At 44.2% G+C, this 72089-nt stretch overlaps 1 protein-coding gene and 1 long non-coding RNA gene across 3 annotated transcripts; one reads left to right on the forward strand and one right to left on the reverse strand.

Annotated features, from left to right (window-relative positions):
- Window positions 1-21677: 21677 nt before the first annotated feature.
- On the reverse strand, window positions 21678-55616 carry Dyrk2 (dual specificity tyrosine phosphorylation regulated kinase 2). 2 transcript variants are annotated; one of them, XM_021175004.3, is made up of 3 exons: window positions 34748-35234; window positions 34176-34324; window positions 21678-27203 (listed from the first exon to the last, which is right to left on the reverse strand). In XM_021175004.3, the coding sequence occupies exons 1-3, from the start codon at window positions 34818-34820 to the stop codon at window positions 25596-25598; spliced, it is 1830 nt and encodes a 609-aa protein (XP_021030663.2). In that variant the 5' UTR covers window positions 34821-35234; the 3' UTR covers window positions 21678-25595. The 2 variants fall into 2 exon arrangements, with proteins under 2 accessions (XP_021030663.2, XP_085699322.1); XM_085843196.1 differs by lacking the exons at window positions 34176-34324; window positions 34748-35234 and adding an exon at window positions 55506-55616.
- Window positions 33947-40478, forward strand: LOC147002775 (uncharacterized). Its single transcript, XR_015048468.1, has 3 exons — window positions 33947-34168; window positions 34430-34532; window positions 38246-40478. It is a non-coding gene; the product is annotated as an uncharacterized LOC147002775 (long non-coding RNA).
- Window positions 55617-72089: the final 16473 nt, after the last annotated feature.

Genomic DNA, 72089 nt, shown 5'->3' on the forward strand with positions numbered 1-72089 from the left:
TTAAAATATTTAGGAGAAAAACTATTTTCTAACTCACTTTATGTGTCTAGTATGAACTTCACGCTAGATACCTGCTCTTATACCAATTAAGCAGTGGCATTAAAAGAAAAGAACTATAAACTAATGTCTGTTGTAAACACAAATGAAAAAACTTATAACAATAATATTTTAAGAAATTAAATCCGGTCTGATACACAATTATGAGGGGGAACTTACACAAAGGACAGAGAGTTGGTTTAACACTCAAATATAAACATAATTCATCATATTAAAAAAATTAAAAAGGAAAAAAATCATGATTATATCAGGAGGCTTAGGAAAAAAAGCTGACAAAATCGGTAACAATTTCTAATTGAAAATGTGACCTTTCTTGTCCTGGTTAATTTATTTGTCAACTTGACACAGCCTGGGATCATCTGAGAGGAGAGTCTCTGCTACGAAATTAGCTAGATCATACTGGCCTGTGAGCACCTCTGTGGCAGGTTGTCTTGATTGTTAGTTGATGTAGATGGCCCCGCCTCTGCTGTGCTGTCAATCTTCCCTGAGCCTGTAGTCCTGGGCTACAAGAAAGCTTGCTAAGCATAAGCCAATGAGAAGGCCCTCAAGCATCATTCTTCTTTAGTTTCTGAGCATTTCATAGTTGAGAGTTCCTGATTAGAAGCGATGCTGAGTGGAGCTGTGTGGATGCTGTGTGTAGGCCTGCCTCTAAGGTCCGGCTTACATTTCCATCCTGACTTCTCTCCATGATGGACCCCCCTCGATGTCTGGACCTGAACGTGCAAGCCAAATACATCCCTTCCTTGCCCAAGGTTGCGCTTCCTCGGAGTGTTTTGGGATGACAATAGGAAGAAAGCTAGAACACCCACCAACATAATAGAGTACATAGAGGAAGCCTACAGACAACACTTAGCCGTGAAGGCTGAATGCTTGCAACCGGCCACAGAGGTGCTCACAGGCCAGTATGCAGTATGCTCACAGGCTGAATGCTCGCCTCCTTGGGGGAACAAAAGGGAAAAGACAGAGCGCTCGTTCTTAAAGCTTGAATGACGTTGCATTGAAGACTCTTGCCAGCGCAATCAGACAAGAAAAAGAAATGAAAGGTATTCAGAGTGAATAATAAACAAAACTCTCTTCCTGTATTGACATGATTAGAAAAACTACAGAAATGTAGGGGAAACTTGAATATATTACACTATGTGTGTGTGTGTGTGTGTGTGTGTGTGTGTGTGTGTACTGGGAAAAGAATATAAATAAAGAAAACACTTTGGATCAGAAATATCAAAGATTTAGGGTGTAAGCCCAATAGTTACATGCTACAGCTACTGAGAAAAACTAAAGACCTAAATAAATGAAAGGCATGTATCTTGCTCATGAATGAGAAAACCCCACACTGATAAGATTTTGGTTCTTTGAATTAATCTACATATCCCATGCAATCCTCAAAGCAGGAAGCTGGTTCTAATATTCTTACAGAAATGCAAAAGACATGTAATGGTCAAAATAACTTTACAAAAATCGAAGTTGAAAGGCTCCACACAATACGTCTTCCATACATCTTATAGAACTAGCAAACACTGTAATAATGTTAGTATCAAGACAAATATTGAATCAGAATACAGGGTCCATGCATAGACCCACACGTATTTGAATAGCAGATACTGGACAAAGGTACAAAAGAAGACTGGTGAAGAAATGACAGCCATTCACCAGAAGTTGCTGGGGCAATGGCTCGTACCTGCTATGATGATCAGAGTTAATTATCACTTTGACAGAATGTAGAATTACCAAGGAGAGAAGCCTCGGGAAGGAGTCTCTCCACTGAAATTAGCCTCCAAGAATGTCTGCGTGCAATTACCTTGCTTATGCTCGTCGATCTGAGAACATTTGTGGGTGGAACGATTCTTGGGTCAGGGGATTCTGTCCTGTATGAACTTGGGAAACTGGGCTGACAACAAGGATGAGTTTTTGTTCTCCACTTCTGGTCAGTGGACATGATGTGACCAACAGCTTCAAGCTCCCGCCACCTTGGTTTCCTAGACATGATGTACTGGACTCTTGAACTGCAGGACATGATAAACCCTTTCTCCTTAAGTTTCTTCGCTGAGGTGTTTTATCCTGGCAACCGGGAAAGAAACTAAGACACCTGTTAAAAGATACAAACAAGATTTTTGTTCAATATTTAACCATGTGTAAGGATTAACTTGGAACTGGTCACAGATATAAACCTAAACCTATAAAACCAAGGAGGGAGATCTCTATAATCATAGCAAAGATTATGTGAACAAAAGACCAAAATACAATTCAAAAGGGGGCTAGGGTACAGAAAATATGTTTTCTTCACAAAATGTTAAGAGAATAAGCAATTCACAGAGTGAGAGGAAGTATTCATGAATCATATTCATGATCAAGGACTTGCATGCAGAACATATAAAAAAACAATAAGTTTCACTAATAGGAATTTTCAATTTTATAAAAATGTCCAAAGACCTAATTAGATATTTTCCATAAAAAATATAAATATCAAAAGCATAAAAATATGTTTAATAAAGATAGGCACTAGGAAAATAAAAAGAAAAATAAAATAAGATATAAGTCAGGGATTTGCTATGTAGACCAGGCTAGCCTCCTACTTATAGCGATCCAACTGCCTCTACCTCCTGAGGAGGACATGGAAGTGAAAAGGTGATGTGATTATATATATTTTTAACATTTAGGTTAATTTAAATTAAAAAAATAAATACTTAAAATGTTTACAGTATTGATTTGTCGGTTATACCAGAATGAAGTTGGTAGTGATAACAAAAATAATAATAGGAAAGTAAAGTAAAAATGAATTCAAAACAAACTTGCCTACTTCTCCCGAGTTCTGATCAGTAGTGACAGCTGCTTTAAATTTTCTCTCTGTAAAATTTCTTCTGAGGATTGCCTCATAACTCTGAGCAGAATGGCACTTATATTTCTTGATATATGACTGTGTGTGTGTTTTTTTATGTGTATATGTGTTTTTGTGCGTGTGTGTATATGTGCGTTTGTGTGTGTATGTGTGTGTATATTTGTGTTTGTATGTGTGTTTGTATGTGTGTGCATTTGTGTGTATGTGTGTGTGTTTGTATGTGTATGTGTGTTTGTGTGTGTGTGTGTATTTGTGTTTGTATGTGTGTGTCTTTGTGTGTGTGTGTGTAGATTTTTGTCAAACTACTATGTCCTCCTTCCGAACTCTACTCATTGAAATCTTAATGCTGAGTTTTGTGCTTTTCCTTCATCACCATCAAAAACATTCACGTGTCTCCTTCTATATACCAGACATTGTGATTCTATGACATAATTCTTCTATATTTTCAGAATAACTTGGTAAGATACTTACAATAAGAACCAAGGTATTAGAAAGCAATTTGTCCAAGCTGAAGTTGGAGTAAAATTTCAAATGGATGAATTCTTGCTGTTAGAATTACACTCTCTGAAAATATCTAATTAAAAAAAAAAAACCACACACACACACAAAGAATTACACTCTCTATAAGCAAGGATGCTGAGCTGCCTCAATACAATATTTTTATGATTAAAACATTTAAGTAATGCCCTAAGAACCTTAACTAGCCCTTCTAAAGTAGATATACCATCTCCTGGTTCCCTTCATGTTTGGCTGCATTTTCTTCTCTCCAATCGTCTGTCCCAGTAGACTATGACATTTGTTTCATCACTGCAATTAATTTTAGAGGTATTGTCTATGAATTTATTTTTATGTTTTTTTTTAAATGATTCTTCATGACAGCATCTATAGGGAACTACCTGTCATGTGACAGCAGGCCCACTGAGCCTACAGAGCAGAGGTATCCTTGCCAGGTCACTCATGCAAGTAGCAAGGGTCTGGAGGTTAGGAGAAACCATAGCATAAGGACCTACTATGCCTTTGCCTCGTCACATGGTCACTCAGCTCCTGAGTCATTCGTTTGCAGGAAAACCCCATGTCCTCCTGAAAGGAATTCTTCACAGAGTCAACAACTTCCAGTTACAACTTGGACTGGTGTCTGCCGTGTCTGTCGCAAGGCTGTTGTCTTGGAGTTGCATTTCAGTACAAAGCTGAGAAAGATGCACTCCTTCTCAGGGCTGGTGGCTTCCTCTTGGATTCCTCTCTGTTTGTCTAGAATAATTTCTTTCAGATCTAGTTTATGGGTGGCCAATGTTCAGAGTCCTTGCATGTTAAAAAAAAAAACAAAAACAAAAACAAAAAACAAAAAAACCTCCTTCTTGATGGATGGATAGGCTAGGCAGAGAGCCTTGTGCTCTAAACCAGTCAGTTCCCAGCAGACATACTTCCTGCGTATTCTTTCTTGGCTTCTGCCATTGCTGATGCTCCACCCAGTGCCAATCAGATTTTTTTTTTTTTGGTTTTTTGAGACAGGGTTTCTCTGTGTGGCCCTGGCTGTCCTGGAACTCACTCTGTAGACCAGGCTGGCCTTGAACTCAGAAATCTGCTTGCCTCTGCCTCCCAAGTGCTGGGATTAAAGGCGAGCACCACCACGCCCAGCCGACAATCAGTACTTGTTCGGAGTTCTCAGAATCCCCCCTTTACCCTCATTGCCTAAAATGTCACAAGTGCATGGCTTGAGTCCATTTTGTTCATTTATCCTACTTTGCATTTTCTGGTCTCTGCTACTGTGAAATCCTGTTTCTTCACGTCTGGAAATTCGTCTCTTCTTCTGTTTGGTCTATTTTCTTGTTCTGAGCATCTTTCGGATGTTAAGACTTTTGGATATTACCAATAACATTTTTTTTATCTTTGCTTTTTTTCCCCGCTTCCTGGGCTGCCTCTTAGATTTCTAACTTGGACAATTAGCTTTGTGTTCTAAGGAGTCCATTTGGTTTCTATTGCTCTGTTTCTTGGCAGCCAGTTCTCGCTCTGCAAATGCTTTTCCACCGAAATGTTGTTTGTGGAAGGTTCTAGATGCTATTACTTCAAAGACAGTTTCTACACCCGAATTACCTATTTGCTCCAGGGTTAGTGAGATTTTTATTTTTCTTAACCTGACCTGATCTATTCATCCTTATTTTTCCCTCTGACTTTTTTTTTTTTTTAATAACCCATGACTTTTGATTCCTACGTCAACTGGGAAGGGCCAGCTTGTTCAGCACAGCTAACTACTTTTGTTGTGCACGGGATTTTCCTTTACTCACAAGGGCGTGTATCACCGTCAGCCTTGGCTCCAGATCAGCCAAGTGATAGAGGAATAGCTTGCCCCTGCTCCCACCTCTCCTTTTCTTTTTGTGTTTTTCTTTTTGTTTGTTTGTTTGGTTTGGTTGTTTGTTTTTCACAAAATGGGGATGGTTTTGCTCAGGCGGGATTCACGATGTCAGGCTCCTCCTCGTGAAGGCTCAAAGGCAAGTGCCTTGCTTCTGCCTGAAAGTCAGGCACAGGGAGAGGGCTGTGGGCTGGGACTCACAGCTCTTTCACTTGAATCCCTTCCAACCCTCCACTTCTCCAACGTTTGATCCTTTCTCTCTCTCTCTCTCTCTCTCTCACTCTGGGTCCACTGCCAAGAAAAATAGCCCTGGCCCCTACTGCAGACTTCTCCTGTTAATATGATTTAATATGTCAATACAATTCTATGTATTTCCGCTTTTAAGACATTTGTCTATCTCTCTAGTTCCCCAATGTCCCTGCTCTGAAAACCCTGTGTTGTCTTTATTACTCTTCATTCTATGAGCCTGAGCCTGGTGTGGATGGTGGGGGTCGTTATATGTCTGTCACCTTTAGCAAGTGTTCCCATTGTGTTCTCTGAGCTTCTCTGTGGCTGCTTCCTTACTTTTGGGGGATATACATGTGCGTGTGTGTTTGTGTTGCTTCTCCACTGGGCCCCGGAGTCATGTGAACAATTTCTTAATGTTTCTTCTTCTAGTCAGATCTTCAAATCCCGAGACCCAGTTTGATATTCTCCTGTCGGTTCAGAGTTAAGTATTTTTTTTTATCAGGGACTCACTAGAAATTCACTTCTATCATTCCAGTCATTCTCTTCTGAACTTCTTCTGACTTCATAGAGGAGTTTGAATCCATGTTGAAGCATGGGAGCTGAGTCCTATCCACCACATCAGACATCCACAGAGTGCACTTTCTCTGACTCCTCAGTCCTGGACAGATGAACGTAATGTTGTATCTCTGGTAGCTACTATGAAGACTATTCACTGATGACATAAAAGAGCTGGGTGCTGGTGGCGCACGCCTTTAATCCCAGCACTCAGGAGGCAGAGGCAGGCAGATTTCTGAGTTTGAGGCTAGCCTGGTCTACAAAGTGAGTTCCAGGACAGCCAGGGCTATACAGAGAAACCCTGTCTCAACCCCCCCCCCAAAAAAGCTGTGAAACTGGGAAAGTAGAATTATGATCTAAGAACTCCTGAGATACTGGCATAGGTAGCTTCTAATTTGTACAGTTATATGTATCACCTGAACAAAAGCTATTCAGGCCTCTTGGTTATCTGTCCCTACTGCAGACTTCTCTTGCTAATATGATATAATATGTCATTCCGTTAACCAATGGCAGTGTACACTAAGAACCAAGTCTGGGATAAAGCATTCTTACATTGATAGAAACAGGCATCGAACTAACTGTGTATTTAGTCAGCTTTGTAAAAGGCAACTTCACAGCTCCAACTTATTTCTCATGAGCAAAAGTGAGCATTCTTAACAAGCACCTCGGGTTGTCATAAAGCCACTGCTCATTTAAGAATAGACAACACTTAAAAATTACTGAAAAAAAATGGACAAAGCTGAGTATATTAACCAAACACAGCACAGCTATGACGATATTCTATTAGAGCAGGCAGAGTTTTAAAAACTAAAAGAAAATATTTTGACAAAATTAATCTTAGAATCATCAATTATCACAAAGATTTTTCCCGTTGTTTGAAGTTTCGTAGAATATTCTCTGCCTCTGACTTCTTAAAAAGAAGATTTGTTAACAGGATGAAATAGGGTTCTTACAATCTCATGCAGAGAAAATATCTCAGATATTTTTTTTTAAAAAACATAGGCTCTGTGTGTGTGTGTGTGTATGTGCGTATGTGTGTGTATGTGTGTGTATGTGTGTGTATGTGTGTGTATGTGGGTGTATGTGTGTGTATGTGTGTGTTTATGTGTGTGTATATGTGTGTATGTGTGTGTATATGTGTGTCTGTGTGTGTATATGTGTGTGTATTTGTGTGTGTCTGTGTGTGTATATATGTGTGTATGTGTGTGTGTGTATGTGTGTATGTGTATGTGTGTGTGTGTGTTTGTGCATGTGTATATGTGTAGGAGTGAAGAAATCTTTACAAACTAATCAGTAATGACTTGACATTATATTGGAAAAACCTGCCTTGTATGCTCTCAGTAGGTCATGTGTGGGTGAAAGTACATGTTCAAACCTGTTACTGTTATTGCACAACCCCCACCCCCAGCTCCACCCCAACCCCAACCCCAAACCCAGACTTTGGTTCAGAGTGATAAACCCACATTCAGTCCACATGTGTACCAGCTTTTAGATACAAGATGCCTAGTATCTTTTCCACTCTCTGGGCAAATGGACTATGTCAGTAACATTTCTGGAATGTTAACTATGAGGACCCAGAGACAAAACTTTAGCTGGAATTTATGAGGCCATCTCAGGAAAATTACTTCATCATGCCATTTCCATTTTCTCCACTAAACGAGGAGGTGAAATACCTGTTTCTATAGCCATGTGGTGCTTGGCGTGCCCAGGAGCGAGCGAGCCTTCCGGGTCGCCTGCCTTGACAGCTGGAACTGTGTGGATCTCTTAATCGGGCGCTCTCCCTGGCTAGTTTTCTTACCTCATAGAGTACCTTGCACGTTCACACCTCCTTCTCTTTGCTGGAAACCTAGCCCTGGCTGTCCTTAGTCGCCGGGCAGCCTCCTATTCCATTTTCAAGGCTCAGTTCTGGCACTGTTTCCTAGGGGAAGCCTTCTGTGACTTTCTGAAGGAGTAAGCTCCGCGGAGGTGTAGTTACAAGTAGAAAACGAGACTGGAAAGTGCCGGGATCTTGCTTTACAGGAACGGCTCAGTTAGGTGAGCCTTTTGAGCCTTCGTCTTTGCCTATCTGTAAAACGTCTCCCTCTCTTAACTCTCTCAAAGAACCCTTTCCCTTTCTTTGCTGTCTGAAGACATAGCAAGAAGGTGGGCTGTTTGAAAGCAAGAAGAACTGGAGACCTAATCAGTTAATACCTTAGTCTTGAACTCTCTAGCCTCTGACATAAATGCCCCAGCCAGCCATCCTTGGCCTAAGTTCAGTCTAAGGGGTAGCTTCCGTATCTATAAAACAGTGGAAACAATCGTCCCTGCATCCGGAAACTACTGGAGGCGGTGCCCAGCATCTAATTAGTATTTCTAATTGCTAGGAACTAGTAGTGTTAAGTCTTATCCCTACAAGGCAATAAAGAAACAAAGGCTCTCAACAAATATTTAGCAGATGAATAATGCAAAGCCATAACAGAGTGAGGCCATAAATATGGATTTTGGAACCCAGGTGGTTTCTATGAATGACTGATGTCAGAGAACAAAAATTTAAACATTCTTATGATTAAGCCCCAACAACATACTCATTGGCCCAAAAGCAGAAATCAAAAGAAATAATGAGCTCATCTGCCTAATGTCACGAAAGCCTTCAGCCAAGGGAAGCCAAGGGAGCTCTTTGCACAAATGTTCCTTTTGCAACTTGGCTGCAGTGCGAATTGCTTCTTTTGTTTCTTTAAATAAGCTTATGAACATTTTTAATTATTACCCAAATACACTAGACTCTGGTGAGGTCACGTTTGGAAATATTCATACCCGCCTTTAAATGACTCAAGCCCCAAGGAAGATCTTATTGCTGCTCATCCAAACTGTGCTCAAAATCAATTTCATGTGATGTAAAAATTGGGGGAAACATCTGAGTTGGATCTTTGTTTTATGTGGCGCTTGTAGACAGTGAGCGTACATCAAATGGCATTTGGGGGTGCTATCATTAAAGCCGATGATGGAGCCAAGCACTTCCAACCAATGGAAAAAGTGGTAACACCACAAAAAATAACAACAACAACAACATCAACATCAACCCTTAGGAACATAATTGCAATATATACAACTTATCATTAAGACATGATTATCTATTTGTATTTGTTTATCTGCTTGCTTAAGACAGGATCTTGCTTTGTAGTCCATGCTGGTCTTGAACTCACAGCAACCTCCTTGCCTTAGCTACCTGAATACTTGGATTGCATACACACACACACACACACACACACACACTATCATGCCTGGCTTAAGAACATCATTTTCTTGGAATCAAGTTTTAAATACAGGTATTTTGAAGATCCTTTAAAAGTATGATCCATGAAAGAGACATTTAGAAACAGCTGTGGGGTTTGTTTTTGTTTTTGTTTTTGTTTTTTTTCAGAGTAAATGCACAGTTGGCTCAGTCCAAACTAGCAGAGAGGGCTGAAGTTCCAAAGAGAGCTGGGGTGGGGCGAGGCGGGGCTCAGGATCCCCAGACCATGTACTCTCTTACCTTACTTTCCGAGAGGTGGTAAAATAAGCATTAGGGACTTTGCATCCTTGCAAAGTTGATCAGTCTTAAGAAAAGCCTTTCCAGAGGTCATCACAGACAACAACATGTCTTACTTTATCAACTGATAGAAACTGACTATGACCGGAGAGGCCGAGAAGCCCAGAGAGAAAGGAGAGACCAAGTCTCCAGAGCACATAAGGGAAGCTGGATACTGTGGCAAAAGCATGCAGTCCCAGTACTTGGCAGGCTGAGGCGAGGGGGAGGTTTTGAGTTTTAGTCCATCTGAGCTATAGAGTCAGTAGCTTATAGCAGCATGAGGTACAGAGTTGAGAATCTGTCTCAGACAACAGACTAGACATCCCTGAACAAGCTACAACCCCCTAACCCCATGTCTTAATGTTTCCATTGCTATGAAGCAACACCATGACCAAAGGCAACTCTAATAAAGGACATTTAATTGGAGCTGGCTTACAGGTTCAGCCGTTCAGTCCATTATCATCAAGGTGGGAATCATGGCAGCATCCAGGCAGGCATGGTGCAGGATAAGCTGAGAGTTCTACATCTTGAGAGACTGTCTTCCAGGCAGCTAGGAAAAGGGTCTCAAAACCCATCACCAGAGGGACACAATTTCTCCCACAAGGCCACACCTCCTGATAGTGCCATTCCCTGGACCACACATATTCAAACCGCCAGAAGCAGACTATGTACATTTTGTACAAATGTACAAGCAACATACACACTCACATTCTACACAACACACATACAACATACACACTCACTATACACAGCACACACACACAACATACACACTCAGTATACACAACACACACACACAACATACACACTCACTATACACAGCACACACACAACATACACACTCACTATACACAGCACACACACAACATGCACACTCACTATACACAACACAGCAATACCCTTCTCTTGTCTCAGATGCAATGACTGCTATTGAGACTCAGAGTTTAACTCTACACTCCTTTTTTATGTGGGTTTTATGTTACCTTGATTTTTGTTCTATTCAAATGGAGAGGTAAGTTTATACTTTGCATAACATTCCATTTTGACAAAGAGAGTAAAATAAGGTGAAAGTGTTGCGTGCCATGCTGTTTGGCCCCGTTTCCTCTGTGTGGTCTAGCTCACATTGTGGCAGACAGTGTGGTCTAGCTCAGGCTGTGGCAGACAGTGTGGTCTAGCTCAGGTTGTGGCAGACAGTGTTCAGATTTGGTACCCCACTGCTATCCCAATTACCTTATTTTATTTTATTTAAGAAGCAAATGAATCCCTAATATATACATCTATCCAAAACTTCCCTTTCGAAGTACCAATATACAGACATGAAGGCCCAACAGGCTAAAATTTATTTTCTATTGATGTGTCAAATTAATTACTCCAAATGTTAAGGCTTTTAAAACAACATGTTTATTATCTTACAGTTCTATAAGTTAGAAGTTTGGCACTGGTCTCCTTGGGTTTAATGGTTAATCCCCCATGAATGGATTGGGGGCTGTCTTAGTCAGGGTTTCTATTCCTGCACAAACATCATGGCCAAGAAGCAAGTTGGGGAGGAAAGGGTTTATTCGGCTTACACTTCCATACTGCTGTTCATCACCAAAGGAAGTCAGGGCTGGAACTCAAGCAGGTCAGGAAGCAGGAGCTGATGCAGAGGCCATGGAGTGTGCTGCTGACTGGCTTGCTTTCCCTGGCTTGCTCAACCTGCTTTCATATAGAATCCAGGACTACCAGCCCAGGCCCCACCCACCCTTGATCACTAATTGAGAAAATGCCTTACACTGGATCTCACGGAGGCATTTCCTCAAGGGAGACTCCTTTCTCTGTGATAACGTCAGCTTCTGTCAAGTTTACACACAAAACCAGCCAGTGCTGGAGACACCTACAAAATTAGTGCAGCATACTTCCAAGTGTGTTCCTGAGGGTGCTTCTGTGAAGGACATTTGGTTCATTGAGCTGAGAATGAAGGCTTTCCCTGAATATAGGCAGCTTCATCTGATGGGCTTGGACAAGAGAGAAGAGGACGGGGCTCTCTAGAGTAAGAGTGTCCTCTGCTCTGATGCTGCCAATGCCTGAGCATTGATCAGACTCCACACTCTTCAGCCTTTGAGTGGAGACTCATACCAGCAAATCTGTGTGAAGCTTCTAGGCCCATTGCTCAGCCCTGGGAATCACTCATTGCTTTCAGATGTTCTGAGGCCCCCATTTTCTTAGATTCAGTTGCTTTTGGCTTTTCTGGCTCTGCAGCCTCTACATTGCAATAGTAGACCATGTAGCCTCGGACCCTGTGAGTCAATCTAATAATGGCTTGAATTGAATATATAATTGAATATAATTATATACGCATCCATTTGGGTCAGTTTCCCCAGCCACCACTTTGATCAAGATGTAGAACTCTCAGCTCCTCCAGTCCCATGCCTGCCTGGATGCTGCCATGCTTCCTACCTTGATGATAATGGACGGAACCTCTCAACCTGTAAGCCAGCCCCCAAGTAAATGTCTTTTCTAATAGTTGCCTTGGTCATGGTGTCTGTATGCTCATAGATTGGGACTGAGGTGTCAGCAGGCATGCATCCCTTTTGCCTCCTTCTATGTCTACAGACCTTGTATAGACCAGGAAGATACAGGAGAGCCTCCCCACTCCATCTGATTCTCGGCCTTCACCCCATCTGTCAGTGTACTCTTCTGTTGTGTGCTTTCATCTCAGCTCTCGCTGCCATAATAAAACACCACTGGTGGTTCAAATGAGAGACGTATGCTTCATCGTGGTTCTCAGGTTGGTTTCAGTGGGGCTTCCCTCCTCTGCAGACAGCAGCCACTACATTATCCTCGTGGGAGGTTTTCCTGTGCATGCCTACGCTCTGGTGTTGATATTTTGCGTGTGAAGATACCAGCTATACCAGGTTAGCACATCACTCCTTTCAATAGAGGGCCTGTCTCCAAATATGTCCACATGAGGGGTAGGAACTTCAGCCGGGGAGACTGATGGGTTCAGTTGGTATGACGCATAAGCTAATAATTCCCACAGGTTCTAGAGGCTAAGAAGGATTCAGCAATACGGTGTCATTGGTAGAACCCCAGTGAGTGCTACCAGGGTCAAATGAGGAAAGGATGGCAAGACTGACCTTGGTGGGGTGACTAGAAAGAAGAAAGACACTGTATGGGATAGTTGCATTCTGCTTCCCCCCAAGTGGTGATAATGGAAGCTTGAACCACTTCCAAGAGGAGAACAAACCTCCTCTGGCTTAGGCTCAGGGGACGATCAATAGCAGCACTTACTCAGGGTAAATGGTGGAAGTGGCCACGGGTGCCAAGCCCTCTAGACCACAGGGCTAGGACAATTGCACTTCTGTAATGAGTCACAGGTGTCCAGAGATTAATCTGAACACTAATGAGCAGTATATGCTGAGCAGATCCTGGTCAAGTGGCTCTAGGGTCAAGCACTTGAAGACCGGGCTTGAAATCTGCATGGTGAGATAGCATGATGCACGAAAGAGATGAGAAACCAGCCAAGGGTGCTGTTTGTTCCAGAGGAGTGTACCCAGGAAAAGTCTAGAGGGAGGGAAAAGTCAGAGGCAGGAAAAGCTTTTATCTTTATATTCCGTTCTTATCATCCATGAAGGTCATTGGGTTAATCGGCTCATTATTCACCATTTGCGATAGGACACAGAGGAGAGGCCCGAGTTGATTTAAAGGCCTTACTGTTTTCAAGAGGGAAAAAAATAACTCAGGGAGTGGGAGACACAGATGACTGGGCTAAAGGAAGACAGCAAGAATCTGAAACACGAGAACAACTCAGCTGTAGCCTCTGTCCACCTCGTCACCGCTAGGCCCTGCCTGCTCTCAGCCACTCACAAGACAAGGCACTGAAAATGTAAAAGTAAGGAGATTATGATGAAAGGAAATGCTCTTTGTCCTCCTTTTAGTCCTGCCAGATACACGAATATGCGGGCAAATGTAATAGTAGAGAATTAATCCATTACACTGAGATGAATACATAATGTTCCTGGCATTACGTTGGCTCCTAAAGGAAAAAGGGGTGGAGGAGCAATCTGCTTAATTAAACCTTAACTAACAGCTAATATTAGCAATGCCTTGAACACGTTCCAGATGTCAAGACTAGAATTCAAACAATAATTCTGAGCCACAAGTAATTCTGAAATACAAAACTGCAAAGATACGTCTACAACTACCCATTGTTTTGCCCAGGGCAGACATTGCTAATCAATCACAGCATTGTTTCCTACTGAACCCTGAGTAGATATCAACGAATGATTCTAGATAGTCACTGCCAATATTTGCAGCAATAGAATTTTTAATTTTTAACTTCACCCTGGCCTCATTTCCTCCAAACACGCATGATCCTGAGTTATAAGCAGGAGTACCTACAACACGACAGTGATGCTAAGGCAGTAGAAAACAGTCAACAAAACCCAGAAAAAAACCCTGTTATTCATCTATTTCCTCCAATAGAGGTATTCACTCCTGGAAGGAAGGGGAAAGTTTATAAGACCCAGAAAACTTACAAGGAAACTTACAAGGCTCAGGAAGTACATGGAATTTACCAGTTTCATAAAGCCCCTCCTCAATATTACATAATCAGCAAACAGTTGGTAGGAACATGCCGTCCCATGTCTGCTTCTCCTGCTTGGGGTAGCCAGGCCCGTTGCACACTATAGCAGAGTTGACTGGAGGGAGAGAAGTTTATCTGTGGTGCAGGCAGGATCTTGGTCAGCAATGAGTGTGCTGATACACATACACCTGGGAACAGCTTCAGAGAACAGGTTCAGTTTAATGGGGGGGGCGGGGGGAGGATCAAAAGCTATTTAAGCCTTTGTTTAGTAAGTAGGGGCGACCAGGGTGAATGTACATCACTAGCCTGGGCCAGGGTGCTAGGAATGCCTCATTTGAATGAGGAGGAATTCCCATATGCTGGACATGAACTTATAACTGGAAAGGAAATTTAACGTGGCTACCTGCCACATGATCTCTTCTAGGGATGCAAAGGCTATATGTGTCAAAATATGAAGGCCTGGGGTGGGTGGAGCCTGCAGGCCTCGGGTAGATGGAGCCTGGGGGAAGGGAAGGGGCAGTCCTATTCTTGCTGATCTCAGGATGAGATTTCCAGGGTTTGGACACACCTTGACCCCTCTCATTCCAGGCCTGCTTTCCCTGGTTCCACGGCTCCCTAGCCCCACACTGGCAGAGGGGACCCTCCCATGGAGTGGCCTGAACGTTAAGCAGGGAGATCCTGGGATTGCAGCGTCTCTAAGTCATCTCACACATGGGAATAGTCTTCTTGGTGATGAAGCTGTCTTCAGGTTCATCATGCTCTGATAAGTACCTCTCACTCACGTGTCTGCAGGTAAACCCCAGACATGCATTGGCTCTTGTGAATCCCTCTTTGGCCCATTGTTGGTGTTCCGGGTCACAGAATGTGATATGAGAAAGTGTACGGCTCAGCGTGGTTCCTCAAGACACCAAGAATGCAGCGTCATGTGACTTCATTGCTTCACCATAACTAAAGTCCACACATACTGTCTGTTGTGACTTCATTGCCTTCTTACTTTTCTTTGAAATAATACAATGCGTTTTCTAATAAAATTATATGATGAACAGGCAACATACACCAGCAGATATGAGGCCACCAACACACATACAGCAGAGGACTGTCAGGTCGGTGTTCATTCGGAGAAGATGCACCTAACCCTCAAGAGACTGGAGGCCCCAGGGAGTTTAGAGATCAGGTGGAGTGGGGGGGGGTGGACATCCACGTGGAGACAGGGAGGTGGGGAGGAGGTATGAGATGTGGAGCAGTAGGAGGGTGGACGGAGAGGAGGGGGATAAAATACAGAGTGTAAATTAATGAATTAATTAAAATATAAAAAATGCAAATACTCATATTCTAATGAAATAGAAGAAAATTAAAATGGAGAACAGATACTGTGTTAGTTACTTCTGCTGCAGTGACGAATGGCCTCACAAGGAGCAACTTAAGCGAGGAGCGATTTACCTCCCTCTTTGAAGGCAAGTTTTGTGTCTTATTTTAGGTGTCATATATGCTCTTATTTGAAGTGTTTCTTTCTCTTTTTTTAGCCTATTTGTTTCTAATTGCATAAAAACATAACCGAGGTGTAATCTATTAAGCAATCACCAGTTGGTGTATACACGTTTTTTCCCAGGTTTGATTTTTGCTACTTGATGTGATTACTTTGAACACAAATTGTGTGAACATCATTGGTGACACATTCCTGAGGCCAATTGGCAGGCAAACTCAACTGCAATTTTTTTAAGCTCAGGGGCAAACTATGGAGGCGCTTTCCAGAAGGTTCTGCTAATTCCACCCTGTAAAGCATCTAATGAGTACATTGCACCACATGGTTTTGGATACATTGATCATGAGTATTTTATTGATTACCGATACTGCACTGATGGAAAAGAAACCCATCGCTTCGATTTACATTGCTTTGATTCACATGGAAGGTTCTTGATCGATTTGTTTCTCATGTAACTTTTAAGAACCGTCTCTTGTCTACTTTTAAATTCCTTACTGTTTTTCTTATTGACTGGAAATGTCCTTGCTGGGTTTAATTGGGTTCATGGAACTTGAAAGTGCACGGGCTTCTCAAGTTCCTAAGGTAAAGGCCGCTAAGGCTCCTGTGTGAAGACTTGGTCAATCCCTACCTCACCTCAGTCTGCAAGGAAAACCTTTGCTCTTGAAACATTTTCATTCCTATCAAGTTCATCATAGAAGCTGGACACACAAGATGCTCTGCCTGCGTGAATCGTCATCACTTTCTCGCAAAGGGGCTCTTCTAAGCTTTCTGCATGAGAACCCAGAATGGCTGTTTCAACGACTATGTTAATGATTCCAATTGCCTTTTGGTATAATCACCAAAAACCTCTGGGTCCTCAGCACGGTCTGTGTAGCCCCGCCCACACTGGCCTCTCCTCTACCCCTTCTTGTTTTAGATCATGCAGGGCTCAAGAGGCACATGAGGTTCTCAACCTGTGGGTTGTGACCCCATTTGAGGTCACATATCAGGTATTGTGTATACCAGATATTGATATTACAATTCCTAACCGTAGTACAATTATGGTTATGAAGTAACAACAAAGTAGTTTTATGGCTGGGGTCACCACAGCATGAGGGACTGTAGCAAAGGGTCACAGCACTGGAAAGGTTGGGAACCAGTGCCATAGAGCATCCTTCTCCCAGAGGAGCTTGACCTCCCCCACAGTCTTTTATCCTACCTCCTAACATCACTTGCTTTCCTGCGCTTTACCCAATTCACAGCTAACATTCTAATGATTATCCATCAACCACCCACCTTCGAGACTAAAATGTAATCTCCAGAGACCCCTTTGCTGTGTGCCAGCGTGTGCCCAGGAGGCCAGATCGGAGGAAAGAGATGCTGTTTCATCTCTCGTCTCAGCATCACCAACAGTACAGTGCAGTGAGATCTTTCTGGGGAGAGGGAAGTGCCAGTGTCCGCTTCAGGGCAGTACCATCTTGGCCAACTTCATGCCTTCCAGCCACACAGAGGCTGTGAAATGCCTGGGGCACAGTGTAGCTGAGAAAACCCTGCCCATGATGATGACCTTTCCAAGAGATACTTTTCCCTCCCTCACTCTGCAAGGCCCAAAATTACACTGTAGCCCCTCACACATTGGATGATGAACAAATAATACACACCTCCATGAGAACAATTCTCTTCTCTCAAAAATGACCCTTAGCTCTGTAGCCATCTGAATTCCATTGAGACCTGGCTGGAAACGCCCCCTTTGAAGCTTTGTATCCAGGGCCACCACAAATGACCTTCTAAAGAAATATAAAATCCTCCTGGTTATCATTAGTGTTGTTGTTTTGATAAACCAAGCGCAACAAGTATGACTACTGTGTTCTATCCTTCAAGTGCCTTTATCAAACCTTATCTGAAATCTCTCTTTCCATGGTTTCCATGACAGTCTGAAAATATTAAATGACAAATTTCAGAAATAAGTAATTAAATTTTTTTAAACTGCACGCCACACTGAGTAAAATCTCATACTATACCACCTGGGCTATGGATACATCCCATACATCCAAGGTATACATGCTCATATACATTAAACACCAGTCGTATGTAGCCACCAGGGTTATCAGGTCAGTTTTCACAGACTCACGAGTAACATCCATTCTTGCAATAACAGCCTCAAACCGTCAACCTTGTACTGATCCCAAACATTTTATCATTTTATCTCACTGTATGTTATTCTAGTTCATTGTTAGCCGACTGTCACCTCTTTCCGAGCCTACTTTATGTAAATATAGCGTTCAGTGTTATCAACCGCTTCAGATATTCAGGAAACGGTGAAGAGAGGACTGTAAGGAAGAGAGGACTGTTACATTCCCACTCTGAGATGCTTATCTCTATGAGAGAAGCGAGGGGCAGGAGAGCAGTCTAGCCTGGGAGAGTATATTTGTTGCGGAGTTGGGTTTAGCTGGTCTTTACAAACTTACCCTTGGCCTGTGTGTGTATGTCCAATGATCTCTTTAAACCTGAAAGCTGCTCGAAGTTCTTTTCAGTGGACAAGTAAGTGGGATTTCACTCAAAGGCTTCAACAAGTCTTCAGCAAAGTCTAGTTCAGCCGCACTTCACACTTGAACCAAGCACAGTCATCTTCGATTCTCTCTGAACGAACGGGGTATCACAGTCGACATTGATTCCAGGAAGCAAACTCGAAATACCTGCAGCTACTTCTGACGCACCAACACCTGCTACTTCTATTTTCATACTCTGCATCCCCATCCATCTTCATCAAATACCCCGCACCCCCAGCCCAGCCCAGCCCAGCCCAGCCCAGCCCAGCCCAGCCCAGCCCAGCCCAGCCCAGCCCAGCCCAGCCCAACCTAGCCCAGCCCAGCCCAGCCCAGCCTCCACCCCTGCCCGTGCCATTTCCTATGGAACCTTTCTTAATAGACTGCTCTTTCAGTCTTCTACAGACAGCCAAGGAGAGCCCATTTCCTTGTGAAACTTTCTTCTCCTGAAGATCCCTCAGTCACATCCTTGCACCCGAGATAAAGGACATAAAACCTTGAACATCACCCACAGACAGGGCTTGGCCCGGTTTGGCACATGAGCATTGCAGCTTAGTCTCATACCAAATTCCTCACTCTCTGGGCTCCACAGGGGCCATCCTTCGGCTGCTCGCTCAGCGTTATGTCACCACCCACTCTTCCTCAGAAAAAGCTATTTCCTTGAGAAGCCACCCATGACCTATACAACACAGGACGCCCGCTCTGCCGTCGTACGCATGCTCACTGCCACGTGCGTCTGCTTCACGCTTTCATTAGATTAGCCGTTCTCTGTTCATTCAATTACAAGTTTGCCTTCACAGTCAGCCTAAAAACTCTCCAAAGACAGGATCCGTGTCTATTTTGTTGAATATTTTCTATTTCTAGTGCCTGGGATCCAACTTCACATGTAGGCATTTAGTAAGGACTTGGCAGACGAATGTGGTCTGCAACAGATGTTAAAAGGATTCTATGACTTCAGTGTCTTTCTTCTTAAATGTAAGCATGCTCAGGACAAAAGCCCAGTAATTCTAATCCTAGAGAAAGGGGGAAACAAATAGGACATTGCCTTTTGGGGAAAAGGATCACAAATGAGCCCACGTTATTCATATTCTTATTTACTAAAAGTCTAGATAAACTGCTTATAATCAGTTACATAGTGTTCCTGCAAACAACTGAAAACTTCAATTTTTATTAAACGATCTATTTCATGGACTTTGGTTTTATAAAGGATACTTCATTTCTACCAATGAATAAATGAATATATGGGTCTTGATATTTAAAGCTTCTCAAATGTAGGAGGTAAGTAACCTGTTATAGAAAGCAAGGAAAGACACGATCTTTTAGTTTGTAAAAACTGGTTTATTTACAATTTGGTATTTTAAAACTGTATCTGAAATTATATATATATACACCCATCCCTGGGAAGTAATCTATATTTATTTAAATATGGAGGCAAAGGGTAGAAAACCTGAGTAAATCTTAAGAGATCTATCTATTGCTACCAATCTGTGAATTTTAACTTTTAGTCCCCTGAGAATTAATGTGTCAAAAATATTTTCATACACTCAAATATAAGGAATAAAAAAAGTTCAAGACCACAAGAAATAATGAACAGAGAGCTATAGTCACCCATCGCCTAAATGGCCACATACCCCACTTCTGCAAATTAAGGTGGGTGTGTGCAGCTGCATCTAAATTTACGGGTAGAGCTAAAGAGACTAAAATGCTCTAGTCTTCAATATTTTTGTGGTATATTGAAAAGATAGCCTCAGACATCGGTAACTAGCAAACCTCTTCTTTCCAGTCTTCTCCCCTCTGTTTTTACAAAGCCTCTTTGGTATCATTCATTTCATTTTCTTCAGCATCAGCTGGGGATAATTATAGCTCAGAGGAGTGCGTAAGGATGAACGATGCTCGTGTGACACTGTGGGATCTGCAGGGAGCTTTCTCCCCTTTGTGGGGAGAGCTGCTCCTACACGCTGCCAAACGCAATGCAATCACATCTCTGCGAGTCCTTACCACAGCCAGCTAACACTTCAGAAGAACCACCACTCATTCTTGATTTACTAAACTTCCGAGACTCAGAAAATTCGGTCATTCCTGTCTCCCTCGCAGTTAATAAGGATGCAACCGCGGCCGATCCGTTAAGTCAAAGAGGCAAGCAAACAGACCAAGCACTTTGCATGAAGACTCGAATCTCTCCTGTATACACAGCACAGTAGTCAGATTTTCTTTGGGGAGGGGCTTATGTCAGTGGTGACAAGTGTTTATTTGTGTTAAGTCTGAAGGAAAAGAGGTGTAGAAGGAACAAGTGAGACAAAGCAAAGCCACAGATACCCGTGGTTTCGGGTCTCTTCTAAAGCCCATTCGAAAACAGAACAGTAAGCGAAGCCAGCGCTAACAAGGGACATTCTCTAAGGCTGGTTTGAAAGCAGCATTGAAGTTCCGTATTTCTGAATTCTTATTTGTATACTTGCTGGTTCCAAAAAGGTAACCAGTTCTAGAGACTCAAACAGAATAGAGCCTTAATTGACTTCAGAACAAACAGATTTGGTAAGAGGGGTGGAAACTGGTCTTTCCTGAGTCAGACCTGGGTGCCGTGGGCCTGCTTGGGTTTTCATATACATCATGTTCATTGGTTTTGCTCTCGTTTGGTGGATTCTGTGGTTGACTGGTTCTGTGTGTTGCGCTTTTACACCGGATGTGGAATTAGCAGCAAGCAAGATAAATCTGAAGACCTTTGTTCTGGGCTTAGGAATCCCATGCTCCCTTCCTTTGGCACATGCTACTGACTGTGGATAAGGCACCGGAAGTCACAGGATTCAGTTGTTAGTAGCGGGAGGGATGTAAACAAAAGCGTGAGGTAGCTCTCCCCAGGACCGCTCATCAACATTATGTCCCCGCGACGCACGTCTGACGTATTTAGTGCCATACTTGCTTGTTGCCAACGGCAAGTAAGCCAGAACTCGGTGTTCAGTGTGTTAACTCGACACATCCTGAGTTAGATGCAGCTCACGAGCCTTATTTCCTGGCCCAACCATGTCAGGAGACACCAAAACCCCAAAATGTGAGCCAGGGAGAATCATAAAATTAGCAAAAGCATGCACATTTCTGAAAGCCTGGGGTAGATAGGAGAGCATCTTCAGATAATGGACCTGAAGAGTCCACAGGGAAGAGTGGGGAATATCAGGAAAGACCTGAGCGCCCTGGTCCCCTCCAGCCTGAAGGATAAAAGGATTCGAAGCTCTAGTATGGGATATGGGATGTAGCAGATACCATATAAAGAAAAATTAACACGAAATTACCAAAGAGAAATAGAAGAATCTAAAGAGCTCTGATTTAGTAGGGGGTTTCTTCCTAAAACCTCATAAAACCAACAAGAACAAAAAAAACCCAACCCTCAGAATCTGCATATTTCTAGTGAAGAAATAACACAAGGTTTTAAGGTCTCAGGCCACCTGCCATGCAAAAGAGTCTCCCCAGGTTTAACAAACCAGGAAGACTCATACCAGAAATAGGGTGAGATTACAGTTAGAAAAAGGGGTGAGAAGTAAGGTAGGACATTAAAATTTTATTCTGAAATTATCTCTGGCCACAACAATAAAATTTAACAAATAATTCACTAAACAGTCTTACTTCTGCTCTGGCTGTACAATGCATACAGTATCATAGAACTGGCCACTAGGGTTCAGACCCACTAGAACACTTCCCATGTTAAGTGGCAACAGCAGCATCTCACAGAAATCTGTACATACATATATACACAGTCCACATTCAACCATTTCACATATTTTCAGTACACACAGTTGCAGCATTAATACAGTCACGTGTCTAAGGTGTTGCTCGATAAAAAACCCAAGCCCCCGCCTAGACATAACTGCAGCAGTTGAGCTGATATAATTACAATGTATCGTATATATGTCCATAGCAGAGAGATGTACAAGCCCCTAAAAACAGAGAGTCCACAAATACTTTTTTTTAATGCTACCACAGCATTATGTTGGGCAATATTAAAACCTTTACCAACCGAATCCGTTGATTTTTTTTATTATTATTTTTTATTTAAAAAAAAATCTTCTGCTTACCAGAAATAGTCTTGATGAAAAAAATTACAAAAAAATGAATGTTCTCTTTTAAAATAATTCGCGCTTTTAAGATTCCAATATGGCCCAATGCTACTGATGCCTAAAGTGTTTTCCGACATTCTGATGGAGTCGTCTAACAGGACCCCACACCGCCCAGTAAGTTTAAAAGTGGCTTAAGTGTCATGCACCCAAATTGTAAAAATCCCTGGCCATCCTTACTGGAGCCAGGCACATAAAAAAAAGGAATGCACTTTGGTTCATACCAAATGCCCTGGGATTAATCAATCACACTATAAAATTAAATGGTTTGAGGTAAATTTTTACAAATACAGTTGATTTTTTGTCTAGTGTTAGCATAACAAAAAAAAAGTTATCATTAAAAAATCAGTCTGATGTTAAGATACAACAAAGACCATCTTTAACCTCTTAAACGTGGGAATTCCTGGCGTAACTAACCAATAGTTATCTTGCTCAACATCCAGTGACAATTCACGCCTTATGGTTTCTATTAAGGCCTATAAATCTAGATATTTAAGACAGATGTTATCTCTGCAGAGGTGGCATCCCTCTTTACTACCTCTCATTCAAAGAGTTAAAGAGGCCAAAAAATGCATGCCCTGTAACATGGCATTCAGAACAAAAGGCACATTATTAACACTAAGGGCACAATTTCTCCTCTACGATGTTAATCTATGCTGCCCTGCGTCCCTCCGTGTTCCACGGTTGTGCTAAGAACACTCTGGTAGTGCAAGAAACAGAGCCAAGTGAGACTGCAACCAAAGACAAGACTACACTGTGCTATTCCTAAATCTGAAAACAGCTGAGACATCCCTAGACAATGGTAACCTGTGAGACCTGTTTCCAAGCCAACTCCTAGTCGCTATCAGAGCCCTTTACTTAGTTGAAGATCATGAAGAGGCAACAGTTTCATTTTAGACACAATAGTTAAATAAGATTCTCCTCAAAGCAGCGGTATCAGTAAATGCTGACACAGTTTTTGTGAATAAAGGAAATTTCACTGTAGTTCCAGGAGGGGGGGGGGGGGGGAGAAGGAAACAAAAGCCTTGTAGCACATGATGGTTGACTTTAAAGTTTCCCGTTCCATATATGGGTAAAGCTCCTCACAAAAGTTCCGCTGGCATCTACGAAGAACCAGTTTTGTGTGGTGGGGGAAAGACAAACAATCTTAGTCCACTTCTAAACTGTTGCAAGTACAGTGAGGTTCTAGGGGAGTGAGTAACGTTAGACTCAAGGCTCAGGCGGCAACCAAGTGAGAACAGAGGAAGGGAGCCTGGCGGGGAGGGGAAATAGCGTCCATTTTTAAAATTTTATTTTAATGACCTAAAGACAATAACCATCGTTAAAGAGACTCATAGCTTTACAAAGTCCCCCAGACCACTCTTTATACTTCTTATGCCTTTAAGCCAAAGTTTTAAAAATAAATACAGCATTTTTAAGCCCTCTAAGCCACTGATTGGGGGTGCTGTCACATGAGCATCATTATGTAACTTATTGACATATTATTGCACTTCACAGATTACACAGAACTGTGTATAGTATGCTAAAGAATTTGACTAGGGGAAATAAGCTATAATTGCTAAGTACAGGGGTACAAATTAATTTATCAATGACATCCTTAAATAGTAAAGCAAACAGCGATATTACTAACTTATTAATAAGCTAATCTTATTACTGATTTTTGGCAAATATTTGAAATAATTCCTGAGCATATTTTTCCACCATCAACTGGCAAAGCCTCAAGATAAGAAAAATGTTTTATTCAAAATGACACTTTCTATTTTTTTTCTTTTTTTCTTTTTTTTTAAGTAAGAGAAAACATAGAATTAAAAAAACTTAACCAGAAACTTTCTTGGCCTTGCTGGGGACCGTGCTTTAAGTACTTGTAAATCGATTTACAGGCAATACAATAATATCTGTGCATATAAAAGATTATTTATCCTAATTTTTACTATCCAAAACCTATTGTCCAAACAGGCAGAAATCTTTCTCTATTAAATTGCACATACTAAAAAATTCTTTCCACGTGCCTTGAAATTGATATATATCACTGTTCATACATTAGTGATAAAATACTGAAATTTTCACTGTGAAAATAATTATTATTCAGAGAAGAAAATATTCTTTTACCTAACTCTCAGTTACTCTCTCAGGTAAAGCGTCTTTCCCCACAAAAACACTCAGTACGATTCAAAAGAAAAAAGTCAACTCAACAGAGGAATCGTGATTTTCCTGGGGCAGTCAGGCCATTTAACTTGACGTTGGAATTTCTCCTCCCTTTGCAACCCCTATTCTTTCTAACGAAAGAGCTGATGCTTCCCCAGGCTAAGGGAACCTCCGTGGCACCTGCAGTGTGAACTGACTCCAGTCCGGTCGGCTAACTCTTCTTTGGAACTACGGAAATCCCCACCTCAGGTAGCAAGGCCGATGTTCTTTTGGAAACTGGGGTACGAAACTGTAGACAGAATGGCAGCTGAAATGTCTCTCTGTGTTATTGGTCTGGGATGGACAAAAAAGACAGACTAAACGCAGGCAACAGATGTGTGTGGTGGAAGAGGAGCGAACAAGAGAAAAGGCAGCAGGGAACACTGTGGGGGAGTCCTTAAAATTAGGTGCAAAAGCAATCCCGTAACCAGAAGGCTTCCTGATTATGACAGCCCGCCATCATCCCAGTGCCTCGGGAGGAACGGACACATCTCAGTTTCCACTTATCCACTAAATGCGGCTCGGTGGCTTAAGCACATCAGAATGTTAAGTGGGCAGTTGAAAGCGGGCAATCCTATTTTGTAATCATTTGAACAGACTGTGAGGAAAAAAAGAAAATCTCAAAAGTGCAGTTTTCCTTAGAGATTTTTTTTACCCCGGCCCCCCTTCTCCCTCCTCCACTCTGAACCAGATTAATTTATGAAAAATGGAGGCAAGGCAGGCTGCTTCCGTGTGAACCTGGAGCCAGGAGAGAGGAGGGGGGCCTCAGGGGGGCACCTCCCTGGGGAGTGGGACCAAAACAGAGTGAATGTGTTTGACCAATCTGCAAATGTGTGACAGTCATGAAGAATCAATGGCCTGCCACCAATGTGATTTCTCTGCCACACTAAATACAGTAAGGCTCATCGTACTTTTAGAAACACAAGGAAGAAAAAAAAAAAAAAAAACCAAAAACAGTTTCAGAAAGTATAAAAACTTAAAGCATTGTCCCCATGTATTTTATAAAAACAAAACAGTCTTACATCAAGTGCTGAAAAGATACAAATGAGTTGAGTTATTGAGCAAATAAAAACAGGTCTGAGCTACACTTTTTCAACCCAGTAAGGCTCAGCTATAACGCGTGTTTTTTTTCCTCTTCAGATTGCCAGCATCAGGGGGACTGGAGCTCAGCTAACAAGTTTCGGCAACACTGTCCTCTGCTGAATATTCCCATTGGCATCTGTCATCTGTGCCAAGTTAGTCCTCAGCTTGGAAGCTGAACTGGAGGGTGGAGGTAACTTGGAAATGGAGGTGATAGCACCGGTACTCTCTGTGACCCTCTTCACCGCTGTCTTCTCCCCGGTCGGAGGCTTTGGCAAGCGCCTCCTAAGCCACGGGTGCCGCAAAGCCTGGCCCGGGGTCATGCGGACCGCGGGATCCCACTCCAAACACTGTTTTAAGAAGTCAAGGAAAAGAGGATCATCGCATCCCTTCAGTGCGTTCCCCCACTCTCTGCTCTCTGGCGGACCCCTTAGTTTCCCTCTCCGGGATCGGCCCCCGTTGAGGACCACAGAGCCATCTGAAAGAGTCGTAACCGTGCAGTATCGGGGGTAACCCTTGGAGCTCACGAAATTTTTGGCTCGTTTGGAAGCATCCAGGAGTTTCTGAGAGGGCATGCCCAAAAGCTCGATCATACAAGCCAGCTGGTCCCCTTCATCCTCCCCAGGCAAGAGGGGGTAACCGGTCAAGAGTTCCGCGAGGATGCAACCCAGGCTCCACATGTCTATGGGCATGCCATACCTGGCTCCGAGGATCACTTCCGGAGCCCGGTAAAAGCGTGACTGGATGTACGTGTAGACGCGTTGGTGCTCGTAACAACTGGAGCCAAAGTCAATCACTTTAATACTGCTTCGACCCTGCTGCTTTAACAAAATGTTCTCGGGCTTAAGGTCACAGTGGATTATTCTGTTCTTGTGCAAAGCATCCAAGCACTGCAGAATGGAGTGGGCAAACTTGCGCACCAGAGGCAGGCTGAAGCCCTGGAACTTATTCTTTTTGATGAGCTCATAGAGGTTCATGCTCAGCAACTCGAACGTCATGCAGATGTGGTTGCGGAAGGTGAAGTTCTCCAGCATGTGGATGACGTTCATTGTGTTGTCCTTGTCCTGCTTCCGTAGGTGTTCCAAGATCCGGATCTCCTCGGCCGCCTGCCTGTGGAAGCGCTTCTCGTTCCGCACCATTTTCAGGGCCACGTGCTGGTGGACTTTGTGGTCATAGGCCTTGACCACCTGCCCAAAGCTCCCCTTCCCAATGACCTTGAGGACCTCGTACCTGTAAGCCACGTGATCATGGGGCACCTGCACGTACGATCCCTGGTCGTCGTCATAACCACCATTGTTGGGTCCACCGGTCATGCCTTGGCGTTTCTTTGCATTTGGACCCAAGAAGTATATTTCAGGGTAGCTAAAAATCTCATGGTGTTCGAAGGCTGTGAGTTTTTGCATGTATTGCTTCATCGCTTGTTCGGGCGTCATGGGGGTGGCTTTTACCTTCCCCATGCCTTCCATGGACTTCAGAGAGGTGGAGCTGCCCTGCCGTCGGTGAATGCTCTCCAGCTGCCTCTCGGGCACCCCAGGCAAGCCGGTCTTGCCCACCGACGTAAGCCCATTGGGCTGTGTTGTGAGCACTGTCCTTTTGTTACTATTATCCTCGAACAGCTGCTGAACCTGGATCTGTCCGTGGCTATGGCTGTTGAGGTGGAGGTGGTCATTCATGGTGTGCTTACCGCCGCCAATCTGGAATGCAGACAAAACGCATCAATAGAAAGGAAGGGGGTGCACCTCATCTCTCCAAGGATGACTTTTGAAAAGTCCCCGTTAACCCATTCCTATCTTTACAATATCCAATTTGGCGTGAACAAAGTCACATCTGGTTTTACTACATGGAAGCCATCCCATGAACATACACTAGCAGAGAAAATGAGTAGGCTGGTTATAGCCAAGACAGTAAAAAAAAAAAAAAAAAGTAGACAGTTGACATAGGACAGCCCCAAGAATGCCAGCCCTACATAGCCCAAGTCTTTGGAGTAAGTTTTCCTGGAGCAAAGATCAGCGTTCATGTTACCATCCTGCACCTAGTGTTTAATAACAGGCCTGGCCCATGGCGGGTGTTTGGAGCCATATCTGATCTGGAAATGAAACAGACAAAGCACAAAGAAGTGCCATCTACCCTGCTGCCCACGCCCAGACCACAGTGTCTCCCACATTTCATCTAGGCATTCTTTATTTACACGAGGACGGGGAATCACATTTGTCCAGTGCTCTTTTACGTATCTAGATCTCCTCCCCAAACACGGTGTGTTTCCTTCTTCCCTGGAAGTTATAATTGACCTTGGAGAGCACACATAGCAACAAGCAAAATATGCTTCTATTGACAGAGTCTCACATAGATACGTGTGCCCTGGTTATCTCTCGAACTTCAAACCTGTTGTTTACAGTTTCTGGGTGTTGGTGGCTTTATAATCAGTTAAGGTCATTCTGTCCAACAAACTGAGCAACTTGCCATTCCGTTTGGGGCCTCTGGTCCACAGCTCAGTACCCATGCATGGGTTTGTACAGGCTGCTGGGATACTCAGCTTTCCAACATAGAATAATGTGACATTGAGACTCCCACCATGGCAGGATCTAGAATCACCTAAGAGACAAACCTCTGCGCATGTCCCTTAAAGAGCTTCTAGATTGGGTTAACCGAGGTGGGAAGATCCAACCTATATACATGGCTGCACTTTTCCACTGGCTGGGGTTCCAGACTTGATGAGCAAAGCAAGCCAAACCCTATCATGCTCCCCCATCGGCTTCCAGCCAGCAGAGGCAGTGTGACCAGCTGCCTCAGGTTCCTGCCACCATGCCTTCATGCCATGACAGTATAGCCCTCCTTAAATTGCCAGCTGAAATAAACCCTTCCTCCTTGAAATCGACTCTTGCCAGGTATTTGCTCAAAGCAAAGGAAACAGTAACCAAGACGAATACAAAGTAGCAGTTTCTATTTCTGGCACACATGCCATCCCAGAATAGTCTCATCTAAACAAAACTTGACAGGGCAAAGGAAGAGCCCTCCTTTTCCCATCCTGAATGGGCTGGGATTTCCTTCGAGCAGCCTGCTGGTGGATTCTCACTTGAGACCTCAAAGAATCAACTCGTCGCCATAATCTACCCCACCCTTTCCATCAGTATTAGTAAGGGACAGGCTACAGAGTGCTGGGAACTGTGCCCACTGGGGATTTACAGTCAATAGGATGAGTCCTAGTTCCTCGGTGCTAAGTCCTCTGTTTTGGGTTATTCATACTCCTGAAAGAACAGACGCACTCTGTAGGGTGGCACGGGGATTCAAGAAATGGTTTAGGAGCAGCTGGATTATAAAATGAAATCACACGATCTTCATTTTTTTTTTGTTTTTGTTTTTTGTTTTTATTTTTGAACTGACAAACAGCAAGCACAATGACCATCTATGGAGTGAGACTCTCTGCTTACTTCTAAAACAGAAGGAAGCCAGCACTCGTGACTATGACTTTACAGAACCAAGAATTTTATTCCTCGGAGAGACTTTCAGCAGATTTCTCTTATGGAACCTGCAGATGATACTCCATGCTTCCAAGGCGACTGGCGACTGTATGTTCTACTAAGGGAGGTGCTATCTTTTTTGACTTCAAAAGCAAGGCAGCCCACAAAATGCACCAGAAAAGCTTTGCACAGATAAAAAGGTAATGCAGACTTGTTTGTCCTTCCCTTCCTTTCCCTGGGTTCTTAAGACCCCAGAGTTAGCCAAGAACTTGCTAACAAGTGCTAGCCTTGGGGTGGGGGAAACCAGTGCTGGCATGGCCTGCCTCTGAAGTGCTAGGTCCTGCCCCGCTCCACTGTGCCCCAGTCTACGCACTGCGTTCCTTCCAAAGCTCCATTCATCTCTGAGCCCTCTTTCCTCTGCAGTCTTTAAAACACCAGGAATGAAAAGGATTCAGGATTTGAAATCTGTCTCTTCAGGGCCAGAGGGGGATTCCTTCAGGTCTACCCGCAACCCCGCCATCCAGATCTATGCTCTACGTACGACTCGAGAGCCACATGAAGGATAAAAATCAACCTTGAAATTTGTAAAGATTCCTAAAATGCTAGCACCATAAAACTTTTTGAGCATCAAGATTTTACTCCGGCTTATGTTATTATAATGACTTTTTGTATAATCCAAAAAAAACAAAACAAAACATTCTAATATTTTAGTGGCCAGAAGTGAAAGAGATTGCCCATCAATTGGACCACCATGTCTCTCTCCGGCTGCCTGCTCTCGGCGTCCTTTTGCAGGATCTGCTATGTCCCTTTGCTGACAGGTGGATCCAAGCTTCCGTTCTCTTGCCTTTTCACTCCAATAATTTCCTAGGCAGTGCTGAGCACAGCTGGCATGTCCTGGAGTGCCTCTCATTGGCTGGAGCCTACCAGGTCTCCTCTTGCAGACACGCCTATCCATCCCTGCCTCCTGGACTCAAACCCTTCCGCTCAGCTACTAATGAGTCTCTGATCCCACAAGCAACTCAAACAAACTCCTAACTTTTCTTTATAGAGCCAGATGTTTTCTTGTTATCCTAATCCCAACTTTAAAACAAACAAATAAGCACCTACGACGACGAAAACAAAAAACAAAACAAAACAAAAAAAAATCCCCTCTCTTTCCAAATAAACACTCTGGCTGAATACCTGGGAATCCCCGACAGTGTACACCTGGGAACCCTTCTCAGACTCTGCACCCTTCCCACACTATCGTGAAGCCTCCTGTGTCCAACCCCTCATGCCCTTTCTAAGAGTTACATTTCGCCGTACACTGCTTGTTTTCACTGGGACAACTGAGGTGGCTATGCAGGCAGAGGCAGACCCAGGCCCAGATGCACCCTGCTTCATAGCCTAAACTCTTCAAATCCTTTTCCACAGTGTTTTCTAGAGTTGGCATGCACATGCTGTCTGTCTGAGACTGCCCTTGCTTTTCTTGTGGCCCACGGCTATATCCCACCACCAGAGCCAATGCCTGCCGTAAGAACACATCTGGCCTGAGCCCTTCCAAGTCTGATCTATCCATCTCAGAGGAACAAGGCTGAACTCCCAAGACCCAGGAATCCTGTGCATTTTCACACCCTCTCTTGTTGATGGAAGCAGTTTTCTAAGAGCCCAGAGATTTTCGCCCGTCAAGTGAATGCAGTGCCCACAGTTACTGTGTGACCCTGGGCTGTTTACTTAATCTCTCAGAAAGGTCCCAAGCTACCTCATTAGGGCTATTAGGGAGATTAGAGAAGTTACACGTAGAAAGTGTTGGGTATAGTACTGAGCAGGGACAGCTACGACCACTACCCTTTTCAGACTTTGAATCTCCTTCTTACCACTGTTCATATGATAAACTCCTATTCATTCTTAAAAACCCAGGGCTCTCACATCCTCTGATTATTCAATCCCCTCCTCCCCCCCCCCCCCCCCCCCGCCACACACACACCTACAGTACCGTTCACTGCTTCATTTCACTCTGGTTTGACAAAAAAAAATCACATCCATCTATCCGGCTGCTGAGAAATTACAGGAGAGGATCACCTCTAATTTTTAAGTCCCCGACAACAGTAAACTCAGGTCCACAGTGGGAATTTAATGACTACCTCCTGACTAGAAGCACACACATCAAGAAATGTCTCTCGGAGTCATTCTTCAGAGATGGTGTTTGCATCTTCAAAAGAAAACATGAAGTCAACACTGAGGGAGTTGGGAAATATCCCAAGAGGCCCAAGTCACAAGATCTCACTATGCCTCCGAGGCAAAGGACAGCTGGTTAAAAAGTACCTGAGGCAGACATCTTAACAACACCCCAGAGCCTTACACATTCCAGGAGTTAAAGATATTTACTTGAAGGTTCCAGGAGGAAGAAGACTGAAATCCCAACCAAAATCAAATGCACAAAACTGACACATGGTGGGCTTGGGGGAGGGGCACCCAGAAAGGCCAGACAAGCCAGGACCAGATCATAAACATAAGAACCCTGAAAACTCTTCACTCTCACCTCAGCCTCTTGAAGTCAGCGACCATGGGTTGGCCCTATTGGCTAAGGTAGTACAATGTGTCACATTCAAGAATGCAAGCTGACACTAACTAAAGGTAATGGTCCAACTCCCCAGGGAATGCATGCATTAACGTGGAGAGACCCATAAAGCCCTCCTCGGAACATGCAATGTTTTAGCATTGAAAATTCTATCAGACAACAAAGGCTAAGAAGTCTGCCACTTCATCACCCTCTCGCGATACCAAAATGGCAAGCAACAGATGCTCCTCGTGCTAAGACTTCTGGGAGTTTTAAAGCCTCCCCAAATCATCTTAGAAATGTTGTGTGCGGTTATGGGAAGAAAACTGTGGAGGTTAAAAAATAAAATCACTGATGAATAATCTAAGCGTTAAAAGTTATAAGGATATTTACCAGTATCTTGGAATCTATAGAAATGAAAAGTTTTCAAAAATTTTATCATCTCCCATATATTATTATTCTTTTTAAAAGTCAATGAGAATTGAGATATTTATTGGTTTTACTTTTAGGACAAGCTGACCCAAACTAAATTGCTATAGTATACAATAAACGTCATACAAAAAAAAAAAAAAAAAGAAAGCATATTACCATGGAAAATTCCAAAGTTCATAACCCTGTCATGTGTTTAAGGGAGAAAGGGGCCTGCTCTGCTCATTCCTCCACAGTTCCTCCCAGGGGTAACTGCTCCAGAAACAAATACATAAACACTTTTGAAAATGTGGAATATTGCGTCTCTGGATCTGCAAAGGTTCTAGTATTTATAATTAAGCTGATACTGGTCCCCAGAACTAGTAGTCCCAAATAGTACATGAAGTGAAGACTCGGGAGGGTGTGTGACTCGGCAATACACATCAGAGTAGCCTCTGGACTCCTGACAGCTCAGTTAACCTGTGGAGTCTGCCTCCTCAGGTAAACACACAGAGGAGCCAGATAAACTCAGCTCAGGCTGGGAAACCTGCAATGTTACACAAACCAAGTCGAAACTCACATTTGAAACACAAAGCTTCACTTTCAAAACCCAGCATCCAAGGATGCTGAGCGGCTGAAGTTCACCCTTCAGCTACAAACAGCCATGTCACACGCAGGTCACAAAGCACAGGCGTCTACCCCCCGAAATTGCCTTCATGGCCTTTCCTTTCTGATGCCACACAGGCTATTCTGCTAGTGACAACTTCTCCTTCACCGGGTTCCATGACATATTTCAACCCCAAAGAAGTTCTGATCAGGCAAAGGCCATCCTTACAAAAACTGGGAAACCGGAGGCAAACTGAATTATTTCTTTTCCAGTTCACACCATGTAACATGATCACACCAACACATGAGGGAGGGGGAGCTGGGGGGAGGGGGATGGACGCTGTATTTTCCAAACTGTCAGATGATTCAAAACCAGCCAAAACCACAGAAAATCCAAACCTCTAAAACCAATGGCTGTTCCTTTGTAGAATGCCCTTGTGGCAATCACATCCCTACTAACTGCAGGCTCTCTTTCCCAGCAACAGTACAACCCAGATGAGTTAATTCTGTATAATGTCCAGCCCCCAGGATAGACCCACCGAGAAAAACAGAATGACAAAACATGCCTATGAGATTATTTACCTCTCTTACATATCTCCATTACAACTAAAGTCCACCTTCTCATCTCCTGTGATAAACAAGTTTCAGTCACACATGACCCCTCCCCCCCCCCCCCCCCCCCCCCCCGAGATGCTCCTTGCAGGCCACAAACCATGGGTGGGTGCTCTCAACAAACTTTCACTTGGCAACAAAACCCTATGCCCTGCAAGCAACCTCACTCAGAAAGCATCCTAGGTTGCTCACGCTCCCAGAGAGCCTTTGGGAAAGAGACCTTTGAAACCACCACCTTCTGCAAGCGCACACCTCCTCTAGGCTCCCGGTCACCATCCAAAGGCCATCGCTGGGAGCTGAGGAAAGGTACATACTGAAGTCACATCCAGCTTGCCAGTCACTACAGCTACCAGTCCCAGGCTCCGCTCTCCTCCCCAGGGCCTCAAGGGACCACAGCCCTTGTCAGATGCCCTTCCTTTGCCACCTACAAAGCAAAGCCCAGTCTTTCCTTTTGAGCAATATCCACGTTGAGAATCCTGCGGGGGGGGGGGGGCGGTTGTTTTGTTTTGACGACTGCTGTAGCTCTTATTTTTGTTAATGTTAATTACAATTTCTGCTGTGCTCAAACCTGTAGCTCTCATAAAACATGCTTACACACGCGGGGGACAATTGGCGGGTGCTCCCTGCTGGCTGGAGCCAGGCCTCGGAAGCTCTTTGGGGGATCGATTTTCCGGGCAGGGTAGCCTAGCTGTCCCCTAACACATACGTTTCTATAAATATCCACTACCCCTGGGGTTGGGAGTAGATGTTTACGGGGGGGGGGGGGAGGGAGCTCTGGGAAGCAGAGATGAAAAAAGGGGGAGGGGGCGCAAGGAGGAAGTTCCCAGGAAAAGGAGCTCTGGGGTGGGCGAGCACCAGAGGGAAGCAAGGGGCCCAAGCCACGAATCTCCTTTGTGGCAGCAGCTCGGGGCTCGCCCAAGTTGCAGAGGGCGGCGTCGAGGACAGGCCCCTGCCAGGGGCGTGGAGATTCGGCCCTCTCTTCCCACAGTCGGAACCCAACAAGCCAGGGGTCTGCCTGGCGCCCACCCGAAGCCAGGTCTCACCGTGTGGGCTGTAGTGGTAGCGTTGCTGGCCCGGAGAGGCGGCAGGGCGATGGGGGAGGGCGGGCCGGTCCCCACTCCGCTTCGGGGAGCCCCCGCGCCGATCCCCGGGGAAGCCTGAAGCTGGCGAACGGCGGTGTCCCCTCCTCGGCCTGGGAGCCACGCGCGGGAGGAGACAAAAGAGGGTCAGGGTGGGGGAAGAGAGCCACCCAGACCCCCCGCCCCCGCCCCGGTGGGCAGCGAACCCCCTCTTCCAGGGAGAAGATGGAAGGAGACACCCGGCCCGGGAAAAGCCGGCGGCGTGCGGGAAACGAGGGGGGTCGGGACGCGACTCCCCGGCGCGCACCCGCCAGCTGCAAAGTTAAGTTCGCGACCCGGCGGGGAGCAGTGCTGGGCCGGAGCTCCGGAGCCCACGTCGCCGGGCCGGGGGAGGGGAGGGCGGGCCACCGAGAGGGCGCAGCGGCGGGGTCGCGCTCCGGATGGCCCTCGCTCGACCCGCCGGGTTCGGGGATCCCGGGGCACCAACGCGCGCAGCCCGCGCCCCCACGCCGCCAACAGGGTCCCGGGGCCCTTACCGGTCGGGTAGGCGGCGGGAGCGGCGGCCGAAGGTTTCCTGGTTAACATGGCCGCGGGGAGAGGAACGTGCATGGCAGTGCTGCCCTCGCCGCCGGTCCCGCCGCTACTCCTCGCCGCCGCCGCCGCCGCCGCCGCCTCCTGGTCTCCCCTCACGCGGGTCACCCGCGCCTCGTCGCCGCCTCGCTCCCCCTACAGCCAGACACACGCAGTCCGCTGCATCCCCTCGGCCCGGACCCGCCGCCGCGAGCCCCCCGCTCTCCTCCTCGCCGCCGCCGTCCCCCTCGTCCTCGGGCGGCTGCTGTACCCCCCGGCCCGTGCACATGCCTCGCCCTCCCCTGCCGCACCGCTGGCCTCCCCCGACTCCCTCACATCGGGGCCGCGGGGAGCGGGCTGCGGCCGCCGGGACCCACTCGCTCGGGAGCCTCCTCCCGGGCCCGCGCGCGTCCGCGCACACTCGCACACACGCTCGCCCCCGCGGCTCGCGCCCGAGAAGGCCAGCCCCGCCCCCGCCGAGGCCCCGCCCCAGACTCCCCCCACCCCCCCACCCCCGGCCCCAGCCACACAGGCTGGCGGCCACCCCACCCCCCACCCGCCACCCCGGGAGTCCCACCCCCTCCGATCTTCCGCAGAGCCGCCCTCCGCTCCCAGGAAAACTGCGACTCCGGCTCGCCCTGTGCCTCCCCTACGGCCATCTGCCCTCTACCCGGGTCCCCCTCGCCCCTGCGACGCCCCTCCCGGCACTACCGCGCAACCTACCGCGGCCGGCCTCCTCCCGAAATTGCTGCAGAGACCACTCCCTCTTCCATCACGCCCCTAAACACCGCTCCTAATGGCTGCTCCCAGACAATACTGCGGGCCCCCCACCCCTGGCCCCGACCCCAGTCCCTGTCCCTGTCCCAGTGGCCCAGCCAGCCCCTCTCCCCAGTTTATCATGGAGAGAACTTAGTTGTATGAGGGTCACCTCGGAAAGTCAGGCTCCGAGGAGGGACTGCGGCTGAGCCTGGTGACCCAAGCATGGACGAAGGAAGGGGCTGCCCTTCCACCTCCATTTCAGCCACGCACGCCCTCCCTGATTCACTGACACCGAGTGACCGCTGCCCTCCGGTCGCTAGGACAAGGGAGGCAGACGGGCGCCTGTGGACCGCAGCTGAGGTAGCAGTTGGCTGTGGGTTGCTAGGCAAAAATAAACATCAGAGACACCTCCCATTTCCTTACAACTCCAAGCCTTTCCCTGGCGCGGTGCGGCCACTGAGACAGACACACCTTCCTTTCAGCTCTCTGCTGCACTGGTGCGACACCTCTGATTCCTCACATCCTCGGAGGAAAAGATTCCTTTTCCCTTTCCCTTTCCCTTCCCAGACACGTGGAGAATTTCCCCGCCCTTTTCATTTGTGGTCTACAACCTCTGTTTCCCAGAAAGAACAAAAATTTGCTTCCCTGTCGTCGCACACCTTATGCTTTGTCGCCCGTGGCACACTTGTGCACCTTTGTCCACTTGGACAGCCAGGTGTGGAGGGAAAGCTTCAAAAAATCCCAGCAGATAGGGAAGAAAGTTGGACCGCGTCCAGGCATGCACTTCCTTCCTGGGAGGTGCCTAGTTTCTGAAGTGCTCCTGGAGTCCTGGGTCCATTTTTTTTACTGTCCTGTCTATTGTGTCTGTCCCCAGGTCCCTGAGAGTGCTGGCCCCAGCTAGACCAGACTTTAGTCCTGAGGGAGCTACCTCCTGCAGAGTTCTATTGGCTCTGCTGTTTGCAAATTGTCATAGCAACATCCTACAAAGATCACCTCAGCTTTATCCAAATGCCAAAGGGACCGGCCCACATTACAGTGTGACCCTCTAGGGCGCCTACAGAGTAATAAGAGGAGGGCACACTCCACCCTCGAAGAGAATAAGGGACAGAGAGGAGAGAGGCAAGCAGACAGGCAGAGACACACAGAGAGACAGACACAAATTTCCTTCCTTTTGGGGGTCCTTTTACAAGAAAATAGGGCCACGGTATAATATTAATAATCGGCTCATGTCATGACCTAAATTGCCCCTAGCAAGAAATCCCTCCCTGTGCTTATCGCGTTCAAACTCACTCAGGAAGGCTGGAGTAGCTTTCCGAATTAACCAACAGAAAGGGGATACTAAGGAGCCGCTACATGGCTACAATGTATCTGAGATCCTCGGGGTGGTCTCTATTGCTATGCTCACAGCCTGTGCGCTTTCAAGAAAATTCAGACAGGTTTTCCCCTTACTATTTCTAAACAATTATTTCCTTCCCATCTTACTTCTTGAATACTCCATACGACTGATGTTTGAAAAAAAAAATACTGTTCTTAAAAATCAATTCCAGTATCAACTTATTTCAAACACCATTGCTTCAAAATTAAATAAATAAGAAAAATCATAAATAAGAATACTAATAGTACAGGTACATTCTAGCTCTGTTTCCAAATTAATAATATTAATAGAATAAAAATAAGGGAAAAGGAACACTTTTTTTACAAAGAAAATTATTTGCTTTAATTAAAGAAAAGGGTATAAGTCTCATTTAGTGAACTTTAAATAAAATACCTTCTACTCTATGACAATTTCATAATGCAAACAGTATATATTGATCATATCTACCCCCAACTCTCTCTGCCCACTCCCCTCTCCCACACCCTATCCCAACTCTCTCTCATGACCCCACCCCCAGCCTCCAGCAACTGCCTTTCTCCCCCTCCCCTTCCCCCCCTCCCCCCCTCCCCCTCCTTCTTGACCTTTTCATTGTGCTTTGGTTTTCCAGAGCCCACTGGGTCTAGCTAGCTCTGTCAGGTTGCTGACTTGTTTGGTTTCATCTTGCAATGGTGACATGGCTCCTGTGAGTTCTTGTGTGCAATGGCTATGTCATGTCCTGAAGGTAGTGTCTGTTCTGTCTCCCTGTTCTGTCTTTCAAACCCAGGGTTTGGAAGATGGAAGATCACAGCTCTCTGTCTCTGTCATTCTGTCTCTCTGTCACTGTTTCTGTCTCTGTCTCTCTGTCTCTCTGTCTCTGTCTCTGTCTCTCTCTCTGATTCTCTGTCTCTGTTCCTCTCTGACTCTCTGTCTCTCTAACACACACACATACACAAATGCACACGTGCATGTACATTTCAATTCTCATTGAACTAAATAAACACTATGAGATATTAGAAACCATGGAAATGTGAGACATGGTCTAAGCTTTCAAGGAGCGCCTAAAACAGACAAGAAAAGTCACCTTTAACAAGCACATGGATTATAAACTAAAGACATTCCCTGTCTCTCAAACCCACTCTCTACTCTTCCACCCACTCCCTACTGCAGGAGCCTAAGACAGCAGCAACTGTTCTCTTGCCCACTAGTTACCAGTAGATTGGATAAGCAAACACTACTAGCCAGAGATAGAAGGCCCCGAGGACAATGAAGTCAGCCTCTATTGCTGGCTCTTCCTGAGACATCCCACCACAAATTAGTAGTCATCTTCCATGTTATTTCTTCTACATGCTAGGCATGGAACACAAGACCTTATATGGGTCCAGCTAGAGTGTTACCACTAAGCTACATCCCAGCCTGGATGTGCCTGTGAATGAAGATATCAGCTCCTGTTGGACAGGCCTCTTCCACAGATGTCCATTTTCCCTCAGAGTTTTGGAATACATCCCATCCTCCTGTCCCCTGAAGCCCAGCGGTAGCAAGGATTTCCTGCTATCACCATCTTCAGGGCTCTTGATTTCTCTTTATCAGTCTGTCCAACCCTATCTTCTGTGGCGAATCCTTCAATTAAGCTGCACCATGTCTTGTTACACCATGTTCTGTCTGATACTGAGAGTGACTCATACAGTTCCTGGTTTGGGATTTTTTTTCAGCTTTATGAGGGTGCAAAAGTAATATGAACTTAATGGAAACTGAACTTTGAACTCTTTTTTTTTTCTTAAAAAAATATTTTCCCAGGATGGTGATATGAGGAGTCATTTTCTCAGCAGAATGTGTGACAGCGGTGAGCCACAGCTCCAAAGAAGCCATGAGATCTCAAGAGGCAACCACAGATAACTCTACAAGGCTCAGCTAGGCTGAGTTATTGGGGGTGTGCTAGATTAGGTAGCCTTAATGTGTCTTTTGACGTAACCTGTATTTTCAGTTTAAGAGGGGTTTATCTGACTTTGCCCTCATAGTAAATCAAAAACACCCCTCTAAGTACTCTATTGTGTAGATCACAGAGGCTAAATACCAGATAACTACAGAGGGCTAGAGACCCTGGGTTCATTGGAAGAGCCACAGTGGATTCCTCGAGGAGGGGAATTGCATCTTGACTTCAGAAAATGGTCGCAGGCTTTCCATGCACAAAGGAGAGCACATTCCAAGTAGAAGGAGCAGCATAGTCAATGGAGAGAAGTCCAAGTAAGGATAACAGACGAGAGATACTCTGGGCGTGAGTCAGCTTCCCACTGGCAGAGACCACAGGACAACTAACTTACAAGGAGGTGTCTCAGTTAGGGTTTTACTACTGTGAAGAGGCACCGTGACCAAGGCAACTCTTATAAAGGACAACATTTAATTAGGGCTGGCTTACGGGGGGTTCAGAGGTTCATGGTGGGAACATAGCAGCGTCCAGGCAGGCACAGTGTTGGAGGAGCTGAGAGTTCTAACTCTTGTTCTAAAGGTAGCTAGAAGACTAACTTCCAAGCAGTTAGGATGAGAGTCCTAAAGCCCATGCCCACAATGACACACTTTCTGCAACAAGGCTCTACCTAGTCCAACAAGGTCACACCTCCTAATAGTGCCACTCTCTGGGCCAAGAATATTCAAACCACCCTAGGAGGCAAAGTTGATTTCTTCAGTTTTGGGTATTTCAATCCCTGATTGATGGCCCTGTAACTTTAGGGCTTGTGAGAAGGGCAGCATTGTGGCAGCATCTCATGGTAGAGCAAGACTGCCCCTGTCACCATCAGTAATGAAAGGAGCAGCAGCAGAAGGAGAAGCTGGCGTCTCCAGTTTTCCTTCAGGGAACTCCCCAATGGAGTGAGGACCTCCCACACGGTTCAACCTGGTAAGAGCTGCCACGGGTTTCTAACAATTTTTCAGAGTGCTGTGTGGGAGGAGACAAAGCCTGCAACATGGACAGGACCATTGAGGGGCGCATTTAAGTTCCAAACTATAAAGCCAGGTATGAAAGGGCATGTCTTTAGTTCCAGCAGTAGGGAAGCAGAGGTAGATGGAGCTCTATGAGTTCAGGGCCAGCCTGGTCTACACTCTGAATTTCAGGATTGCCAAGGCTACACGGTGAGGCTGTTTCAATAAACAGAACAAACAAAAACCACACACACCACAACCATAAAAGATCTGAACTATAGCACCCTAAACTGAACAATAACCTAAGAAAAGAGATACTGAGACATAGGGTACAAGGTTTCCAGGTCGAGCACGAGAAAAGCTGGTGAAAGGGTATAACACATGACATAGGCGATGTAATGCATGGTCAGAGGCCACTGGAGGGTTCTGAGCACTGGGCTGACTAAAGGAAAATGTAGAGCACAGATTATGCATCAATTTTACTGCAGCAGGCTGGCCCAAAGCATTAGTCCGGAGACCATTTTCAGGGAGAGCCAAGGGTGGTACCCAAGCCAGTGCCACTTATTTTCACACTTTCTCTTGAGTTCAAAAGACCCACCCATACATGGAAGCGAGGAGAAGTCTGAAGAGGCAGGGTGATTTTTATTTTTTTTTTTTGTTGTGTTTCTGATACCATTTGCTTTGAGAACTGACTGTCTACTTTCAGAAGGCTGTCTAAGAGTTTTGACATAAAGCTCACTGACATGGTCAGCTGACAAGAGATAAAACTGCAAGGTAGCAAGCTACAATATTGGACAGTGACTCTGGCTCAGAGGCAGAAGGACTCTCTGGCCTGGGTTTGACACCAACAAAGAAAAGAGAAGAAAGAAGGAGAGAGGAGAAGAGAAGAGAAGAGAAGAGAAGAGAAGAGAAGAGAGGAGAGGAGAGGAGAGGAGAGGAGAGGAGAGGAGAGGAGAGGAGAGGAGAGGAGAGGAGAGGAGAGGGGAGGGGAGGGGAGGGGAGGGGAGGGGAGGGGAGGGGAGGGGAGGGGAGGGGAGGGGAGAGGAGAGGAGAGGAGAGGGGAGGGGAGGGGAGGGGAGGGGAGGGGAGGGGAGGGGAGGGGAGGGGAGGGGAGGGGAGGGGAGGGGAGGAGGGGAGAGGGGAGGGGAGGGGAGGGGAGGGGAGGGGAAGAGGGGAGAGGGGAGGGGAGGGGAGGAGGGGAGGGAGAAGGGGAGGGGAGGGGAAGGGAGGGCAGGGGAGGGGAGGAGGGGAGAGGAGGAGAAGAGAAAAAGGTTTAGAATATAAATTTCCCTGCTAATTGCATCCTTCTCTAGTATCCTGGCCATAGACCTAACAGGATGAAATATTACAACAGGAAGATGTTACAAAAGAGGGAGAAATTGAGTTCCTTGGAGCCTTTCTGGATTCCTGACTCATGGAGAGAAAGGATTAATGTACTGCCTTCTGAGTGACTTTATATCTAAAATTTTAAATTTTAAACTAAGGAGTTAATGCCATTAAAAGAATATGCAAAAATTAAGACTTACATCTACCATCTTGTTGTTAAAAGAGCTAAAGGAAAGGCAGGATGGAGAAGATGCAGGAAGGGTAAACAGTCTTAGAACAATCCTGACTCCCTGGAAGCCCTGGACCCCAGAGCCTCTTAGGGGATGTGACACATCCTTGGGTTCTCCAACTCCAGGCTTGTAAGGCTACAAACAGGACACAGGAAACTCCAGGTCACTGTACCGCTCCTCACCAGGGGTATGACCCAAAATTGACAAAATGTCCCTAGGTCTAAGGGCCACTTACACTACATAGATGGAAGGAAATGCTACAAAGATCTAAGGCATCGGGGCTTTTTCAGGGTGCTCTCAAGAAATACACAATAATTTATTCATATATGACAATTTGTATCAGTTGCTTTGGGGTCGCTATGACAAAATACCTGACAGAAACAACTTAAGGAGAAAAAAATTATTTTGACTGATGGATTCAGAGGGTTTCAGTCCAAGAAGAAATGATGGAGCAACTTAGGTCATGGTGACAGAGGCATGTGGTGGAAGATACTCACATCATGATGGACTAGGAAATATACATCAAGTCAGGAATCAGGGGCTGGGTATTTTATATGTGTGTGTGTGTGTGTGTGTGTATACATGTAAAATGTAATATATAATATATATTATATATACATATATTATATTACATATTAATACATATTCTATGTATATACATATATAATATATGTATAAATGTATTATATATAATGTTCTTCAGATATATAATATATCCTCCATAGTTTTGCTCGTAAGCATGGACTCTTTTACCTGGCTTCTTTGTTCTCAGAAATAACTACTCTTGAGACTTAATATTTTATGAATAAATGTGTAGGCTAAAAGCTTAGGCTTGTTCCCTGACTAGCTCATAACTAAATTATCCATTTATTATGTTCTAAGTTCTGTCATATGCCTTGTTACCTCTCTGCAGTTTCGTGTGACCCTCTCCTTCAGTGTTGGGGCAATCTCTCATGCCTGACTATTTCTCAGAATCTGATCTCTCTCTGCCAAATGTCCCATGGGCCATAGGCTTTTTATTGATAGGTGATGCTTCCATACACTGCATAAGAGATTCTTTCTACATCTTCCTTTAATGACTTAACTTTTAGCTAGGTTTCCCCTAAAACCAATACCAAAAACCAAAACCAGAACTAAACAAAAAGCATCAATAAGAAGGTCCAAGTTTTTAAACCATGAACCTGTGCAGGAAGGGGGGTTATGTGACTGCTTTCGTCAAGAAAGCTCCTTAACCCGAAAAGCAAACAACTCAAAGTAGCTTCAGGAAGTTCCTGAAACTGAGCAGATTCACTAGGCCCCTCCCTGCGACAGTGAGTAATAAAAGTTGAGAGTCCCTTCAGACTGAAGAGAGATAATCTGCAAAGATGTAGTAATCTAGGAGCATCTATGTTCACTTGATATCAAGGGATATCAAAGGGATATCAAGTGATACTAAGTCATATGTATTGTACCCTCTCTATATGCTAGGTTCTGTCCTGTATGTCAGAAATAGATTGGATTCCTTAAGCTTCATAGGAAGGATGTGAGGAAGATGATATCTTAGGAGTTCGCTCCCAAATTTCTTAATAGCACATGACATTGGTTGGTCGAGTTTGTGATGTTTTGACTTTGAGGGGTGGTTGCTATGATTCCCCAAAAATAGACGCTGATTAAAGAAACTGCTAGATCTGTAGACAAGTGTGTGATAGTATGTATATGCTTGGGCCAGGGAGTGGCACTATTAGGAAGTGTGGCCTTGTTGGAGTAGGTGTGTCACTGTGGACATGGACTATAATACCCTAGCCATAGCCACTTGGAAGTCAGTCTTCCACTAGCTGCCTTCAGAAGAAGATGTAGAACTCTTAACTCTGCCTGCACTATGCCTGCCTGGATGCTGCTATGCTTCCCACTTGATGATAATAGACTCAACTTCTGATCTGAAAGCCAGCCCCAATTAAAAGTTGTCCTTTATAAGACTTGCCTTGGTCATGGTGTCTGTTAACAGCAGTAAAACCCTAACTAAGACAACGGGCAAATATGAATATATATATTATAATATATATACACACACACACACACAAACCTTAAATAATGAAACAAATTTAATGCAAATATAATGAAACATAAATGTATTGTTTCCTATGATCTTATCATAGAAAAAAAATTTTCCCTATGCTTGAACCAAATGGAGAAGAGGTCTCTACTACACTAGAAATAAGTGTTCTCCACCAACACGGCCTTTGCACAGAGTAATCTAGATATCAGAGTCCTGGAGAATTGATTTTAATGAAAGCATACATCTATCCATACGAACACTCTCCTCCAAGTTAAAGACTTAATTGACAGTGTTCTGGATTATTTGTAATCAGTAGCTAAAAACAAAAACTCAGCCTTGGGGGGGGGGGGAATAAAAACAAAAACAAACCTGTGTGCTCAATTAGTTGGTCAGGAGCAAGATAAATTACCTGTAGTGACTGAATAATTTGAGCAATTTGAGATACATGCAAATATGTGTGTGTGTGTACACATTAATATAATTAATATAATGTTCATATATGTCTATATACACATATACATATATTTGAATATAGGCACACACACACACACACACACATACACACACACACACACATACACAATAGCCCTAGATAAGTCTTCAAACTCTCCTAGTATTTCTTTGATCAGTCAAAATTTACTTGAAATATCATTACAGACAATGTATGCAATGCTTGTCAGTCATCTTTCAGAAGTGATGTTACAGACACCCATTGCTCATAAGTATCATTCTCAGAGGTGGGTTTGAGGCACAGAAACTAAAGCAAGCACTTGCGCTCAGCACACCCTGAGCCAAAAGGACCCCCATTATCATCGCCAACTGCCAGAAATACTAGAAATTAGCCAACAAATAATGGACCACCAATAGGCAGAAAATATCAGAAATGAAGAAAGGAGTAAGAGGGAGTTTGCCGAGTGAGCACTTCTTTGGGGAGGAAGGAAGGGTGATCTTTCTTAGGATTTAGAGGAGGGAAAAGGTAAAGCAACTGGCCGGCTCTGAAGAACCACGCTTTAAGAGAACGGATGGAAGAGACGTCATCCATGGGCACTCAACAGAAGGAAGAGCAAGAATATTGGCCTATGTGGAGAGCAAGGTTAAAAGGAAGTAGGGGCTTTGAAGAAATGAATGTAAGGATGATGAAGTGCCAGGTAAGGTCGGTCAAGCATGCAACAAAGGTGAAAAAAAAATACAATAAATAAATAAATAAATAAATAAATAAATAAATAAATAAATAAATAAAAACCAGAGCTTAGAAATGTGGTTGGAATTTTGCGACGGAGCTACTTTCTTATCAGACAAGTTGGTTGCCTGGAGCTTTCTTCTCTTCTCTTTCCCTGGCTGGCAGTCTGTGTCCACTTTCTCACTAAGGATGTGGCTGGCTGTCTTCTCTTCCCTCAGTACTTGATTACCCTTCCTTCTTTGTCTACTTAATCCACAGTGAGGCATGAGCCCACCCACCCTGTCATGCAATGCAGGCTGGAGGGAAGAATTTCACCCTTGTTTTCTTCGTGACTTACTTGCTGGGCTCTGGACAAAGTGTTTTGCCTGATCCACCCCTTGTGTTTTCACCACCAACCAATGAGGCAGACATATCATTATCCCGACTTTAGAGACAAGGGCTCACAGATTGAATGGAATGGGTGGCTTGCTAGTAATTGGCGGCGAGCACATTTGAATTTGGGGGAAACCCGATGAAGCTCATATTTCCCTGCAGAGCACGGGTTGCTTGTTATCCAGGTGCCATGGGGTAGAGAGACTGGCAGGCTCCTGTCTTCTGCTCTCTGCCTGCAAAATTTCATCTGACTTAGCAGCACCAAGTGCCACCTTCGTCCTTCCCTAATGGCTGAGAAGCAAGAAGTTAGAGTCCCTTTAAAGAAAGTCCTGGGCAGTCCTGAGACACTGGTTCCCAGGTTAAGTGTATCAAGGTCAAATCCTCTCCGTGTGCCGGTTTGCATGGTTCTGCTTTCTAGTGTGTTCTTCCTTAACTGGGCCAGAATTGCCACATGGTCTATTGTGTCAGGGTTCTCTGACAGAACCGATAGAACAGTTTTATGTACACTCAAAGGGGGTTCATTAGAGTGGCTTACAGGCTATGGTCAGAATAGTCTAACAATGGCTGTCTCTTGGCAGAAAGGCTCCATCGGTTGTCCAGTGGCCCAGTCCACAAGACTGAATGCCTCAGCACTTCCTCTCTGCCGCAGCTCGGGGAAGTCCTAGAGAGATGACAGTCTTCAGTCTACATTGGAATATCAGGGAAGTGGGTTCTAACGCCAACAAAAGGGATCTCTCAGGAACACGACAGATGAACTTGCCGGTCAGAGTTAGGGCAAGCAAGCAAAGAGCAAAGGCTTCTTTGTTCCATGTCCTTTTATGTGGGCTGCCATTGTAAGGTGTGGCCCAGATGTAGGGTCAGTCTTCAAATTATCTGGATTTCTCGTCATTCTCCCAACTCAAATAATCCAACCATGACAAATCTCTCACAAGTATGCCCAGCTGCTTCAGTTTTAGTTAATCCCAAGTGTGGGCAAGGTGACCCCCAAGGTCAGTTATCATAACAATCCGGACAATGTATGAAAATGTGAAGTTAGCCCCAGAGACTTGATGTGAATACTCCATCGAATGTGAAAGCAAGTGTAGACTCGGTCATTTCCTATACAGTTAATCCAAGCATCTTCAGAATTGTGCATTGGAATGTTGGGGAATAATGAATATTGTTAGCAAGAAAAAGTATTAATGGTCAAGAATCTAGGGCAACTTTTTAATGTTTGAAATAAACATTCAAAACATTAGGTGAGCGCTCTCTTCTTGAAACATAAACAGTCGACATAAACTTGGGATGAGATCACTTCTAAATCTAAAAAGCTGTTATGAATCCCATTATATGACTAAATAGCAAAATGCAATTATTTCACAAATATAAAATAACACGGTGGCCTTCTAAGACAAAATGCTCTCTAATTGAAAAGATAATAGAAAAGAGAGGCATTGGGTCTCCTCTTAAGAAAGAAAGAAAAAATGTAAGTCAGAGGTCTCCATGAAGCAAATGCGCAGCAAAAAGTGTCTGAAGGAAGTGTTTATAAGAGTAAGTCATGGGGAAACACTAATACCCTGCAGCCTAGAACACACCAAAGAAATCCATGGGGCTGCGTATGGCTGGACGCAACGTCAGCACCTTTCCAGGACACGGTGGAAGAAAGGAAGGAATTTCAAAAATCTAAATAAATGCAGCTGGTACAGCAAAGTCCATGTACAGAGTGCAGGCACATTTCTAATGGAAGACTTGTTCGTATCTACTTTGTGTAAATCGTAGCACACGGACCTCATGGCAGAAGTACCACTGTGACTCAGCTGTGGACTAATTATGGCCATTCCCTGTTTCTCAGCTTCTCCCTCTTGGTTCCTAGCTCCTAAGATACCATCTTCCTCACATCCTTCCTATGAAGCTTAAGGAATACAATCTATTTCTAAGGCACAGGACAGATCCTAGCATGTAGAGAGGGCACAGTACATATGACTTAGTATCACTTGATAACTCTCTGGGCAAACATAGATGCTCCTAGATTTTTTCCATCTTAGACTTAACAAACCAAGGGCGATAGAAAGGTGCCAGTAAAATATGCACCCAGAATCACAACAAGGACAAATAAATTATTTTAAAACCAGGACATAAAAGTATTGCAGCCTTTCAGTTCTTGAATTTGAAATGTCAGCTGATAAGTACAGACAACAGTCTGGCATGAAAGTCACAATGCCACTTGATGTTGCAGTCATTTAAACTAATATTTATTATTGAAGACAGGTGCCTCACCCTGTAACAGGTTTAGCAAAATCCTTCTTCTTACGGAGCCTGTCAGTCCATTCAGGAGATGGATATGGAACCCCACTTTGTCCTGTCTCTCGCAGCTTCCTCTATGTGTTCATCAGTGAGAGTGAAGGCTCTGTCTAAGGAAGATGGTGGGTGGCATCCCAGCACCTCCACTTCATCACCCAACTGTGGCAGTTTCTGCTATTATAGGTAACCTTGCATTTTTAACTGTAGGGAAAAAGAAGTCACTTGCCCACCTAAGATGCCAGCTATTGGAATTGTAAGAACTAACCCCACTCGGGCATTCCTTCTCTCAGTTATTTCAAAAGTAAAGCAGGAAGAAAGAAGAACCTGCCTTCCAACGGTAGAGATCTGTGCAGCGTGTGGAAATGAAGCCACTCCAGGGCAAACGACCCCCAAGAATTCTCCAGAAGATGGAATTCTTCCCAATTTTGTGTGTGTGTGTGTGTGTGTGTGTGTGTGTTTTCCAGTGATAAAACATGTTGATAAAAGCAACTTAGAGGCTAAGGAGTTTATTTGGTTCACAGTTCATTTATAGTTTATTCTTGTGGGGAAGTCAGAACACCTGAGGCAGTTATATTACATCCATAGTCAAGACCACAGAGCAAAGAGTTTACGAATGCACCAGAGTGCTCAGCTCGCTCTCTCCATGCTCACAGACTCCACCATTTCCTGTCTAGAGGAGCGTCCCACTGGGATCAATCTAAGCAGAATAATCCGTCACAGCCACGTGCATAACTAACCTAGTCTAGACAATCCACATTAGAACTTCTTAGATTACACCTAGATTGTATTGAGTTGACAATGAGCGCTAGTTCCTCTAGGGTCATGAACTAGGTTCCAGCCACCTATCGAGAAGGAAAAAGGCTATGTGCCCCACAAAGTCTACTCCATCATCTTGGGTTCCTTTCTTTCAGTGAAGATTTCCAGAAAAAAAAAGGGGGGGATGAAAAATGACTTACTGGGGGAAAATATGAAAAACACCCAGGATCATAATAAAAATCCTTTCCACCATGGGTTGAATCCAGTCAGAGCCAGTCCTTTTTCTTCCACCTCTTGTGACTTAACATCATTCGAAGAAACGTTTCGTGACGGTCTTTCAAAATGTCAACCTATTTTGGTGTCGGCAAAGCCGACTTTCCTTTGTTCCATGTTGTTAACGCAGAGCTATAATCTGAGAAGTTTTTACACAGAAACAACAGGAAAGCTGACAACTTTCATTTTAAGAAATCTTGAAAAGGTAGGGAATTATGTATATTCTATTATTAGTATGCTTTTACTCCTGTATATGTGAATATTAGCACTTCATACGTAAATAGAAACTTCAGGTCATAAGTAAAATGCATGGTCTCTCCTGTGTAGGAAAAAAAGGTCGTCAAAGCCATGAGGGGATTTAAAATATCCACTCAGTCAATCATTAAAATGGTTTGCGTGTAGCTGGCAAATTTAGAAAGTGAAAGTTAAAAGCCATCAATCAATAGCATTCTGCAGATATGTTTTGTTTGGCTTTTACATGGGACTTTTTGAAAATGTGAACTCGAGTCCAGCATTTTAAAATTAGACTTCATGTAAATACACATGTTTCTGGTTGTTCTAGAAACAACACAAAATCAGACTGCATTAGCCTTCCTTCCATCTTTTACAATAGTGGCATACAAGCCTTCCTATCCCCACCTCCACCCTGGACCCTGCAAAATACCACAGCCCCTACCACTTCCTGTTATTGTATGTGGTAGCGCCTTTACTTTTGGTGGTACCTACTTCTACAGCATGTCGGTAACCTCTACATGAGTTTTTTTTTAATTAATGGAATTTCCTCACCACTGCCTTTCCACAGATAGGAACGCATCTCCCCACTCCCCGCTCCCCGCTCTTTCCTTTCTTTGTTTATTTGGGTATTTATTTACACCGAGACTGCTCAGACGGATCTTGTTTATAAATAAAAATCTGGAACAAGAAGTATCATTTTGCCCCGCAGTTAGTTGTGGAGACTCTGAAATTATGGCTTGTTTGAGATCTACCTGAGGTGACCTGGTGTAGCTACTGCAGACAGCTCTATGGGGATTCATCATATACTGTAAAAGCATTCATTGTTTCCTTACAGTTACCATCTTGCTTTGTCTGGAAGTTGTTAAGGTCCTGTAGACATTCAAGAGCACGTTTTGAATAGGGCAGAAATCCCCATGTCTCCCTACTGTGGAAGGGTCCAGGGGAAGAATACATTTAGGACACTGATGACTCTTGAAATAGCCTGCTTATTCAATAGTGCTGCATACTAGTTTGTATCTGAACATATCGTGGCCAGCATTAAATGCCAGACTTCTACCCTTCCAAAGTATTTCCCCTAATGTGCTTCCTGTCTCGGCGTAGGGAACTTCCAGTGTTCGGGTCAGCCAGGCCGTGTGCCTTGAAGCAGTTCAGCTAGTTTTATTTGTCAACTTTTATCACAACCTAGAATCATCTTGAAAAAGGGAAGCTCAACCGAGGAATTCCCAGATATCAGTGGCCTGGGACCGTGTCTGTGACAGGTTGTCTTGGTTGTGGTTTCATGAGGGAAAATCCAGGCTGCCATGCATCTAGGCTATATATGGAAGTTAGCCGAGCGTGAGCCAGAGATAACTGTTTTTGCCTCAGTTACTGCTCAGGATCCTGTTGTCATTTCCTTCAGAGATGACCCATGACCTGGAAGTGTAAGCCAAATAAAACCCTTTCCTCCCCAGGTTACTTCTGGTCAGACTGTTTTATCGCAGCCATGGGAAATTGAGTAGAATGTGGTTGTTTATTCTCCTCTTGCTCTTATCCGTCCATCCCATCATCTACAAAACCTAATAATCTCACACTAAAAGAATTCTACCAACCACTCGATTCTCTTTATGGCTAATATCGCCATAATTAAAGGCAACCCGACGGTTCAACCGCATCATGAGAAATATCTTCTTACGTAGTCTCCATTGCTCCTTTTATTCCCAACATGGCAACCATGGGGATCCCTTCCAGATGACCTTTCAGGTGTTCCCTTCAGATGTCCCTTTCGGACGAACCTGTTGCGCCACTTCTCAAAATCTAATGCCTCTTCAGTAGCCAGAGTCAAAGGCAAAGTTCTTGGTGTAGCTAAAAGCTCCTAAGTGATTCTCACCCTCCCTCCTCATCTTGTGAGGTAAGCACCTCCCTTGTACACTTCAGCACCACAGACCTGTTGTTGCCTCTCAAGCATTCCACACCCAAGGCTGAGGAGGAGGTGAAATGGGTATAAGCGTGAAGGAAGATCAGAACCCGACACTCATGAGATAGCTAGTGTGGCAGTCTTGCTTATACTCCAGCCCTGGGGAGGAGGGTTCAAAGAGAAGGAAGGGGGCGGGCCAAGGGAGATCTCTGAGGCTCACTGGCTCACTAGCCAAAGGCACAAATGGTAGGTTCACTTACAGAAAGACCATCTCAAAATTTAACTTGGGGAGTCATAGAGGAAGATGCTCAAAGTTGACCTCTGACTTCCACACGCACAGAAATTGGGGGGCACACATGTGTATATACATGCATGTGCATGACACACACACATAAACACTATGCCATACTCACTTCACACCCAGAGCTATATTTGTATCAGCTCTTTTGCCTAGAATGTTCTTCCTTTAAAAAGCCCTCACCTCTTTCGAGTCTTTGGTACATGTTGTTGGTTGGCTGGGGTCATCCCTAGTCCACTGAGGATCCATTGAAGATAGTATGCATCCTAGCATGCACACACACACATATGCACACATGTATACATACATATATAAATACACACATACATACACATGTACATATACAGACACACATATACACAAACATATACATACACACACACACATATATATACATACACACTCATATATACACATGCACACATACTTACACATTCACACATGTATACACATATATACACACACAGACACACATATGTACACATGTACATACACACATGTATACACACATACACATGCACACGTACATACACATACACACACACACTCACACACACACAACTTTTTTGTGCTCTCACCATCTGGCATGACACACATCTTTACTCAGTTGTTTTCTCTTTGTTTCCTTCTTCTAGAACACACATTCTGAGAACAGGGGCTTTCCTTGTGTGATTTTTTTTTTAACCTGCTGTTTTTTAGTGCCCAGAATAGCTCATGGGAATGAAAGTTTCCTAATAAATATTCAATGGATAAATTAGGTAGAAATGACATTATTTAATTTCTTTAAATATTTAAATATTTAAATTATTTAAATAAAATCTGTAAGGAAAAATGTATGCGTCCAATCATGAGTACATTTATACAACCTTCTGAAGTATAGCATCCAAAATAAAAATGTTTATTTCTCATATTCTTTTGACATGACCCACAATTTTCTAGTTTTCCAAAGCTAAGTGCCTTTGCTCGGTCCCAAGCATGTGGAAAGTCTACAGGTAAATAAAGAAAAGTTTGTACTTTGAATTTTGCCATAAGATCCTCGGCCTGATACCTCAGAGGCTGCACACTCCGGTCAGCTGCATAAGGGAGCCTCCAGCATCCCTCAAAGGCCCTTCCTGGGCCCCTGAGAGCTGGGGGTGGCTCTCAGTCTGGGTCTGTGGATTCAGTACCATCACTCGCAAGCTTGCTTTAACATCATCCCAGAAATGTGCTACAGCTCTTGGGCCTACGTTATTCAAATGTACCTTACATCTGCTGAAGCTGAAAAAAAAATAAAATTGTAAAAAAAAGAAAAGAAAAAGAAAAAAGAAAAGAAATTACACCTGAAAAGTGTATTCAATTAGGGTACTTACAAAATTTTATTTAAAGGCAAAGCATTCGGGAGCAGACACGAGGTAGTGAAATTTAATTATTTTATATTAAAGCCTATCTCTTGCACCATCAAAAGCACTGTTGTAATCAGAATTCATAAAATAAGTAACTCTATATTCCAGTGCTTCTACACCTTCCCAATGCTGCTGCCTTTAATACAGTTCCTTGTGTTGTCGTGACCCCAACCATAAAATAATTTTCACTGCTACTTCATAAATTGCAATTTTGCTAGTTATTAATTTTAATGTAAATATCTGATATCCAGGATATCTGATATGTGACCCCTATGAAAGGTTTGTTGGGCCACCAAAAGGGTTGTGACCCACAGGTTAAGAAACACTTCCATAAAATATAACTCTAGTTATTTTGGGTTCTGAGACAAGAGGATCACAAGTTTAAGGCCTACTTGGCTCCAGAGAATGTTCAAGGTCAGTGTAGGCAACTCACAGCCTTGCCACATAACATGATTTTTAAAAAGGACAGGAAAATATAGCCAGGGGAAGAGCACTTGCAAGCTATGCAGAGCTATAGTGCATTCTCCAGTAAAAAGGGTTTTTTTTAAAGGCACTGTTGTGAACTTGATGATATTTAAACAGAATCCATTCAAAAATGCAAAGCTCGAATGCCAAGTGTGATGGTTTGTATATGCTCAGCCCAGGGAATGGCACTCTTAGAAGGTGTGGCCCTGTTGGAATAAGTGTGTCACTGTGGGCATGGGCTTTAAGACCCTAGTCCTAACTGCATGGAAGCCAGTATTCTGCTAGCAGGCTTCAGATGAAGATGTAGAACTCTCAGCTCCTCCTGCACCATGCCTGCCTGGATGCTGCCATGCTTCCCACCTTGATGGTAATCGACTGAACTCTGAACCTCTAAGCCAGCCCCAGTTAAATGTTGTTTAAAGTTACCTTGGTCATGGGGTCTGTTCACAGCAGTAAAACCCTAACTAAGATACCAAACAAAATAAATTCCTATGGAAATATCTTTTTTTCCTACTTACAGTCCCCAGAGGTGGTTAACTTATCTTGTAACATTCGAAAGATGGCATCAGGGGACAGAGGGTGTAGTGCCCCAGAATTTCCTTTTTATTAGAGTTAGGAAACTAATGAGATCACTTCACATAGGAAGGGGCTGGAGATGGCTGCTGCCCATGTAGCTACTGCCCTACTTAGGCAGCAAAGGCTGAGGGCTTAAGAAAGACCACGGTTTCTCCTGTTCACGGATTCTAGCCACACATAAGTTGCCTCTGCCACAGGCTTATGATTCAACAACGGTGTCTCAGCACTTTAAGTCATAAATGAAGTTTTTGTCTTCTTACTGGGATTTTTGAATATTTTCTTACCATCCAATGTAAAAATATTGAAATTAACTTTGGGGGAAATAAACCTCTCTGAAGTACTTCTTACTCTCATGCTTGAAAAATAAGTTAGCAATATAGTTTTGAAAATTCATAGCCTTACGGTTACATTTTTCCTCAAGGCGGGAAGGGTTAGCATTTTAATTAGGCTAAGGGGTCACTGTATTACTTAAGTTGAAAACATACCTTTGGAAGCTCTGCTATGCTATGCAAATCTGGCCATGTTACTCCTCTATCTCAGGGATTCTATGGCTTCCTGTTGCTCTCAGGATAAAGTCCAAATTCCTTAGTACGGTTGTTTGAATAGGTTTGGCCTCAACAGACTCATGTGTTTGAATATGCTTGACCCATGGGGGGGGTGGCACTATTAGGAGATGTGGCCTTGTTAGAATAGGTGTGGTCTTGTTGGAGTAAGTATGTCACGGAGTAGGTGGGCTTTAACGTCGTCTATGCTCATCTACCCAGTACGGAACATACTCTCCTCATGGCTGGCTGTGGAAGACAATCTCCTGCTGCCTTCAGATCAAGATGGAGAACTCAGCTCCTTTTCCAGCACCATGTCTGCCTGCACACTGCAGTGCTTCCCACCATGATGATAACGGGCTGGACCCCTGAAACTGTAAGCCAGCCCCCAATTAAATGTTGTCCTTATAAGAATTGCCTTGGTCATGGTGCCCCTTCAGAGCAGTGAAACCCTAAGACACTTAGCCTACATCAACAATAGACAGGAGCTACATTGTACCAGATCTTGAAATGTGCTAGCTCTTTTTTTTTTTTTTTAATTTATTTATTATATGTAAGTACACTGTAGCTGTCTTCAGACACTCCAGAAGAGGGCGCCAGATCTCGTTACGGATGGTTGTGAGCCACCATGTGGTTGCTGGGATCTGAACTCTGGACCTTCGGAAGAGCAGTCAGGTGCTCTTACCCACTGAGCCATCTCACCAGCCCTGTGCTAGCTCTTTACAGAACGCTGTCTGTGTGCTTTCCTCATGCCTTCCAGGCTCTTTCCTCTTCCTTCAAGTCTCAACGTTGGGCTCTCAGGAGCCACCCCACCCCCACCCGGCACCCCACAGCACTCCCTCTTACAAGGTAATCATTACGTATTGTAATAGACAACATCTTCTAGAGAACCAGGATCTATAGACTATCTGTCTAGACACATAAGAAGGTATTTACAGTGGAGGATTCACTCGTGTGATTACGGAACTAAGAAGCACCATGACGTGTCATCTGCAATGGGGATGCTAGGAACCGTTCCAGCAACAGGAAAGAGGCCTGAGAACTGGGGCAGAGGGCAGAAGGGGGGCTGGTGATGTCCTTCCTAGTCTTGGTTCAGAGACCTAACATTACAAGTACCAATGCGTGTGGATGCCATGGCTCAAACAGAAAAACAAACAAACAGAAATACAAACAAGCCAAGATGCTTTCTCTGCAAATTTTTTGCTCTTGCCCTTAAGAGGAAAAATGGTACCCATTGCACACAAGGAAGAGCCCAACACACCCCAGACACATCTCCACGAACACATCCTGAAATGACGTTCTGTTGACAAGCTGTGCATCCCTCAGCCCCGTCGTGTACATTAGAATTAACACTGTAAATTCATCCCCTGTCAACGTGGCACCCATGTTTATGTACTTACACATACACAAGCCCCACATAAAGACAATAACAAGACCACAATGTCATCTAACACCACATAAACCTACTTTGCCTAACCAAAACTACACTAATCCATTTCCCAGGAAAGAAAGGGGAGTCTTAGAATCATGTTGACTCTTTCCTGAGGACCAAGAACATTGATTCTAAACAAGCAATATTCCAAAATTTAAATGAGGTCAAAGTGTCTGAAGAAGCCACACAGAGAGGGAAGATGAGAAAAAACAAAAAAAAAGAAAAAAGAAAACAAACTTGTTTGTTCTGAATCTATATACAGAAACATATTCAGAATAAAATGAGGAAATACACTTGACAATTATAGCCCTGGTGTTTGTAGCTTGTTACATGGTAATTAGCTGGCATTTACAGCGATCTCATACTGCGCACCCTGTATTCCCTTTGCCTTCAGAAGTGCCTCATCTGGATAGGGTTCGTTACCTGGTTAGGATGACCAAATCTCCATTTCTGAGAGTCTGGGACACTTGTAGGCCTACTTGCATTAGATCACAGTTTTCCAATGGTCTCACGGTGGATGGTGATCATAGATGGTCCCATAAGGTGTTGCCTGTATTCCAGACAGAAATTCACTGTGGGGTCCTAGTCAGGTTGGATACCACAGTGATGTCATAATTGCCTTCTTGACCTGTTGATTCAGGGCAATGAGGAGGTCAAAGTGGCAACAGCCATAACCCAGAGCAGTGGGATTGTTGATGTGCATCCTGTAGGAACTGTCTCTCCCTCTGGTATGGAGACTTTGGTCTAGCAGACTGTAAATAGGAATAGGAAACACGATTTTGCTATTTAGTTTCTGAGAGTAATTGGAAATCATGCTTGATCTCTGTGTGAGTCCTGGCTATCAGAGACACTGCAGTGTGCCTTGGCTACCTGTCTAGGATTCTTACTCCAGCCCTGGAAGATATTAAAATCTAGCTGAGTCTGAGACTTTAAGAGGCTATTCTACCATTCTGGTGGGTTAGTTCTATTGGGTCAGACCTGTGAATTCCATGGGCATGAGTCCTTTGCCGTGAAATGAATTCCAGAAGGGATATGTCTTGGAGTGCTATGTTACTGCATAAGGCATTCTGTCCACCCACTATGAGTAGATGTTTCAAAAAGCATTACCAATAGAGAAGATAAATTTATGTATAGACTCTATATACCATGGATACTATGGTAGGGATAAGAGGAGTGAGACCACAGGGATCGGGCTACCCTATGCCATTCACTTGCATTGTTGAGCTCTGGTTGTGTAATGGCTATTCCTGGGTGTTAACTTGTCTACATCTGGAATGAACTACAATCCAGAAATGGAGGGCTCACCTGCAATCCTGATCTTGAGGGTGGAAGACACAGGCTTCTGACTCGGATCTTGACATGGAGATAGTGGCCATGAAAATCTTAGGCTCAAGCAAGGTACATGCTTTCAATCCCAGGATATTGAGGCAAGCAGATCTTTGAGTTCAAGGCCAGCCTGGGACAAAGCAAGTTCCAAATCCAGACTTGGTGGTACACACCCTTAACCTGGGCCACACCTTCTGCTGGAGGCCTATAGAAGGACAGTGGAAGAAGAAAGACTCACTCTTCTTTGACTGATTTCACTTACTTGCCAGCACATCTGTTGGAACTGACTTCTTCAGGATCCCAGCTTATACAAAGACCAGCTGAAACAACCAGCCGCATGGGACTGAGCAACTACTAGTTTTGGACTTCCCATTCACACAGCTGCCCATTGTAATCCTCTTATTATATAGAGACATTCCATACGTTCTGTGACTCTAGAGAGCCCTGACTCACACAGTTTGCATACACAGCACTTCAATCCGATCCTGGACTATTTCTCCACACATCTAATTTTAAGGCAGGATAACTTGGGTAATACCACATTCCTGGTAGACAATTTAAGACACACATTCACCTGGTAGCCAATGGCCATGGCCAGTCTCTACTAAAGACCCATAGCAAGGAAAAAGCTATTTCTCAAAGGACTAGTTATCTTTAGTTGATGACAAGCACTGTGCTTCAGGATCCTAAAGGCCTCAATCGAATCACCTGTGAGGATTCCCAGAATTTCTGAAGAGCCTTCTATTGACCCTTCAAATGCCACAATATTGCTGATTGTCCAAAGGCAAAGCAGCTTACAAAGTCGACACACAACCTATTGCAGCTCCTTCTTGTTATTTAGACTCCAATCAAATCAATTGTAAATGGGCCAAAATGATACACCCCAATGAGGAATACATTGCTTCAAAAATTTAAATGTGTCTCTTTGGTATTCTACATATTTCCAGCTGTAGAACAGGACATTTACAACAAATTAACCTCCACCTTAGAAGGTATTTGTCTATATCACATGCCACTGGGACCCTAGAAATTTCACTCAAGTAAAAGGTTGCTACACTCTATCTGTCCCTAGGCCTAACTACTTATACTGGTAGAGAAGGCTTATCAGAATTGAGAGTTTCAATGTCCCCAGTTCTATCAAGAGCCTTCCAAAAGACTAACCATTGCCCATTTGATGGCAGACAGGCTGTAAGGCTGGGAGCTCAGTTTCTGTTGTACTTCAGTCAGTTGCCCAGTGATGTTAGGTATTTGATTTTCAGAAACTTCATCCCTGTGGTTACAGAAGATAAGGGACTCCTACGGGCACACATAGAATCTACCAGGTCATTCTTGGATCACAAGAGTGGGAATTTGAATCCTGGACATTATCCTGTTTGTTTGTCTTCCCCCACCTACCCACTACACACACACACAACTAGCTCTAGAAATATCAGAATTGTTACATCAGTGCCCTTATATTTATTAATTTTCCAAGACATGTCTGCAAGTATCATAGTCAGAACCACCTAAATTCTTGCCCCCAGAAAGTACTGATGAAGAGCAGTCAGTACAGATATTTTATGTATTTCTTTAAACAGTCATGCCAGTGGGCATCAGTGCTCTGTTTACTGCTAGAAAGCATCATTAACATCTTTAATTCAAATAAAATTGAAAGTCGGTTCTAAAAACCACAAAAAAATCAGAATGCTCCTCTTTAAAATGATGTCCTTCGACTGTCCCCAAATATGTTACCAATATTAATTACCATTTATTAATTCATATTCTATAGAACTGATAGAAGACAGACAGACAAATGATAGATAGACAGATATCAATGGGTTAATAATCTATGGTGGGTTCATAAAAGTCCCTGAATTACAGAGTTCCGGGTTTTTATGGGCTGTTGAACACATGGAAGTATTAAGAAGATAGTCTGCAAAAAGAAAGCAAAAATCTCTAAGCCCTTCACACATCATGTTCTGTAGACATCTTTGACTGTTTCTCTTTATCTTTTGCAAAGATAAACACAAGTAAAATATTTCTTAGAGTTAGTGAGCCATCCAGCAGGAGTTTAAGATCATGGGGACACCCCCATGATATATAAGAGCTAGCCAGAGGCACTGTGTCACAATCTTGAACATGATTGGCATTTGAAGTGGAAGGAAGTCTCACAGGGACTGAATGAGAAATCTACAGGGTCTATAGTAACTTCAATTAGTGTCAGCATTAAATTGAACTATAGAACCCCCTAATGGTGTCCACTGAAAAAAATCACTAGTAGGTGAATGGGGCACAATTCACTGAACAGATGTAGTCTGCATGAGAATCCAAGAAGAGAAAGAGGAAGTTTCAGTGCATTGTTTATTCTTGTGTCTTAGAAAGAATAACTCTCAAGTTGCAATGTTAAATAGGGCAGCCAGGTAGACTTTACTGAAAGGGTGGCCATTGGATACTTTACCCCGTGTGTGTTTTAGTAGAAGAACATACGGGCCATTAGAACAACTAAAGCAAAGGTCAGGTCCTCCCAGGTATATCCCAGAGGCCATGCTGCCAGAAGCCAGAGAGTGAGGACTGAGGGAGTGAACAGGGGAGATGGCAGAGAGGATCGTATTCAGGAAGATTGGAAGAGATAACCTCTCACCCAGAGGAACCCTGAGCTAGACCTGAGCCGGAGAGTAACAAGGTCCAGCTAAAATTTGAAAAGAAAACCACGACCTGCGGAACAAACTCTATTTTAGGAGACAGGCAGGAAGATAATCTTCCTGAGTTGCCAGTTTCCCTTCTCATATCCCTTGGACAGTGTGTGTGAGTGTGTGTGTATGTGTGTGTGTTCTATACCAAAGGAAACAGCATCCTATAATGTTTGAAATGTATCTAGTGTTTTTAACCAAGAAGTCTTGGTACATAGAAACTACGTGGTCCACATGTTCCAGGATGACTCCACCCACTGCAAGTTCAATGGCACAGTCAAGGCTGAGAATTGAAAGCTTCCCATCAGTATGAAGCTCATTACCATCTTCCAACTATGACATCGTGGAAGGGCTCATGACTGTGGCCCATGCCATCACTGCTACCCAGAAGACAGTAGATGATCCCTCTGGGAAGCTGTGGTATGACCCTGCTAACATCAAATGGCTGGTGCAGAGTATGTCGTGGAGTCTACTGGTGTCTTCATCACCATGGAAAAATGCCAAGGCCCACTTAAAGGATAGGGCCATCATCTCTGCCCCATCTGCCAATGCCCCCCCATGTTTGTGAAGGGTATGAATCATGAGAACTGTGACTACTCACTTCAGATTGTCAGCAATGCCTCCTGCATCACCAACTGCTTAGCCTCCCTGGCCAAGGTCATCCATGACAGCTTTGGCATCATGGAAGGGCTCATGACCACAGTCCATGCCATCACTGCTACCCAGAAGACTGTGGATGGCCCCTCTGGGAAGCTGTAGTGTGATGACTGTGGGGCTGCCCAGAACATCCTCCCTGCATCAACTGGTTCTGCCAAGGCTGTGGACAAGGTCATCCCAGAGCGGAACAGGAAGCTTACCGACATGCTCTTCCATGTTCCTTCCCCCAATGTGTCTGGTTGTGGATCTGACATTCTGCCTGGAGAACGCTGTCAAGTACAATGATATCAAGAAGGTAATAAAGGCTTCCAAGGGCCCACTAAAGGGCATCCTGGTCTTCACTGAGGACCAGATTGTCTCCTGAAACTTTAACAGTGATACCCACTCTTCCACATTTGATGCTAGGGCTGGCATTGCTCTCAATGACAACTTTGTAAAGCTCATTTCCTGGTATGATAATGTTGCTACAGCAACAAGGTGGTGGACCTCATGACATTGAGACTCTCCCTGATAGTTTCCATCCAAGACCCCCAGAATAACACCAGTCTCCTTGCAACCCCTACTCTCTTGAATACCAGTAACAAAGCTCACTGTACCCCCCCCACACACAAAAAATGTTAGTGCACTTTGCAATCAGATGTTGTGTGGGAACATGAAGGAAGTGTGTCTCCTCAACTCTTACCAGATTTTATCAAATAAAAAAGGAACTTGTAAACCTATAGGAACTGGTTCTAGAAGAGCTTTGTCGTCAACCAAAAGAGAAAGCCATTCTCAAGCGATTTCAAGAGTAAACTAGGGAAATGTTTTATGCTAAGACCATTACAAATGGCTAATGGTGCTGATAAAATATGTTTTAACTGCATGGGTGATCAAGGAAATGCAAAGCAACCGTGAGGTGTTGGAAATTAATTTTGACACAAAGAAAAAAGGAAAGAGGATATTTGGGAAAGAGTACTGGGAGTGCATGAGACAGAGTCTCAGTGTCCTTGGGAACGGGGACTCTGCCACCATGCTGCTGATGTGGTTTTTGGTGGAGGATGAGCAGAGCGAAGTGATGGTGAGGACCTGCATCCCTAAGAAAAGATCCTGCATCCTGGCCTCGTATTTTCACATTGAGGAAAATTTAGTTAGGAAATGGTGCACAAGGAAATGTAATTTCAGAGTTAATCAGCTAACTAACTAGAGACAGGGAATTGTAAAGCTGGTCTCCAACTTCAGGGTTCAAGAAAGCCTCCTGCCTCAGGCTCCCAAATAGTTGTGATTTCAGACATGGGATATTACCACCGTACCTGAGAATATAAACATCACCATAATCACACTATTATTATTCCTCCTTTTTTGTTTTTGGTTTTTTTTTTTTTTTTTTTTTTTGAGACAGGGTTTCTCTGTATAGCCCTGGCTATCCTGGAACTCACTTTGTAGACCAGACTGGCCTCGAACTCAGAAATCTGCCTGCCTATGCCTCTGCCTCTGCCTCTCAAGTGCTGGGATTAAAGGTGTGCACCACCACCGCCCGGCTTCCTTTTTTTTTTTTGAGGACCAGATTTCTGTGTGTAATAGAACTGGCTGTCCTAGAACTCAGTCTGTAAACCAGGCTGATTTTGAACTCACAGAGAGATCCATCCACTTGCCTCTGCCTCCCAAATGTTGGGAACAAATGTGTGTGCCACCACACCTGGCTCATCATCACTATTTTAAATAAAAAGAAATATCTCAATATAAGAAAGGCCAATTGTTTTAAATTGATATTAAACAGTAGATGTGATAATAATATTACACAAAAATAATGATATAAAGATATTGATGACATAAAGATTCGTTTGATGCAGAATGAAACAGGTCCAGAGGCCTCGTCTTAAGTAACACATATACATATGTGTGACAGAAATGAAGCCAGGCAGACAGGGAGTTGGGTGGTAATGACGGTTAGTTTTACATGGCGAGATCATAGAGAAACTCTCTGGCTGCCAGATATTTACCTTTACCGAATCATTGACCAAACTGACTTCACAGGTAGGCTGAGTCTTAAAAGTGGTGGTTTGAGGAATAAGCAACACCAGTTCTTTGAGCGCAAGTCAACAAGGAACGTGGAAGAATCTCAATCAAATGTGCCAGCAAGCTGCCTTGCTAGGAAGTGAGGAAGACCATGATGTGAATTTGTAACCCTTCGTGGAGTTACCTGGATCTTAGAGCCTGGAGACAAAGGAAGAACAGAGCCCCACCCCAATTTTATCTTCCATTCTTCTGGTTATCTTGTTCAAGATATCCTGCCCTAATGTCAAGCTTAATACAAATGAATGAATGAATGAATGAATGAATGAATGAATGAAACATTTTCTGCCCTTAAGTAAGTTTTTAATCTCTTCAAGGCAAGCAGTTTAACCTCAGTACTAGGGAGTAAATTATATTGGCTATTTGAAGAAGGGTGAGTGCTTTCTTTCTTTCCTTTCCTTTTTTCTATTTCTTTTCATTAAGTCTTAGTTCTCTAACCTTTGGAAAACCATCTTTTTTCAGAGTTTCGTTGCATCCTGAGGCTGCCCTGCCCAATGAGTTCAACATGTCCCCAGTGGGCGTTCCATCTTCTGGGAGTCCTCGTCCCACACCTGGCTTCGTCCCTTCAAAGCCAACTAAGTGGTAATTCCAATCTCTCTTCAGATAGAAGAGTATGTGGCAGATAGCAGTGCTCATAATGCTGACAGATGTGTGGGACCCTGAAGGGAAGAGCACACACACACACACACACACACACACACACACACACACGGGACCCCTGAGCTTCATTCTCTGGGAGTAAACTTTGCTCAGAGCATTTGCTTAGTGCATGGAAGTGAGCTGTGCTTTCCTCCCAAAGATTTTTCTCATCCTGTTTCCACGCCATGTTGCTTTCAGGTGTCTTGTTATAAACGTTCCTCTCTCAAGATCCGGAACTAGCACACCATGGATGGTCTATTTCAGACTTCACTATCCTGGGTTAGACATAAGATTTCCATCCTTTCTCTTTTCTTTCCTTCCTTCCTTCCTTCCTTCCTTCCTTCCTTCCTTCCTTCCTTCCTTCCTTCCTTCCTTCCTTCCTTCTTTCCTCCCTCCCTCGCTCCCTCCCTCCCTCCCTTCCTTCCTTCCTTCCTTCCTTCCTTCCTTCCTTCCTTCCTTCCTTCCTTCCTTGAATAAAGGCCATAGGAAGAATGCCTAAGATCTCCCTCAAGCCACCTGGCCATGGTATAGTGCCCCTCTAAATCAAGAGAAAACAAAGCTGTAACGTTTCCCATGCAGAAGAGTGTAGGAGGGGTCACATGGTAGAACAGAGTTTCCTGCTCATTTAAACTCGTTTTTTTCCAATGCCTCTGAAGGTTCTAAGTCTGAGGTCATGAACTGGGAATGGGAACCAGTTGCCCCGTGAGCTCCTTAACCTGCAGGGGAAGCTTGGCTTGGCTGCAGCTCCAGCAGACACTGCAACTGCTGTTGACCTACATCCTCACATCCTAACCCGGCACTGGGAAAGTCCACATATGAGTTCCCGGGGTCCTTCTTCCATCAGCACAGCCTCATCAGCCTCCTATAGACAGCCGCGTGCTATGGGAAACCATTAAGGAAGCATTCAGAGAACCCACCTGCATTTGGCCTGGGGAAGACACAGGAGAGGGGAGTCATAGCTGTACATTTTCATTCGTCAGGACTGGAGGAGCTGGCCTTAAGATTATCTATCAATTTTACACGGTGCTACTCTGGGCCAGGAAAATGTCCCTTTGTTGGCCGGTCTTGTAGCATGTTGCTTTAGGTTATCTTTTTGCTTCTGCTCCTTTTTCTTTTAATTTGGTGAGGAACCACCATGCAGGGCCTAATGCAGTCAGTCTTACTAAATGAATGCTTCCCTTGGCTATCCACCGGTGCTTTGCCTGTGTTTGCCTGATATTCCATCTAGCTAAACTGGATAAATTACAATTTGATATTAATTCAATATGGCACACGTGCCTTAAAGACCTTAATATCAAGAAAGTACTTTTCTTTTTAAGAAAGTGCTTTTAAAAAAGAATTGTGCAATTTATGGCAGTTTTGTGGAACTCCCTCGGAGCTAGATAGAGAAGTAGAAATGTTCTACTGAGATATTTAAATAAAATGAGACAGAGCAAGAAGAAGCTGGCCTTGTGGGAAAGGGTTTGTTCTAGGGTTCAAGTTGCTGCTGGCTTCTCTATCTATAACCTTCTTTCCTGGCCTCTTCCCCCGGGTACTTACAGTGAATCACAAACCAGCCTAGAATATGTGTAAAAACTCTTGGGGTTAAGTCACTTACAGTATTAATAACCCGGTTTCATAGACTGGGAACGTGAGGCTAACAATTAAGTTGTTTGATGTCAAATTGCCTCCTTCTTTATTCTCATGGCCATAGGTTAGGGCTGCTTTCAACCTTGGTTGACAGAGCTTCTTTTTGCAGTAGGCAGAGGTTAACCCAGAGATTCACAACTGGTAAAAATGTTAGAAAGTGACTGCAGAGTGCTACGTTTTAAATGTGATATCTACAGTAAGCATGTGCACGCACGCACATACAGAGAGAGACAGACAGACAGAGACAGAGAAAGGGAAGGAGGGAGGGAGGAAGAGAGGCAGGGAAGGAGGGATGGAGAGAGAGAGAGAGAGAGAGAGAGAGAGAGAGAGAGAGAGAGAGAGAGAGAGAGAGAGAACACACCCAGGGAGTATCAAAGGTGAGGGAGCAAGGGATGGAGAGAGGGCTGTGAGATGCTGTCCCTGGACATGACACGGCCATTGCATCCCAAGTGACTGTAGTTACTTGCCAGGCAGGATCTGCTCAAGATTAAGCTGGCTAACATTCACACACGGATGGTTTGAGGGGCTCAGGAGCCCCCACCCCTCCCTTGGGAGCTATTGGCAGTTAATGGTTGCTGCAGAGAGAAGTCATTTTCTTCAGTGGAGCAGCCTCTAGTAAGTAGCCCGTGGTCCAATAAATAACCCCCCATGCATGCTCACAAAAGGAACACTAAATTCAGTGGGACGTAAATGGAAGATATGCAGGTGTGGGGGGAGCTTGTTGGAGACAAGAGGGCTTTCGGTGGTGGTGGGGGTGATAAGAGAGGGTAGCAGAGGTGAGTGTGATCAGAATGTGTACACATGGCAGCTTCTGAAGAATGAGTAAAAATAGTTTTAAAATAAGCTTTCTAGCTTTGAGCGTAGCCATTAGTGGCTAACTCGGGGTTGAAACAGCATTTTCTGTTTTTCAGTTCAGCACTTCTTTCTAGGATAGTGACTCTTGAACTCACACGGCTTCACTTTTTTTTTTCTGTAAAATAATCTCAACTTAAGAAATAACTGGCTTTTACATCTTTCTCAAAGCATAGATATTGATGGCCATTTTTATTAAGATCTACAGGGAGGGGTTCCTGATTTGCCCATCAGGCAGTTGTGAGGGTGCCCTGTGCTAAAACTGTCAGAGTTCCCAGCATGTCTGGGCTATCCTGATCTCTGTTTATGTGATCCATTCCTTTCTGAGCTTACCCGTATAAGTTTCCATCCCAGTCACTCCATAGAAATTCAACACAAAATTTCATATGTGTTATTTCTACCTAAAACTAGACAAAGGCTCCCCCAACCCAAAAGCATGAATACCTCTAACGGTGAAAATTTTGTATCCTAAGCTTGATACTAGATTGCTAATTTCTTCCTTTGTTGGTGATTTCCTAGACAGCTTTTGCAATCTATTCCCACCACTTGTAAGCCATACAATGTATCTTTCCCTTTTCAGTACCTGGGACTACACCAGCCCCTACTGAGATGGGAAAAGGTAAATGATTAATTATTGACATCAGAGTCTAAATAATCGATAAGATGTTCCTTCTTTGAGACTGTATTCCTTTTAAAGGGGGGAGCTAAATCAGAAGCAGATGTTTGACTCAAAGCACTCGGGATCCTATGGATGGTAGGGATCTCTAACACAGCACTTTTAAAGACTGTGGGAAGGAAACCAACTTTAGACAAGGAGACGGCATGGCTTAAATTACCCAAGGGGGATTCTTGACTGTGGGCATGAAATCTCTTTGTAATAACACGCATCAGAGAATGAGGCAGCGGGGAACTAACCTCTTTCTCCTCTGCCTACATGGCTGACATAGAGTACAAATGTCAAATCATATAACTATGAAAACATCACGACACGCATGAGGCTAAAGCCGTGGCATTAGGCGGACAAGATGCAAGTCGTTAGCCCTGTGATAGCCATGTGTCTATAGGCACATATGCCTGTGCTCTCCTCTGAAACTGGAGGCTGCTCCTGGGCAGGGTGGATGCAGGGTGGGTCACAGGTCAGGACGGGTAGAGCAGCAGCTTCTATGCTGCCAGTGTGCTTGGCACACATGCCCTAGCTTTTTCCCCAGAAGATTAAAGCTCTGCTTTCCTGAGTTTATTTTAAAACCAAAAAAAAAAAAAAATTCTTCTAGGAATTGGCAGCAGTTAGGATCACACGGAATATTTTAAGCTCCCAAGAGAATTCAGGGAAGGCAATTCCAGAGTAGAAAGTTTCTTATAGCCTATTATTATTGTTGTTGTTGTTATTTATTATTATTATTTTACAAAATGTTACTTATTGTTCAAAAGAGTCCATAGAGGTGTGTGTGTGTGTGTGTGTTTAAGAGAGGGAGAGAGGGAGATTAAAGAGTCAAAAGTCAAATGCCTTCTGTCCTCTTCCAAGATTTAAAATGAAAATTCCTGTGATGTACCCGTATGCTTGAACTTTGCAGCCTTCTGAGTTTTTGTTTCAGGAAGTTTGATTTCAAGATCTAATTTTAGAATAACAAATAGCCTCTGCACCGGGAGTCCCAGTGTCCCTGACTCCTGAAGCGATGTAATTTCAGCACTCCCCATAAGAAATTCTAAGTATGCAATCTCTTATTGCTATTTTTTGATGAGCCACTTATGTAAAGTCCACGAGAATCAACATTCAGATCTTGTGCAGAATCGCCACTTCATTCTCCAAGGATGGGAAATGGACTGTAAGTTCTCTATAAGATCTCAAATGATTTTTAGGGAAACCAACATCAATCTAAATGCATATGCCCACGTAAGTGTGCTGCTATTTCCAACGGATCTGAAGCAAAGCCATTTTCCTTGTCTGAACCCTGCATGGAGCCTGTGCTAAAATTCTTCAGGCTGGCAGCCAACTGAATGGCCACTTCACTGTTGCCTCAATGGTCAGTTCTTGCCAGTTTCCCCTGCTTGGTGGGCAGACAGCATCCAGCGCCCCACTGGGGCCAGCTCAAACTACTGCTCCTCTTGCTCTCTTGAAGAAGGAAACTGTGTGTGGCGGGTGGTACACTCCTGTAATTCCGGCACTTGGGGAAGTAGAGACAGCAGGGCCAAGAGTTCAAGACCAGCATCTTCTGCATGCTAAGATTTAGTGTCAGTTATTCTTACTTTGGAATGAAAAGAAAATACTAGTTGACGAGAAAGCGACTGAACCCATCTCAAAGCTGGTTAAAAGAACAAAACAAAAATATAGATTTTTCTGGCAGAAGCCTGGTGATGAGATATTTAAAACTTTTGGGTTTTCGGGAAGAGAGTACACTCTGTTCTCTAGACATCTAAAGCTCAGATTTTGTGTCCTGTATTTAAGTTCTCCAGCATAGTTTTTCAGTGTTACTCATTTCCCGAGGAGTCCTCTTGTCTTACTAATGAAACTTGACTCTCCCAAAGGAGAATTCCACCATATCTGGAATCCAGCACTGTCTAACACCAAGGTGAGTAACCCACCAATAAATTCTAGGTGAATGAAAGATAGTTCCTGTTACTTGGAGATGTTTCAACAGTTATCAATCACGATAAAGTATTATTTGTAAAGACGGCTTTTAGTGTGTGTATTTGTGTGTGTGTATGTGTGTGTATGTGCATGTGCATGTATGTATATATGTGTTTGTATATGTGTGTGCTTGTGTGCATGTATATGTGTGTTTGTAGATATGTGTATGTGTGTTCACCTGTGTGTATGTGTGTATATATGTGTGTGTATGTACATGTGTGTGCATGTATGTGCATGTATGTGTATATGTGTTTATATATGTGTGTGCATGTGTGTGCATATGTGTGTTTGTATATTGTGTGCATGTGTGTACATGTGTATATGTGCATGTGTGTGTCCATGTGTGTGTTTGTATATGTATGTATGTGCATTGTGTGTGTACGCATGCAAGCCTGCACACATGTGCACAGGCATGCATGCACCACAGTGCCTCTGTGACAGTTAAAGGACAACTTTAAGGACTCGATTCTCTCCTTCCACTATGAGATTTCATCATCAGGTTGAGTGGCATGCGCATTACTCTCCGGGCATCTCAGTAGCCCTAATAGGTTATTTGTTAGAATGCTGGTGAGTCAATACTGAGCCAGCATACTTCACTAACCTCTCTAGTGTGCACTAGAGTTCTCTCACTGTGCTATACATTTTATGAGTGCTAACTGATGAGTAAGGACAGTCATTCACTATTACCACATCATATGGAATAGTGTGACCAAGTTATTCTTCAACACAGCTGTGCCTTATTTAATGATGGGGATAGTCTGAGAAATGTGTCCTTAGGCTTGACCACCATTGTGCTAACCTTAGGCTCCCGCGTCATGTGCTAACATCATGGAGTGTATACTTATGCACATTTAGATGGTAAAGCCCAGTCACTTGGCATGGCCTATTGATGCAGTCCTAGGATATGTCAAACAGAAGATGCATGAGGCCGCTGTGGCCATAGCACAGCCTACTCTTGTACAATATGCCTTTTTAAATAAATGGAAGAAGCAATCTCTAATCCAGCTGCTCTCAACTTTCCTAATAAAGTTCCTCATGATGTGGTGACCCCAACTATGAAATCATTTCACTGGTACTTCAAAACTGTAATTTTGCTACTTAAGGTAAGTATCTCATATGTAGGATATCTGATATGCAACCCCCTAAAAGGTCATGAGCCACAGGCTGAGAATCACTGCCCTAAAGCAACAGTAACAACTGTCATCTAAAAAGCACAAAAACAATTGGAACAGCTGACTTCACTTCCATGTATTCTGCACTGTCCATAGTATGTGTTCTTCACATCAGCAGCGACTGAGGCAACAGGAAGTTTTCAGCTCCACTCTGGCCTGGTGTGACTATTGTCACCTATGAGCTTTCGAACTAACCAGGAGGTTGCTGTGCTGTGTGTAACTATAGAAAGAACCCAGCAGCACTTAGTCCTGTCTTCCTCAGGGAGAGTTCTAGCCACACTATAAAAGTTAAAAGCTAATGATATCCCCATTAATGATGTTAACACTCACTCTTTGTGTGTGTGTGTGTGTGTGTGTGTGTGTGTGTGTGTGTGACTATTTCCTCTAGGCTGTATCATTCAGTCCACACAGTGACTTCCTAAGTGCTCGTTTCCCAAGATCTTGAAAGCTCAGTGTGGAGGATAACTCACCTTTACAAAGTTCAAATCGCTAGGAAAGGGCAGAACGAGGCTCCCAACCCAGATTAAGTGAGGCTCGTTCATGCTGCTAAATGGTGAGCTATTTAATGATCGAAATGCTAAAATTAGTTTCTTCCACCATTTGCGGAGCAATTAAGGATGCAATTGGAAGTGGATCCAGATGGCATCGTCTTCTCGGCAGCTTCTGTTCTTGTCCTGCGTGGCAAAGAAATGATAAGCTGCAAGCGAGGCTGGGGTGGTGGTGCTTGGTGCCCTATGCCAGCTCCCCACAGGAAGCAGCCACAGGGAAGATCAAAGTCGAGGCAGAGCCCTGTGCAGTCAGGCCAGGGAGCTAGAGTGTGTGTGTGGGGAGGGTGGGTGGGTGGATGGGGAATATTCCACATGGAATATTCAGTGGTTCAGTGTCATTCAGAGGAAACCTAAAGAGTGGAGGAAGATGGTAGGAGGAAGCAGAGGCAACAAGCAAACCATGGGTGAGCATAGAGGCCAGACAGGCAGCATCTCTGTTAGCCGCTAAGGGAGAAAGATGCGCAAAGCACGGTGAACTTGGCCAAGTGCAATGTACTCAGAGAACAGCCCTTCCTTCCATCCACAACAGTGGTCGTGTCAGTCCATCATAAGCAGTAGAGAAAGCATGTCCCCTCTAGGTGTGGCCTGCCCTTGGGAAGCTCTGAGCCACACATTTCTTCTTATTGGGTTAAAATCCTCAGGTACCCTTCAGAGTCCTCAGGACCCCATCCTTCCTCTTCTTCAGGCCATTCCTTCACGTGTCACTCACAGGACACATCCTGTGTCCTTAGACACTGAATAGCAATGCAGAAGAGGGAGGTCTCAGTTCCCAGATAAGGTCACAGCCTCTTAACAATTATTTACAAAACCATTCATTGAAGACTTGCTTTAGCTTGACCTTATGCCAATTAAGAAGACTGATTAATCTTCATAATTCAGGGGAGAAACATTTTCTTCTACCAACTACTCAACGAGAACTCAGAGACAATTTTAACTAAGAGCCACACTGCTTCTTAAGAACATGGTCAGAGAGCCGAGAGTGGTGGCGCACGCCTTTAATCCCAGCACTCGGGAGGCAGAGGCAGGAGGATTTCTGAGTTTGAGGCCAGCCTGGTCTACAAAGTGAGTTCCAGGACAGCCAGGGCTATACAGAGAAACCCTGTCTCAAAAAAGAAAGAAAGAAAAAAAAAAAAGAACATTGTCAGAACTATAGGCTCCAATTTCAGTCCCTTTTTTTTTTTTTGGCACCACTTGACTGAGGGTGACCCTCTGTCAGTGATGATCCTACCCACTGTAGCCATCAAATTGTAGAATTTAAGTGGAATTTCACATTTGGAGGCTGGGGTAAGTTTGTAAGCTAATCAAAGTCTACATTTCCAAGCCTGCAGTGTCCAGGTGTTTGCTTGCCCCTAGAGCGTCATGGCCAACTTCACTGTCACCAGACGAGGATTTCAAAAACAGTGAGAGAGACTCTGGCCACTGTGACAGCAAACCCCACCTTCTCAGTGACTTAACATGCAAGTGCCTTGGATAAACTCTGACACAGACATCATTCTTTGATATGTAACATTCTGTGTATTCTGTATGGATCACAAAATTCATACATTGTGGTCTTAAGGCCTCAGTACCTTAAAACATAAGCTTTTGCGAAACAGAAATATTAGTTAGTTCAAAAGAGGTTGTATTGAACGGGGCAGGGAGAGGCATTTAATCCTATTAGATTATTTTTCCTCGTAAAACTTCACACTGGCAATAAAGAGAGATTACACACAGAGGAAGGCCACACAAACGAAGAGAGATGCCGGGAAGCCTGCAATGTATCCTTCCTCCTTGCTCCAGGAGCCAACCCATCCAGACCTTCAGTTAGGTTTCTAGCCCTTAGACCCATGAGGTGTTTCTGCTGCTGAGGCTCAGTTCACAGCACTTTGATGTGACAGATAGAGTAAATAAGTGAATCTGTAAGCAGAGTCATTTTTCCATGATGTGGTTCAGCCATTGTCAAGGGCTCTGAGTTCATTAACAGTGCCACAGTGACTCCATAGTAAGAGAAGGACATTATGTGGCAGGTCACATGGAATTCTTTGGGGGCGGGGGCAGATATGAAGGAGTATGCCTGTCTTCTGTGTATATATTTTACATTGGCAAGAGCTCAGCCACATAGCCAAACCTAACTGCAATGAAAGCTGGGAACTGCAGGTTAGCTGTGTGTCTTTGAGTCAGAGGAAACAGGTATCGCTCAACATAGCCAGCCTCAGCTAAGTTACAGTAGAAAAAGCCTGGAGGAAAGAGGCTGCTAGAAGCCTGTGGTAAAGACTGCGGAGCCATCCTCTGTTCACGGTTGTATCTACTCACCAAGTGTTTATAAAGGGTCTGCATTTGCCAGCATTTAGCTGGGTGTTAGAAACACAACAGGAAACAAAAGGGGAGAATTGTTTTCTTTCAAGGAACTCACACTATGGTATCACCAATGATTTGATACTTGGACCTTTGGGAGCATATACCACGTAGACAATGCTTGGCATCTCGTTGAGAGGATTCAGTAGCCATTGAGCTGGATCTGAAGACTTGACATAGAATTGACTTAGGATCTAGAGTTTCTGCTAGCCAGGAGTTGGAATTGAAGCTACCATTGCTATACCCCACCATCTTCTGCTTGGTAAGTATGGTATGGTGGGATAAGGCAGTGTTGGTGGTTTCAAAGATGCTCTGGGTAGATCCCACCAATAACCCAAAATAATAAAAAAAAATGTTTTGATCCCAGTCGCTGACTTACAAGACTCATATACACAGATGAACACTGGGAAGAACAGGGTTGGCTTTGCTTCTTAAATCAGGACATCTAGGGAGTGAGTTGTAAACCATGGTTACCCAGCAGAGCTTTGTGTGATGGTGGAAAT

This window comes from Mus caroli, unplaced genomic scaffold (assembly GCF_978045245.1).
Source record: "Mus caroli unplaced genomic scaffold, Mus_caroli_1 scaffold_9, whole genome shotgun sequence".
NCBI lineage: Eukaryota > Metazoa > Chordata > Mammalia > Rodentia > Muridae > Mus > Mus caroli.

Excerpts from the sequence above, each read along its gene's own strand:
- Dyrk2 (XM_021175004.3), bottom strand. The coding sequence starts at position 34,820 with ATGCACGTTCCTCTCCCCGCGGCCATGTTAACCAGGAAACCTTCGGCC. Across the intron at positions 34,325-34,747 it reads TCCCGCCGCCTACCCGACCG|GCCGAGGAGGGGACACCGCC; the intron begins GTAAGGGCCCCG and ends CGTGGCTCCCAG. Across the intron at positions 27,204-34,175 it reads CTACCACTACAGCCCACACG|ATTGGCGGCGGTAAGCACAC; the intron begins GTGAGACCTGGC and ends TCTGCATTCCAG.